The sequence below is a fragment of the Wyeomyia smithii genome, chromosome 2 (genome assembly GCF_029784165.1).
Source record: "Wyeomyia smithii strain HCP4-BCI-WySm-NY-G18 chromosome 2, ASM2978416v1, whole genome shotgun sequence".
Classification (NCBI taxonomy): Eukaryota; Metazoa; Arthropoda; class Insecta; order Diptera; family Culicidae; genus Wyeomyia; species Wyeomyia smithii.
This window is the reverse complement of record NC_073695.1, coordinates 86445865-86517953: the sequence shown is the minus strand read 5'-3', so window position 1 is coordinate 86517953 and position 72089 is coordinate 86445865. Positions and strand designations below refer to the sequence as shown.

Here is a 72089-nt window from a genome sequence, read left to right as displayed (position 1 = left end):
AAAAAGAAATTTGATAGCAGGAAGCCAGAACCAAGTTTTTTTTTGTTCTATTTGGGGCCCCAAATAATCCTAAATTTATTGGAATTCGATTGGTTTTGTCTCTGCTTGGCGCATTGCATTTCAAATTTATATGGAGATTTGTATGGCAAAATAACTTTTATGCATTTTCCATTCTGAAGAGTTCAAAATGGCTCAAACCATAGATAGTTTGATCCAGCTGAGTGTATAAACTCAGGACAGACAGGATATTTCTTATGGAAATCCCACTGACGCCGGTATAGTTTAAAAAAATCACGTTTTGCTCAGAAAATTACACTCTTTCAGATGATATATTAAAATCGAAAATCCGTGAATAGCTCAACAACCCAATTCAAAAATTCAAAATAAAACAGGAAAAACACATCAACACCACTATGATAAATACGTTCCAAAGACCTTACCCATCACCATGCCGAATGGTTTCCTCCAAAACAGGGTCAGAGCCGAGTTCTGTTACTTTCAATATGAACCGATTCATTAGAGTAAACTGGAACACCGGTCAATTTTTCTGTGCTTGAAAATTTTTATATGAAACATGGAAAAACACATCAACGCCACTATGTTAGACACTTTCTTTAGACCCTACCCCGTCACCAGGCCGAATGGTTTCCTCCAGAACAGGGTCAGAGCCGAGCTCTGGAGCTTTCAATATGAACGATTTACCACCACCATACATGAGAAAGTTATCTAAAAATTTTTATATGAAACATGGAAAAACACATCATTCCCACCATATTAGATACATTCTATAGACCCTACCTCGTCATCATGCCGAATGGTTTCCTCCAAAACAGGGTCAGAGTCGAGTTCTGTTACTTTCAATATGAACCGATTCATTAGAGTGAACTGGAACACCGGTCAATTTTTTTTGTGCTTGAAAATTTTTATATGAAACATGGAAAAACACATCAACGCCACTATGTTAGACACGTTCTATAGAACCTACCCCGTCACCATGCCGAATGGTTTCCTCCAAAACAGGGTCAGAGCCGAGTTCTGTTACTTTCAATATGAACGATTTACCACCACCATACATGAGAAAGTTATCTAAAAATTTACATATGAAACATGGAAAAACACATCAACCCCACCATATTAGATACATTCTATAGACTCTACCCCGTCACCATGCCGAATGGTTTCCTCCAGAACAGGGTCAGAGCCGAGCTCTGGAACTTTCAATATGAACGATTTACCACCACCATACATGAGAAAGTTATCTAAAAATTTTTATATGAAACATGGAAAAACACATCAACCCCACCATATTAGATACATTCTATAGACCCTACCCCGTCACCATGCCGAATGGTTTCCTCCAAAACAGGGTCAGAGCCGAGTTCTGTTACTTTCAATATGAACCGATTCATTGGAGTAAACTGGAACACCGGTCAATTTTTTTGTGCTTGAAAATTTTTATATGAAACATGGAAAAACACATCAACGCCACTATGTTAGACACTTTCTTTAGACCCTAACCCGTCACTATGCCGAATGGTTTCCTCCAGAACAGGGTCAGAGCCGAGCTCTGGAACTTTCAATATGAACGATCTACCACCACCATACATGAGAAAGTTATCTAAAAATTTTTATATGAAACATGGAAAAACACATCAACCCCACCATATAAGATACATTCTATAGACCCTACCCCGTCACCATGCCGAATGGTTTCCTCCAAAACAGGGTCAGAGCCGAGCTCTGGAACTTTCAAAATGAACGATTTACCACCACCATACATGAGAAAGTTATCTAAAAATTTGTATATGAAACATGGAAAAACACATCAACCCCACCATATTAGATACATTCTATAGACCCTACCCCGTCACCATGCCGAATGGTTTCCTCCAAAACAGGGTCAGAGCCGAGTTCTGTTACTTTCAATATGAACCGATTCATTAGAGTAAACTGGAACACCGGTCAATTTTTTTGTGCTTGAAAATTTTTATATGAAACATGGAAAAACACATCAACGCCACTATGTTAGACACTTTCTTTAGACCCTACCCCGTCACCATGCCGAATGGTTTCCTTCAGAACAGGGTCAGAGCCGAGCTCTGGAACTTTCAATATGAACGATTTACCACCACCATACATGAGAAAGTTATCTAAAAAATTTTATATGAAACATGGAAAAACACATCAACCCCACCATATAAGATACATTCTATAGACCCTACCCCGTCACCATGCCGAATGGTTTCCTCCAAAACAGGGTCAGAGCCGAGCTCTAGAACTTTCAAAATGAACGATTTACCACCACCATACATGAGAAAGTTATCTAAAAATTTTTATATGAAACATGGAAAAACACATCAACCCCACCATATTAGATACATTTTATAGACCCTACCCCGTCACCATGCCAAATGGTTTTCTCCAGAACAGGGTCCGAGCCGAGCTCTGTTACTTTCAATATGAACGATTTACCACCACCATACATGAGAAAGTTATCTAAAAATTTTTATATGAAACATGGAAAAACACATCAACCCCACCATATTAGATACATTCTATAGACCCTACCCCGTCACCATGCCGAATGGTTTCCTCCAGAACAGGGTCAGAGCCGAGCTCTGGAACTTTCAATATGAACGATTTACCACCACCATACATGAGAAAGTTATCTAAAAATTTTTATATGAAACATGGAAAAACACATCAACGCCACTATGTTAGACACTTTCTTTAGACCCTACCCCGTCACCATGCCAAATGGTTTCCTCCAAAACAGGGTCAGAGCCGAGTTCTGGAACTTTCAATATGAACGATCTACCACCACCATACATGAGAAAGTTATCTAAAAATTTTTATATGAAACATGGAAAAACACATCAACCCCACCATATTAGATACATTCTATAGACCCTACCCCGTCACCATGCCGAATGGTTTCCTCCAAAACAGGGTCAGAGCCGAGTTCTGTTACTTTCAATATGAACCGATTCATTAGAGTAAACTGGAACACCGGTCAATTTTTTTGTGCTTGAAAATTTTTATATGAAACATGGAAAAACACATCAACGCCACTATGTTAGACACTTTCTTTAGACCCTACCCCGTCACCATGCCGAATGGTTTCCTTCAGAACAGGGTCAGAGCCGAGCTCTGGAACTTTCAATATGAACGATTTACCACCACCATACATGAGAAAGTTATCTAAAAATTTTTATATGAAACATGGAGAAACACATCAACGCCACTATGTTAGACACTTTCTTTAGAACCTACCCCGTCACCATGCCAAATGGTTTCCTCCAAAACAGGGTCAGAGCCGAGTTCTGGAACTTTCAATATGAACGATTTACCACCACCATACATGAGAAAGTTATCTAAAAATTTTTATATGAAACATGGAAAAACACATCAACCCCACCATATTAGATACATTCTATAGACCCTACCCCGTCACCATGCCGAATGGTTTCCTCCAGAACAGGGTCAGAGCCGAGCTCTGGAACTTTCAATATGAACGATTTACCACCACCATACATGAGAAAGTTATCTAAAAATTTTTATATGAAACATGGAAAAACACATCAACGCCACTATGTTAGACACTTTCTTTAGACCCTACCCCGTCACCATGCCAAATGGTTTCCTCCAAAACAGGGTCAGAGCCGAGTTCTGGAACTTTCAATATGAACCATTTAACACCACCATACATGAAAGTTATCTGAAAAAATTTATATGAAACATGGAAAAACACATCAACGCCACTATGTTAGATACGTTCTATAGATTCTACCCCGTCACTATGCCAAATGGTTTCCTCCAAAACAAGGTTAGAGCAGAGTTTTGGAGCTTTGAATAATAATTCCTGTCTATATAAGAAAAACATATTTTATAGGATATCAAAAATCAACATATCATCCCCTTAATACTAGATTAAGATAACTCGAAATTTGTTGGTTTTAAGTTGAGTATGGCGTTCTATTTATCGCATCGAGCTTTATAACATTTACAAAACTCGTTGAAATACGATTACAAGAAAAAGTGTTATTCATCAATGGGGTCCTATAGTTTTACACGGTTTTCTGATTTTTATATATTAGCTGAAAAAGTGTTATTTTCTGAGCAAAACGTGATTTTAAAAAAATGATTATCGTTTTTCTTCGATTTTTAAATGAAGAATAAAAAACTGCTAGAAAGGTCTTAAATGACAGCTCTCCCATATACCGTACACGGGCGAAATGTCATTTAAGACCTTTCGAGCAGTTTTTTTAATTTTCATTTAAAAATCGTAGGGAAACGATAAACATTTTTTGAAAATCACGTTTTGCTCAGAAAACGCGGCTTATTTAAATGATATATAAAAACTGGTATAGCTTTATTACCAAATTATAAAACTATATCTCTCGTAAAACAAGTATGTTTTGTGCTAAAACTAAATAACTTGGCTTTTTATTGATTTTTTCGTTGCTTCAACAGACCTGAAATGATATGGAAGCGTTTCAGAAAATCTGAGTTAAATGGCATTTGAATCGTCATTACCAAAATAGGTCAAATTTTCAAACTCGTTGTTCTCGAAATGTCAATTTTCGCATTAAGGGAACGATATACCGTCAAGTTTTGCTTTCGGCGATGACTCAAAAACAGTACTAGATATTGACCTCATTCAAACTACTCTTTGCCTTCTCTGAACAGTGATCATATATCACTTTTTGAAAAATTTAACAAATTTTGGTGTTAATACTGAAAATTTATAATATTGCATTTTGGCCTTTAGACTGTCAGTCAACGTTTTGGTACCATTTTCTACGTTACTGTTTCACCTAAATTTAATCTTTTTACGCGGTTCCATACAAATTTGGAACGTATCTAGGACTGTATGGTAAAAAACTGATTTAATATGTTATAACGTAAATGCAAAAATAGTAGGAGGGTGGTTTTCAAGACACGACCGCATGACGTTGACTACCGTATTCTTATATTCCATTAAAACAAATAATAGAGGGAATTGCAACGCTTCTTTTACAAAACTTCGAGGCACCAAAAGGTACCAGTAGCCGGTTATTATTGTTTACTGGTTAGTCCGTCCAGAATTCCAGACATTTCAGCATTTTGCAGTATCCATGTACTACTAACAGCCACCAGTATTACGGGTGAAATCGGCCCGAGATGACCGGTACTATTTTGTCTTTCCTCCTTTCAGTTGCTAACACCTAGCGTCCGTATGTAACTGGTACGGTTTAGTAATGAAACTGATGGGGATTGATTGATTGATTTCTTTTGAAGGGACTTTTACCCCAAACGGTCATTCGTCCCTCTGCTTTGCTTGAGGAGAAACAGTCTCTTATAAAGCCCAAAGACATACGCTGGATGATGGTGGCTTCTCAAACCTGGCGGTGCCACACGCAGTGATGCCACATTTTCATCTTTATTTTGGAGCTAAAAAAAATTCTATCACCTTGGTAAAATTAGAAAAAATCTGTAGAATAAAATTTGTATATGTACTGGACATATCCTTCTCGAAAAAAATGCAATATAGCTTGTTTACCATTTTTTCCGCGAATTCATTCATGCACACGTTTATGCGTAGCATATGAATATAATAAAACCTCCGACACGCTCCACCGCATTTGAGTTAATATATATTTTTCAACTATATAAAGAAGTTTAATTTACGACCCCATGGAAACCAAAAAAATCTGTATAAATCTGTATTATATGGTGGTGGTGGTGGTGGTGCCGGTGGCGGTGCCGGTGCCGGTGGCGGTGCCGGTGCCGGTGGTGGTGGTGGTTGCGGTGCCGGTGGTGGTGGCGGTGCCACACGCGCTACAAACATGCATACACGCGCTACAGACATGCATACACGCCATAAACATACACACACGCTATAGAGCAAGCCACACACGCTAGCCACACACCTTATATATTAGAGACAAACGCTACAGATATCCACACACGTTATGTGCACACACCCTATATATACATACGCTGGATGATGGTGGCATCTCAAACCACCTGGCGGTGCGAGTCTCTTTCAGTTTAAGAACTGCAGCTAACCACTACCACCGCCGCTGTTGCCCGCTGCTGATCCACTTCGCCTACTGCTATCGGTGTTGATGTCCGCTGTTGCTGCCTGCTGCTAGTAAACTTCACTGATGGGGTGAAATGTTCGAACGGTACCTTTTTACCAAGACTTCGTCAGTTAGTTAGAAAGAAGAAGAGGCTAAGTAGCTAATGAAATGACAAGGACCGTAAATAAGCATCGGAAACAGAAAGTGACAACAACAACAACAACAACAACAAAGTCAGAACGATTGTATCCGTTAGTGTCGACTGTGCTTGGGAAGAGAGGTAGTGATTGGCTGCGCGGTATGATTTAGACAATCGATATTAATTACCAATTTTTCAATAGTGTATCTCAAACAATAGTTTGTTTTTGTTACATAAATTAAACCGTAAAAGAATTTCTGATCGATTGATGCCAAAACCTTAGAAAACCTGATTATAAATTACTGAAAAATAAGCACTCAAAACCTGATCACTTTTCCCTGGTTTTCCCTGGTTGAATTACTAGATTTTCAAATTCAGGTGCCTAACTTCGATATAGACGTAAGTCAACGTCAAAAGCATATATCGTTTCGTAACGCTATCAATAACTGTAGGTATCACGATTGATTGTTCTACGTAGAACATCTCAAAAACCGTGCAGGTGTTAAATTTTATGTTTATGTTTAATGTTATATACTTTCACCATAATTCACAAAAGTCCTATATTTTTCAACACAAAAAGTCCTATATTTTTCTCCAATTTTCGTACAACCACTGAATCGTGATTAACTATAGGCCGATTGAGATCTTCTTTAATTGATGCATCGTTATTTTACTCACTTGTTCGATAAGATTGTATGCTTCACTGTAAACTAAATGCGTCGAACGAGGTACGATCGGTATACGGGACCAGAGTTTAAACCGGCACGAAAAAAAAAAAGAATGACAGCTGAGTGGGATGAAAGCAGAGATGCCAGATATACAGACAAATCTGTATTATACAGACTCCCTGTGTTGCACACTTAATTTATCACGGCAAACTTTCCAACAGCTGATCGAACTCGGCGAATTTTTTAGAATTGTCAGCAATACATTCTCGAAAAAATAACATTGAAAAAATCTTAAAAGTTGCTGTAATTATACAGCAACCATGATTATACCATGATTAACTTTGTTTTTTATTGTAAATACATCAATTTTACATTAAATATCATTGTCCAGAGAATAAAGAACATCGTTTTTGTCATTTTTACCATGAAAAAGGGGGGTCGTTATGTATCTTAACAGCATTTTCCCATACATTTAAAAGTCACTGACAATGTTTTTCATGGTAAAATTATTGTCGGTGGTAGATTCAACAACAAAAAAGTTAAAGGGTATGTGCTTGAGTGCACAAACGTAGGCTTGACGTGGGACTATTGTGGGTGTAAAGATTTAATTCTGCCTTAGCCATAGTATATAACACACACCAAACGTAAAATACCATACACAACAATCCATGAACAAAAAAAAAACACACACACGCTACTCACACACACACACACACGATACTCACACACACATACGATACTCACACACACACACGATACTCACACACACACACACGATACTCACACACACACACGCTACTCACACACACACACACTACAAAAAACATTGTCCGTTTGCTGTTCTCACCGCAAAATACATCGTAAATTTTTTTCGGGTTTCGACGGACATTCAGCAAATATATCGATCTACCGTAAACCAGATTTCGTTTACCGAAGCTCCTGAAAATTCTGCCGAAAATTTGTAGGACATTTCGGTGAATTTAACAGCTGTTGAGATCTCGGTAATAAAATCTAAGTGCGTATTGCACAGATTTTTCAAAAACACACTACCACACGCGTGTTTTGATGCAGTAGTTTTTAGTTTTGCGTTAAATCGCTAAAAGACGCTAATCGTACACATATTAGTGCACTTTACACTATGTAAGTCGTATGGAAAATTAGGCCAACAAATTGCTGTCAAAATTCCTGCATTGATTGCGAAGAGCTTATTTTCTTTTGCTGGCATGAAGGTTAATTTATTTCTACGCTAATTGTGTGTCTTGTTTACAAATAGTATTTTACAGTACCGAACAACCCAAACAAACCGAATTGAGCGTGCGTGACTCAGCTATCACGAAGCTCTATGAAATCAATTTTGAGTAGTTTTTCGTTCAATAAAGTAACATCTACTCAATTTTAGAGTAGCAATTAACTAGCGTGTGTAAATGAACTCAAAAACTTGCTCATACCGTGCTGCCATTTCTTTTTAAACTTATGGATGTTCGAAAAAAAAACTAGCAACTCGGGCAAATTCGAATGCAAAGTATTCGCGGCCATTTTGGTAACGGTAATGCAAACCAGGTGAAAAGTTCGTCGTGAAAAGTTGGTCGTGTTCGTTAAAAATCATTGTAAAAAGGATTTGAAATCAAAAGATGCCGCCAAAACACAAATCATCGGATGTAAGTATATACCTTTATACTTATTTATGTTTTATTTAGGATATTTAGTACTAACTGAATATACTCGTCCTTGCTCGTGTAAAAATTTCTGCTTTTTCTACTTTTTTTTTCAATTTCAAAAATTAATCGTTATTTCAGTTACAAACTTGTTTATATGCCACATTTAGTTTCTCCATCAGGAGCTAAAATGAATAAATTTGCAAGTGAGCCTACCCTCGAGCAAACGATATAATTGACCATAGAAAAAAAAACTGATCCTAAATCTACTCCACATTGTTTAGTGGATTTGTGTATTTGTGGTCCCCGTGGCTCTGTGGTTAGCGATGTCGGTCGGCTAGCTCTCCCACACGGTTATGATAGCGGGTTCGATTCCCGATCGAGTCAAGGAACTTTTCGAGCTAGAAATTTTCTCGACTCAGCACTGGGGCACGGTGTATCGTTGTAATTATCCTACACATGCAAAATGTGCCAAAAACAGTATCGATAACGAATTCTCTCAACTATAATCTAGTTGATCGAGACCGCTATTAGCCCCAAGGCTAGCGTGCGATATTGTTTTGTTATTGTTTAATGGATTGTACTGTGATTACATACATACATATCTGGAGTACCGCCTAACCTATATTTATTTTTTTTTCTTTTTCAGTTTTGTCCACGATGTAAGGCAAAGGCCAGGCCTCCACCGGAGAAAGTAAATGTGAGTTTTCATAGTTTTAAATTTTCAAACCTTTTTTATATATTGTTTTTTATTTCCGGCCTAGAGGTGGGAAAAATAGTTCACTACATTGAGCGGATCATAGCGATTCCGCTCACTAAAGTGAACTAGTTCAAAAGAGTCAGTTCTTCGGAAGGACGAAATCTATTGATCGCTCTCAGAACTGGTTCTTCCGAAGAATTGGCTCTCTTGATCAGCTCGCAGGCAATCCACTCGTGATCAAATACTTTCTTTTGAAGAACTGACTCTTCAGATCAGTTCGTGAACGGATTGCCCACCTCTAGTTTCCGCGGATGAAACCGAAACCTAAAATGTATACCTGAGACTTTTCAACAATGTTAGAAATTTGTAATTTTAATTATTAGGATTTGTTTGTTTTCATAATTAGGACTTATTATTCGTAAATTCAAACCTACTTGCCAAATAAAGGAAATAAACTTACAACTAACTCAATTCATAACTTAATAACTATAAATAGAGCTTATCGTAGCAATTTAGGATTGCAACGATTTTTGTCGAAAGTTAATAAAGTCGTTACAAATTTTATTTTCATATTATGTCACCCCCCCCCCTCCCCCCCCTTCAAAAATCTTGAATATTGGAATGGGAAGAAAAAAAAGCTCAAACCGCTTTTTATTTCATTGGTTTTCCGACAGCATAAATGCCTATTTTAGCAACAAACAAGTTAGGTGACAGCGAGTGTGTCGTCGAAAGACAGGCGAAATAAATAATAATAATAATAAAGTGTTATTTTTTTACATTTATTTGAGTGCAAGTTACAAATGTCATAACTGCACAGCCCCAAGTGCTTAACCTTGTCAGACCAACTTAAAATAACCCCATTCATCTTGACAACATGATTATTGTGTGGCTTGAGGAAAAAAGCCCTGGTTTTACGAGTTGTTGCTTGCTTGGCGCGGTGCAACAAGAAATAGATAGACGATCTGCTTTTCCGAATTCTTAAAACGGTCACTTTATTCGCACGAAGTATGAACCGTTTTTAATTCCTGCATGTGTAGGATTAAGTTTTAATTTTAGGGTTAAGTTTTAACTAGAAATACAATTATCTAACGTTTTAGTGCTTCGAATCTTTTTTTTTTTTTTTAAAGGGGGGATTTGTTAGTAGCTTAAGTATTTATGATAAATATTAGTAAATAATGAGTATGTGTGTCCAATCACAAATGGTGACTTCTCAACACTGTTAGAAATTTGTAATTTTAATTGTTAGGATTTGTTTGCTTTCGCAATTAGGACTTATCATTCGTAGGGATTTAAACCTACTTGTCAGAAAAAGGGGAAGTAAACTTACAACTAACTTAATTGCTAACTTATTGGCTATAAAGAGAGCTTATCGTAGCAATTGAGGATTGCAACGATTTTTGTCGAAAATTGTTAATAATTTTATTTGACATAGCTTCTAATGGTTCAACACCAGTAAGTCTATGTAATTCGAGTGTACCAAACCAAGGAGGACGCTTCAAAATCATTTTCAGAATTTTATTCTGAATCCTTTGAAGCGTTTTCTTCCTTGTTGAACAGCAACTTGACCAGATCGGTACAGCATAAAGCATTGCTGGTCTAAAAATTTGTTTGTAAATCAAAAGTTTGTTCTTTAAACAAAGTTTAGAATTCCTGTTAATGAGAGGATATAAACATCTCGTATATTTGATGCACTTGGCTTGTATACTCTCAATGTGCTCTTTGAAAATAAGTTTTTTATCATAAATTAGTCCCAAGTACTTAACCTTGTCGGACCAACTTAAAATAACCCCATTCATCTTGACAACGTGATTATTGTTTGGCTTGAGGAAAGAAGCCCTAGGCTTATGCGGAAAAATTATCATTTGAGTTTTAGAAGCATTGGGAGAGATTTTCCACTTTTGCAAGTAGGAAGAAAAAATATCTAAACTTTTCTGCAATCGACTGCATATGACACGAAGACTTTTTCCTTTTACGGAAATGCTTGTGTCATCGCAGAACAATGATTTTGTGCATCCTGGAGGCAAATCAGGAAGATCTGAAGTGAATATGTTGTACAGGACTGGACCCAAGACTGAACCTTGAGGTACACCTGCTCTGACAGGAAATCTATCAGATTTTGAATTCTGATAGACAACCTGCAGAGTTCGATCAGTAAGATAATTTTTTAAAATTTTGATTAGGAAAATTGGGAAATTAAAAGTTTGCAATTTCGCAATCAAACCTTTATGCCAAACACTGTCGAATGCTTTTTCTATGTCTAAAAGAGCAGCTCCAGTGGAATAACCTTCAGATTTGTTAGCTCGTATCATATTAGTAACTCTGAGCAATTGATGAGTTGTGGAATGCCCATGGCGAAATCCAAACTGTTCATTTGCAAAAATTGAATTTTCGTTGATGTGTGACATCATTCTGTTAAGAATAATTCTCTCAAACAGTTTACTTATTGAAGAAAGCAAACTGATTGGTCGATAACTTGAAACTTCAGCTGGGTTCTTATCCGGTTTTAAAATGGGAGTAATTTTTGCATTTTTCCATAATTTGGGAAAATATGCAATTTTGAAGCAGCAATTGAAAATTTTTACTAAAACTTCCATTGTGCTCTCAGGGAGATGTTTGATTAGTATATTAAAGATTCCATCGTCACCAGGTGCTTTCATATTTTTGAAATTTTTAATAATTGATTTAATCTCATTCAAGTTAGTTTCAATTATTTCTGCAGGTAAAAAATTCTGGGAAGAAATTAAATCAAATTGACGTGTGACTTCATTTTCAATTGGACTCACAAAATTCAAATTTGAGTTATGAACACTCTCAAACTGCTGAGCAAGTCTCTGAGCCTTTTGTTCATTGGATACAAGAAAACGTTCACCATCTTTTAAAACTGGAATAGGCTTTGAAGGTTTCTTAAGAATCTTCGACAGCTTCCAAAATGGTTTTGAATATGGTTTCAATTTTTCAACTTTAGTCTCAAAATTTTGATTTCTCAGAAGAGTAAATCTATGTTTAATCTCTTTCTGTAAATCTTTATAAATAGTTTTAAAAACAGGGTCACGAGAACGTTGATATTGACGTCTGCGGACATTTTTCAAACGAATTAGAAGTTGAAGATTTTCGTCAATTATTGGTGAATCAAATTTCACTTGAGCCTTTGGAACAGAATAATTCCTGGCATCAACAATTGCACATTTTAATGCTTCCAAAGCGGAATCAATATTCACTTCGTTTTGCAAATCAAGCTCATTATTGAAATTTCTCTCAATATGAGTTTTGTATCTTTCCCAATTAGCCTTGTTATAATTAAAAACAGAGCTCATAGGGTTTAAAACTGATTCATGTGATAAAGAAAAAGTTATTGGAAGATGATCAGAATCAAAGTCAGCATGTGTGATCAAATCACTACATACATGACTTTGATCTGTAAGCACCAAATCAATTGTTGAAGGGTTTCTTACAGAAGAAAAGCATGTAGGACTATTCGGAGACAAAATAGAATAGTATCCTGAAGAACAATCGTTGAATAAAATTTTGCCATTGGAATTACTTTGAGAATTATTCCATGAACGATGTTTAGCGTTAAAATCGCCGATTATGAAAAATTTCGAACGATTTCTGGTGAGTTTTTGTAAATCACCTTTAAAATAATTTTTGAGCTCGCGTGTGCATTGAAATGGTAAATATGCTGCGGCAATAAATAAAATCCCAAGTTCAGTTTGAACTTCAATTCCCAAAGTTTCAATAACTTTCGTCTCAAGATGGGGAGGAGCACGATGTTTGATTCGGCGATGAATAACAATTGCAACTCCACCGCCGGAACCCTGAATCCTATCATATCTATGAACCACGTAATTGGGATCATATTTTAATTTTATGTTAGGTTTCAAAAATGTTTCAGTAATAATTGCAATATGCACATTATTTACTGTTAAAAAGTTAAAAAGCTCATTCTCATTGGCCTTCAATGAGCGAGCATTCCAATTTAATATTTTAATTGTTTTATTTAAAATCATTGCTAAATTTTAAATTAGAAACAATTTTAATAGTAAAATTTGTGCCTATTTGAATGGCTTCAAACATTGATTTTGCCTGCAACATGGCGTTCATAAGATCGAACATTGCCTGTTGCAAAAAAGAAAGTTTACCTGCCGTAATAGGCCCCAGGCAGTTGACATTAGAAAAAATATTTTCGGCAGCAATATTAGCTGGAGTGATAGGTGTACAATTATTTTCTAGCCTGTTTTGCTTACCCATATTAACGGTCATTTTCGAACTACCAACACTAGGCGGTATAATGTTCGAACTACCTGTAACCTGTGCATAAGTTAAACGGGTATGCAAAGGAGTAGGTAAACTAGGCGTCACTGGTACGCTTGGAGAATTTTGTTTTGAAGTTGGTTTTAATTGAGAAATTGAATTTTGTTTACCTTGCCTTGCCTTAACAATTGCTAAACGGACTGGGCATTGATAAAAATTTGACATATGGTTGCCGTTACAATTCGCACAGCGAAAATTTTTACTCTCTTTCACAGGACATGTGTCCTTTTTGTGAGAAGAGTCTCCACAATTAAGACATTTTTGGTCCATGTTACAGAATTTGGAACCATGGCCATAACGTTGGCAAGTACGGCATTGGGTGATATGCTTTTCACCTCCGCCATACTTCCTATAAATTTCCCACTTTACACGCACATTATACAAAGCATGTGCTTTTTCAAAAAATTTTAAGCTGTTAACCTCATTGCGGTTAAAATGAATTAAATAATTAACAAGGGAAATTCCAGTTCTCTGACTGTTTTCGCCTCGTGATTTTTGTTTCATTAGAATTACTTGGGTAGGGGCTATGCCAAGTAATTCTGTTAAAGTAAGTTTGATCTCATCAACGGTTTGATCGTTGGTGAGACCTTTCAAGACAACCTTGAACGGCTTGGCGTTCTTGGTGTCATATGTAAAAAATTTGTACATCTTGTCAGTTAAATACTGAACAAGACGATCACGACCCTTTACTGAGTCGGCTAATAAGCGGCATTCACCTCTACGGCCAATTTGATAGGTAACTTTAACGTCAGAAACAAATGTTGAAAGTTCCTTTTTGAATATATTAAATTCAGAAGAAATAGTTACCACAATAGGTGGAACTTTCTCCTTTTTTAAAGATTTTATATTTTGTATAGTTTCATTATTAATAACTTCCATTTCACCAGCTTCTTGCTCAGGCAAAATATCAAAAGGATTGTCACTACAGACACTCGATGTGTCAGAAAGAGATGCCTCTCTTTTCCTCCCCGCAGCGATGCGAGGTTTCTTTTTCCGTCCAGCCATTTCAGGTGATACGAAAAAAGTTAAAACAAATGTTAAATTCAAAAGTAGGTAGTCTTGAGAAAGACTGATGGGAAATAACTTTCAGGTAGTCTTTAAAAGACACACTGACAAAACACAAACTTTGAAGCTATAGGCAGTCAAAGACCAGTCCACAAGCAACCGAAAAAACGTCTGATCTGTAGGACAGTTCAAGACGCACTGAGTGCTTCGAATCTATTTTCTGTCTCTGTAGGTCGTTTCTCCTGTCGGTAGTTTCTTCCACTTTGCTCGCTATCTATATATTAAATTAGTTGGTAAGAAAATCCATGTGCATAAATTTAACCTCGATTCTCACCGTTAATCAATCTGCCGTACTAGTACACTTATTTTCACAAGTATTAAGGTTTATTTTTTAGAAATGTATTATTAAACTGTTAACGAATGTGAATTTCCCTTCACCTGAATTTAAGCACAATTTTCAATGTAAATCTTCCGAAATATAAAATCTTTTAGCTCGTCACGTTATAAAGGTAGCTCAATGTTTACAAATCGTCTAGCAGATACACTGACGTTTCTGTCGTTTTCTCTTTCTCTCGGCGTACTGTCCTGTCATTATGATGTCTTCTATACATATGTGATGTTCTATGGGGAGGTGCTTGCAGATACTGGAGGCTCCGATGACACGAGGAAAAATTATCAATTGAGTTTTAGAAGCATTGGAACCCACTTCTGCAAGTAGGAAGAGAATATATTCAAACTTTTCTGCAATCGACTGCATATGACACGAAGATTTTTCCTTCTACATTTCGTGAAGTTTCATTAGTAATAACTTGCATTTCTTGCTCAGGCAACATATCAAATACGTTTTCGCTGCACACACTCGAATTGTCCGAAAGAGAAATCTCTCTCTCTCTCGTAGTGATGCGTGATTCTTTTTCAAATTCAAAAGTAGGTAGACTAATGTGAGATAACTTTTAGGTAGTCTTTAAAAGACACTCTGACAAAACACAAATTTTGAAAATATATGCAATCGAAGCAACCAAAAACACGTCCGATCTGTAGGACAGTTCAAGACGCACTGAGGGGTAAACACATTATATGCATTTCAAAATAGCTTATTTTTAATTTAATTTTCACATTATGCCACCCTACTAAAATAAAAGGTGACTCGCGTTGAAGAGAAAGAAAGAGAAAATGAGAGAGAGAGAGAGGGAAAATAAGAGAAAAATAAGGAGAGAGAGAAAATTAGAAAGAGAGATAGAGAGTGAACGAAAGAGAGAGAAGGAGAGAGTGAGAGAAAGAGAGAATAGGAGAGAGTGTGTGAGAGAGAGTACGACTCAGCCCTCGAGGCTTTGGATCTATTTTGCATCTTTTCCACCGATTTTATGATCATTGTTCAATATTACAAAGACAATAGTATAACAAAGATAACAATCTGAAAAACATGTATTTCTTTTTACATTTCCATAATATACACACTCCTAAAACACTTTTATACTCCTTACTATTTCAAGTACTGTGGCATATGTGGAGGACACCTCAAGGATGAAAAACCATCAACAGCGCCACGGCGGCAGCGTATGCCAGCACCACAACAGCATGGTGCTTCAAATTGGCCACCAATAAATTGGCCACAAATGAATTGGCCACAAATGAATTGGCCACAACAACCACAACAACCACAACCCTGGTTCGATGCGTTGACCAATCTGCAGCAACAACAAATCAGGCTCCAAAAACAACTGCAGCAACAACAGCGGCTGCAGCAACAACAACAGCGAATGCAACAACAACAGCTGCGGCAGCAACAACAGCAACTGCAGCAACAGTAGGACGCAGAAGAGCAGAAGGAAAATCCACAAGAGGAGCAATAAAAACGATATAAGATAAAAAACGATATAAAATAAAAAACGATATAAAATAAAAAGCGTTAAAACGATATAAAATAAAAAACAAAATAAACAAAAACTATTTTTGTCTTAGTTAATTTTCTGCAAAAACGCTATCCGAAAGCTTCCTGTTCTTTGTTCTTTGAGTAAGCTTTAAGCTTAGCTGACTTAGTTTTTCATGAATATCGGTATTGAATAGTTTATATTGAAAGTTCCAGAACTCGACGCTGACCCTGTTTTGGAGGAAACCATTTGGCATGGTGACGGGATAGGGTCTATAGAACGTGTCTAACATAGTGGCGTTGATGTGTTTCTCCATGTTTCATATAAAAATTTTCAAGCACAAAAAAATTGACCGGTGTTCCAGTTTACTCTAATGAATCGGTTCATATTGAAAGTAACAGAACTTGGCTCAGACCCTGTTTTGGAGGAAACCATTCGGCATGGTAACGCGGTAGGGTCTATAGAAGGTGTCTAACATAGTGGCGTTGATGTGTTTTTCCATGTTTCATATAAAAATGTTTAGATAACTTTCTCATGTATGGTGGTGTTAAATCGTTCATATTGAAAATTTCAGAACTCGGCTCTGACCCTGTTTTGGAGGAAACCATTCGGCGTGGTAACGGGATAGGGTCTATAGAATGTATCTAATATGGTGGGGTTGATGTGTTTTTCCATGTTTCATATGAATTTTTTTAGATAACTTTTTCATGTATGGTGGTGTTAAATCGTTCATATTGAAAATTTCAGAACTCGGCTCTGACCCTGTTTTGGCGGAAACCATTTGGCATGGTGATGGGGTAGGGTCTATAGAATGTATCTAATATGGTGGAGTTGATGTGCAGTTTTAAATCTTGATATAAAAAGCGGAGGACAACGATAGAAATTTTTTTTAAATCACCGTTTTACTCAGAAAATGCAGAGCTTTCAGATGATATAAAAAACTGATAAAGCTAAACAACCCAATTACTTTTAGTTTTGCGGTTAACATAAGACATGATTTAAATAATTTCCATAGCTCGGCTCTGTCCCTTCTTACAAAACTATTATTTAAAATAGTTGTAGGCCAGGGAATGCAGATCATATCTAATTTGGTGACGTTGATGTGTTTTTACATGATTTATATAATTTTTTTGGAATTACTTTCTATTAGAATTATTTTGCGTCCAAATTTAGTTCCTGTAGTTCAGCGGTTCTCAACCTTTTTTTGTGCGCGTACCCCTTGGCGATATTTTTCATATCGATTGTACCCCCTGGCTTGAAATGTTTTCGCAAAGTGGGAGAGAGTACCCAACAAGCAATTTTGTTGATTTACAGCTTAATAAGCTATTGTTCAGTAGATTTCGATTGAACTATAGTTTAACAAGCCGTTATCCAACAAAATTGTTTGTTGGGTAGTGGTAGATCATGTTTTGGTAGTCTTGTTTAGGTTTCAAATTGAACTATGGTTTGTTTGATTGCTACAGTCATGTTTTAAGAGCAAGGTTGAAATACAAATGAAGTATTTTAGAGAAAAATTTCTTTGTCCGCCATCACTGATTTTTCTTTCGTGTACCCCCTGAAGGCTTTCGAGTACCTCCAGAGGTACGCGTACCCCAGGTTGAGAACCGCTGCTGTAGTTCATACCTTTTGTCACTTTTGATGCACAAAAATACGGTTCGTATTTTTTTATTACAAATACTGTTTTTCTACAAAATTATTTCTAGACAGTTTCATTTCCCAAGTTTCCAACAGGTGGCGCTTTCGAAAAATCTATTTTGGTTCGTGTATCGGCTTTTCGCTTCAACCAATTTTTTGTGCTTGAATCGGTTCTTAGTGCATATCTGCCAGATGGTGCTTTATAATAATGCTGGTTCGTGTCTCGGCTTTTCGGGCTCGAAACGGTTTTGTGCTTGAAACGGTTTTTTGTGCGTAGCTTGACGCCGGTAATGTAAAGCCTGTTTTTGTTTTGACAATATTTGACGTTTCCTTACCCGAACCGGTTATTTATGTTTTTGTTTTGCTCCTGCTTCCGTCGCTCACCAGTGCGACCAGAAAGTCCTGAACCATGCAGCATTCTCTTGACGGGGATTTAAAGAGAGAGTAATACATTGGAAATGTTATTCTATTACCACAGAGCATATTTATTTCAAGTGACTACCTACTATGGCCGAATTATATCAATACTGACGGAAGGCCAAAATTTCAATCGGCCGAATCGTGAAATTTGTTTTGTGGCAATTTTTTTAAGCAACATCGAATAATGGATTAATAAAATGAACACTCGCTAATAATAATAAGAAAAGCAAAAGTACCTGCGGCTTATTGTGTCAAACAAAAACGGGAAAAGCAACGCTTATATTACTTTTATTTTTACGAGAAAAAAAAAACAATATTTGGCATCCCTAGTCGCATCGAAAAATCACCACACGCAAGAAAAAAGCGAATGCAAAAATCTGGAACCGGTAAGCCTGGGGCCTTGTAAAAATTACGTAATCATAAATTGTCTGTTTTTCGCACCCCTTTGGCATCACGCCATGTTTCAAGGGCTAACATCTCAACATATGTAAAAACGAGATAGCATATCACCGCTTCTTTTCATACATCTTCATCTTACTGCTGACAGCGGGCACAAATTAGTTTGAGCCCACACGCTCGTAAATAATAACTCTAAAATGAGTAACATTTGACGCATTTTCGTAAAAAGTGGAACATCTCTTAAATTGAGTAACTCCACAAATACTCAAAACTGAGTAACACAAGGCGTCTTTGAAATGAGTCATTATTACTCAAAATTTGAGTACGACTTTACTCATTTTTTGGGTACAGTTCAGTTTCATTACTGGCTAGAAATCTGCCCAGGCCAATAAACGACACCACATGCTCATCAATAATTAAATACCTTGTAATAAAAGTAAACGGTTATAATGCCATCTGAGGCGCACACAATTAAAAAACATTTGTCACAAACGGAAGCACATCGTAATCATCTTTCAAAATGGACGTCGTTACATGCGACGTTACTCAGAAAGAAGTTTTATGAAGGGAACCCAAAAAGTGAGTCAAAGTTACTCAAAATCAAAAAGGACTTCTACTCATTTTTTGACGTTTACGAACATCGTTCTAAACTGAGTCAGAGTTGCTCAGTTCATGAGTTATTATTTACGAGCGTGCAGGACATGAGTTCATTGTCATTCACTGTTACTCGGTCTAGGGATGCCAAAGGCTCGGTTTTTTTCGGGTTTTGGTAAAGTGACCAGATAGTTGAAGGTCCAATGCGGGACACACCCAGGGATGCCACATGTACAGATTAATCGGTATTTTACAGATTTTTGGCAGAAGTAACGGTACAGAATCTGTATATACAGATATACAGATTTTCGTCGAAAAGTACAGATTTTCAGATTTTTCGAAATTGACCTTAATTTTTAAAAACACTCCAAATTTTATTTCATTAAATATTAAGGAAATTGAACATATTTTCAACTCCTCACACGTTTTAAGCTAAAAATTTTGTTTATGTACCATAAAAACTTAAAAAATACAAAGTTCTTTATGTTTAAATAATACAGATTTTTTTACAGATATTTTTGTTCCAGATACAGATGCTCAGATTTTTTCAAGGGAAAACACAGATTTAAATGTGGCAACCCTGGACACACCTATTAAATTGTGCATCGGACGGTGAGGAGGGGGGAATAGGGTTGGGTAGTTATGTACCTTGAAACGGTGAAAAATCACACATGAATTATTTCAAAAGTCGGCGGAATACTATTTTGAACCAAAATATTTGGAGCAGTACAAAAAATAATCCCGAAAATAATCAATTAAGACAATTGAACGTTCTTTGAATGAAACATACGTTCTAGAAATAACTTTTGCAGTACAGCATTTTTATCGTTTGAAGCAACTTATGTATGCATAAACAACTTACAGTTTTTGTGAATAGTTTATCTGCCGCTTCTATGGAAATTCAGCAAATTAACAATTAGCGTTTGGAAGACCAACATTTGGACGACGCTAGCAGTTCAGCTGAAAAATTAATGAAATCGCTAATCCGCTAACTAATATTTAGCCATTTAGCAGAATTGTACCCACCACTGGTTACAGCATTAGATCCTGGTAGAAACAACGCGAAGTTTACTTTTCCAACGTTGGAATACAATAATATTGATTCTAAAATAAAGCATGAAGCATTCCAAAATGAGTAGATTAATACATATCGAAGAGGCACGTTGTTCCAGTATAGATGTGTGAAATGTGGTGATACCATTTTATTGAAACCGCGGGGCATCTCAGAGGCACACGGGACATTTCGCGGGACGCGTTTCTACGCGGGACATTTTGTTGAAAAGCGGGACTGTCCCGCGGAACGCGAAACGTCTGGTCACTTCATGTTGACGTTTTCTGTAGGTCGGGTGGTTTTCAATCGCAGCAACGGAGTGAAAAACATGAAAAATTGCAGCTGTTCGCGGTTTGGTAACTCCTCCACCTCTGAACTGTAGCTGTTTAAAACCTCTAAGCTCAAAACTCTATATTATTGAGATTTTCTGCAAATTCACTAATTTGCAAGACATCGAGAATTTCTGTTTTATATTCAGACACTGAAAGGGAGCATATTTAAATGACGTAGCATTTTTTCATGATTTTAAAGCCCCCCCTCCCCCCTCGTAGCATTTGGTCTCAACACTTTAACCCCCACCTCCCTGAACAAAACGTAGCATTTGATTAACCCCCCCTCCTCCGTATCTAAAAAAAATGTACAAAAATACAAGTGGTAACATATATACAAATAAATATAGTCGCCATTCGATAACTACAACGCTTTTTAACTGCAAGACCGATAACTGCAACAACTTTACAGTTATCGGACCGCAATCCGTCAAATCTGATGTCAAAGTCATATTTGACATTGAAGTGACAGATCTCGCGAGGGGATTCCAAATGCATTCTAAAATGAAAATTGTTGAACGTCTAGAAACATTCCAAAAGGACTCTTTCATTTCTTTCGTTTTTTTTTCTCGATTTTGTTTACTTGTTGTCTCTTCATTCTAGATGGGAGATTATAGATCTCCACTATTAATCAATGAAGCAAAATCACTATGTTATGTGGTTCACTTTCCGTAATTATTATGAAAGAAAAAAAATATCCCTTGTGCACTGTTTGGCTAGCTTTCACTACTCAGCGAGGCGGTGCATACTAGATCACAAACAGTATTTTGTGACTAAGCGTTAAATAGACCATTTTACGAACTGCTTTTATGTCAGCGGTTCCGAGCTTTCTGTCAAAATTTTATCAATGAATTGAATTCAGAAACGACTCGTAAAATGGTCTAAGTAGTGATGAACTTTATCTTCGCCCACATATAGGTTATGTAAAGTAGTTACTAAAACGCAATAAATTATGATGCGAAAATATGAATATCAAATTGATTGATCGAAAAGCTTACCTATTTTAGTTTCTTGCTTTTTTTTGCTACTATTCCATTTAAAAAATACATATCGACATCATTGAAAACAAAAATGGTAGTGACGAACCCCCCTCTGAATTTTGGTATGTGTCAAGTGTTGGAGTTATCGAACGGCATTCGATAACTGCAATGTAAACATGTTGCAGTTATCGAACGACGACTGTACTTGGAAAAAAAAATCATGTCTAATTATATTTATTTATGTGTTTTGGTACGAGAAGGAAATATGTTTATACAACTTCGCGTGATACATTTGTGTAGAAAAATGAGCTAATTTTCTTAGATTCTTTCTTTGATATTTAAATGATGAATAAAAATCGCTCTAAATCGCTACAATGACAGTTGGTGAATGAGCGAACTGTCATTATAGCGATTTCGAGCAGTTTTAGTTCGTGATTCAAAATTTAAAGGAAAAGGGGAGGGGAAATTTTTTGAAAATCACGTTTTGCTTATAAAATCCAGCTCTTTCAGATGATATAAAAACTGATATACCTAAACAACCCAATTATTGAATAATAAGCAATGAAATTTTGCTGTAAATTTAGCAAAGTATATTCTGCTGGTCACGCTACGCCACTGTACTAGAGATGGTCGGGTATGGGAAATTTGTTACCCGTACCCGACCCGTACCCGACCCGTACCCGACCCGTACCCGACTAATCGAAAATTTTCAAACCCGTACCCGACCCGAACCCGAAGTCTGATTTGTTTAAAATACCCGTACCCGACCCGAACCCGAAAAATATCTATTCCAACAACCCGTACCCGACCCGTACCTGAAAGAAAAAAACGCCGAAATTGCTTGAACCCGACCCGTACCCGACCCTTCCTGGAAAAATACCTGGGTACCTCGCACGTTATATGCACTGATTGTCATATGTGGTTTCTCGAGATGATGGCCGGAGTTAGACAAGAACCGAGTGTGAATGTGAACGAATGTTAATGAACTCAGAGTTCCAAGCGGATGGTCCACTATAAGGAAGGGGTCCACTATTAAAAGTGCATGTCTGGTAAAGTAAAATAAAAACTACGAGTTTTATGTGACCATCGCAGCAAACTGAAATCTAAATATTATAATAAGGTCAAAGATGATATTGTTTATAACATGAGAAAAATTTAATAATTCATTTGCATTTGTCGAAAACCTTTAATTTTTGAATACAGATTCGATGTCATCCATTCAATCTAAAAATCGGTATAACACAGATATTTCTGTACATGCGGCATCCCTGGTCACAGTGCAAACCAAGACTATGCTATCGCTGTCATATCTCATATACATATTTGCTTCGTACCAAGCATCTCAATGCACAGTGGGGAATCGGTGGCCACCCGCCTGATTTTTTTTTACGTCAGCTGTTTCATAATATTTTTCCATTGTTGCTTAAGCATTCAAGGGCTTCAATCCAAAATTTGGGTGCAATATCATGAGATCTGATTTTTTTATGACTTTTCGAAGTTTGGCATACTGACGTTTTTTGACATATGTTTAAAAAAAACATTACCTACTTGAAAAAGCTCCGCAGCTTCAATGATAGCTTAGATTTTTTGGCGTCAAAGAAAAAGTTGATTTGTAGTTAGTGTGTATTACCTATTTTGTTTTAACTTTAAAAAAATCTTTTTATCGCAAAATATGGTTGATTTGAGGGGTTGTGCCAAAGCTACGTAATTTGTTTCTGTGAGGAGGACGCCCTGTGGCGTTACTTGTAATCGAAGATATAATTCTACTTAATATAAAAGTAAGGGGAAAAGTGCCAAAATCAATAAAAATTAGGTCACGTGCTTTATGGACGGCCTCAAATAAAAAATGGAAAAATTAAGGCAAAATTAAGTCGCATTTATCCACACTTTTTTTGCTTAGCCAGCCTTTGTATTAAGTTGCCTTACTGTACAATGATAATTTAGCTAAGATTCAGTATCTGCTGTCGGAAACTTAGCTATGATCCCGTATGAGCTTCACACTTCGAAGCGGTTTGCCGGATTTTACAGTTTGACGTTAACATTTTTGACACATCGATTTGCACGCTGATTTTCAGCAAACATTCATTTACTGTTTTGTGTTCAGCAAATAGTTTTTCACACGGAAAATACTTGAATGTTTTTAATGCTTTTTATCACCATTATGCAAAATTGATCCTGCAGGCGCTAAATTTACCGTCTCAGGGTTACCGGAGAATCTGCATCTTTAATATCCTTAAAATCGAACGTATCATCCATCGATGACTATGATACATTCCATACCGTAAGTTAAAATAACCCCGCTAGCAATTGAATACAGTAAGGTACGGAGATGGTTTGAGCGCAGACTAACAGATATAACACTTCGAACAAATTTTCAATAGAATCATCGTTTGGATAATACAAGTACTTTACGTTAGTAACACTAGCACCACTTTCTGCCGTGTTCGCGCTGTGTCTTGTTTCCCTATACCAGCGCCAGCGTACATGGATGTGTCAAATTGGGAACCACAAAATATGTATGAGATTGCATGACAGCGCCCCAGACGGAGTTATCGCGTGATAACTTCAATTCGATTGGAAATTTGAAATGATCGTTTTTTTTTTTTGGCGATGGAGTTAGGTTCCAGTGTTACGTCTGTTAGTCTGTGGTTTGAGCCTCAGGTTTAAGGTGAAACCTCATTGAGTCCAAAAATGGCCGACTTCGAGTCACCACTTCGAATTTTCGAAAGCACAAGACTCGGAAATAGTTAATGCGTTCCCTGTGAAAATGCTATTTTATGTTTGCTGTGGTGACGCAAACATAAAATAGAATTTTCATAGGGAACGCAATAAGTATTTTCGAGTCTTGTGCTTTTGAAAATTCGAAGTGGTGATTCAAAGTCGGCCATTTTTGGATTCAATGAGGTTTCACCCTAAACGGTTTCTTTTTTGTTAACAATCATGACGTAGAACTCCAAATTGACATCTTGCGCCGGTCAACAATACCGTTTCAAATGGCATTTACTCGACGACCGACATCTACGTCACAACGTGCTATGAGTTATAACATCGAGTACAACATAGAAACGTCAATTCTAATATTTTTGCTCTTTTCTGTTTTTTTGCTTGTGTTGCTATAGATACGAAAATCTCGCCGTTCCTTTTTTTCGAACGGAGAGCACATATATAAATTATGCATAGTTTTACCTTTGTTATAATAAACAAAGGTTATAAAATCGGTCGGCAAAATAGATCCAAGATCCGGAGGGCCGAACCGTATATACCATTCGACTCAGCTCGACGAACTGAGCAATGTCTATTCGTGTGTATGTGTGTGTGTGTATGTATGTAAAAAAAAACTAACGCACCTTTCTTACAGAACGCAATATCCGATTTTGATGATCTTATACGCAAACGAAAGCTACTGTTCCCCTCCAGAATGCTACCGAGTGGATTTCCGATTAGTGGCTTAGATTTTAAATTATTGATTAAAGAGTATTTTTTATTTTAGACATTTAACTTTTTAAGCAAAATGAATGGCACGGAGGGCCATGTGTTGTATACCAATCGACTAAGATCGATGAACTGAACAATTTCTGTAAGTATGTGAATGTGTGCCTGTATGTATAGATGTGAAAATATGTTGTTTATATGTGTAGTATATCAAAATCGAACAAAAAAAATAACAAAAAATAAACACCCTTTTTACAGTACGCATGTACGATGTTCGCATGCTCAAATGAAAGCCCCGGAGCTCTTTGAAAATCATACTGAGTGCGATTTTTTATTGGTTGCTTGAACTGTAGAGTTTTGACCAAAGTATATTTTAGACATGAGATATTTTACTTTCTGGATAATTTATATCTCTCTCCATGCTTTTCCTTCTTCTCTTTCCATCTGTTTTCGTATTGCTATTTATTTCTCAAAGGAAAGCAACAATCATCGACAACTTTGCATAATTTTTACACTTTTCGTAGTGCGTCTCAACTGGTGTAAATAAATTAATTTTAGAGCAAATGCCAATGCTTACTTAGCTTCTTTTCTTGCTTGCGAAGCTTCCGTCCACACTTTTTTTGAAATATATAATCAATTGTACGTTGAACCCAGATTTGCGAAAAATAAGAAGCTTTTATAGCTTTCGGGGAGCATTGAAGCAAAACCTGATCCCACAGTGTGCAAATGTAACACAATTAGCGATGCAGATATTGCAGATGCAAAAAACGTAAAAAAGTAGGAGGTTGTATCCAAGACACGACCGCATAACTGACGTAGAGCTACGCACACTATTAACCCGTAAAGACCCGGGACGGAACTTGTTTTTTGAAAATGCTCGTTCTCAGCACTGGAACGGCCGATTTGGGAAAACTTTGAATTTTATTCAAGGGGAACAGTTGCTCTAAGTTTTGGTAAAGGTGCCAGCCCTCTGTACCCCTCCCCGCTTTCGTGAGATGCAAATATGTCTGTGTTTTTTTCTATTTTTTCAAACAAATTGAGCAAACACTAGAAATTTTCATACGTATCAATTGCTCCATGTATCAAATCATGTCAGGTGGATGAAATATGGTATGTAAGAATGAATTTTGGAGTTTCCAAAATATTTCAGTACAAAATCACAAAACTACGTATTTTCATAAAAAATAAAACAACAAAACCATTCTTCAAATTTTGAGCTCTACATTTTTGCGGTAAGGTCTCCTGAATCCATACGCGATGAAATATTTATTTTAGCATGCAAACATTTTGAAAAAACTTGAATTAATCCACCTAGTGGTGCAGAAACCTTTGTTATACTAACTACCTATTACTTTATGCTTATTAGACCAGTTAATCACAAATCGCATACATTTTCATTCATATCATCATACATTTTGATTTCCGAAATTGAATTTCCTGATGGCAATCTTCATGTTGCCCCAACAGTGCGGGAATAATGGTAGTCTGGCGACACACACTGAGAAGAACCGCGCTGGTTCTGAGACGTGGCAACCAACCACAGGGCAAGTGTTTAATTTGACAGGCGCGACCCGTTGCTATGGTCTGTTACTGCTCAACTGCTGAGTGCCGATATCTACTGCTACTGCTGTCAACGTTGTGGACGGTCCATCCAGTTCACCTTCCGACTAATGAATGTAGCTAGTTTTCCCAGAAACACTCATTTATAGCCGAAGGGTGCTACGTAATAGGCCACGCTTTTCTGTTCAGTTGTCTAATTCTCTAATGTTCTTTAGACGAATTATTCCACAATTCGCATTTGATATTTGTTTCCAGCGAATAAACACCGATGGTGCTCTCACACACGCAACGGTTTCAACCCGTATCTTATTGCGGTTTGTAACATCAAGCGATTTCATGTTGCAACTTGGCAGTTGAGAGACGACGCAATTCTGTTCATGCTGATTGATAGAATCGACTTTATATCAGTACTGCATATTTGAATTAACTGCCCTTGTGAATGCGTTCTAACAGGGCAGTTTGTTATTCAAAATCGGTTATGTTGATCGCAGCCTTTGTGCTGTCCCAACAGTGGAGGTATTAACTAAATAAACTACAACAGAATTTGATTGCTAGGATCCCGCGAAGAATGTTTGCTTGTGTTGATGCTAGGAAATTTTCACCCTTCAATTACTTGTTTATCTGCCTTGAAAAAAGGCATTTTGCTGTTCAAAATCGGTTGCTGATCGCAACCTTTGTGCTGCCCCAACAGTGGGGGAGTTAAGATACATGGATAACCAAGGGAATGTTATGGTAGCCTTCAAGCGTTACGAACATCTATTTCTGTACCGTTTATCCCAAAACTACTTTCTCTGCTGTCACAGTTTGCTTCACTTTTAAACAATTAATGTACCAAATATCACTCAGAGTATCACATACCATGTAAAAACCTTAAGAAATTGTTCAAAACTGTCTGATATGCTATCAATAATTGCAGTCAACATTTAGCCGGTTTGCCCGAATCAACATAAGAGAAGGGTAAACTGACCATTTTTCGGGTGCCAGTGCGAGTGATGTTGCAAACGCGTCAAATGTATGGTAGCTGACAGTAATGCCATCCCCGTGTGGATAACATGCACTGTGGAAGCTATTTCACCTTCTGTAAATTAGACGGTCGCGACAGATGTAACTGCTAGAATCCGCACAGAATGCTTGCTTACGTTGTCAAAAATTATTAACTTTCAATGACTTGTTTATTTGCCTTGAAAAAAGGCATTTTGCTGTTCAAAATTGGATTTGGTGATGACGATCTTCATGCTGTCCTAACACCGGGGAATAATGGCAGTCTGGCGACACACGCTGAGAAGAACCGCGCTGCTCCTGAGACGTGGTGACCAACCACAGGGCTAGTGCTGCTGCTAAGGAAGGACGACTGCTGTTGACAACTTGTCGCTGTCCAGAACTATGAGCGGCTTCGGCTGAAACAGGATCTTATATAGGCCAAATAGCATGTTTTCAATTGCAAGGTATATGATTCTGTCGACCGTGCTTGGGAAGCAATCATGTAACGACCAATCAGAGGACGTAATTTTCGTTTAAACAAGGCTTGACAATTATAAATAGTACAATAGTTTGCATAATCAATCAACAATTTTCTACATTTGGGTGGATGCGTGTATAATTTTCCAAACAATTGCTGCAAAAATGAAGAAAATCGGTTGAAAACAAACCGATTTATAAGCATTTAAAAAGGGACATATTTCGTCCCCTTTTCGTTAATAGTTTTTTTATTTACATCCCTATGTGGTATGTTGTGGATCATGCATTTGAGATAGAATTGAATTGACCACTTTCGTCAATGGTTATATTTTTTTCTTTGTAATGCTGATCTGTGGTTAGTAGAAGTTTGCTTCAATTCGTAAAAAAGACTTGATGCTGATTCATAATTCTAGGTCCTGCGATTTCTGAAAATAATGCGAATGTGGTATTCAAACCTGGATTATGGGGAATTAAAAAATTAGAACTGCCACGAACTAACATACATATTTGCTGTTCTAGTATGAAATCAGCATCTTTGTTATCTATTACTATTTACTGTTTCTGTTTATTAAAAAAAATATGTTGCTTCTATCCAGCATTTTAAAATTGGTTCTCGATTGAAAAAATAAGACTTGATGAAAATGAAGATGGGACTGATATGCGATTATAGGCAGCCTAATAAGTATACAATTATAGTTAGTATAGCAAAGGTTTCTGTACCACTTGGTGGATTAATTTAGGTTTTTTTATTAGTTGCTTGAATGTTGGAATATTTAAATCAGAATGTTTAAACATAAGAAAGTAGGAGGGTGGTATTCAAGACACGACCGCATGACGTTGACTACCGTATTCTTAAAAAAAAAAAATATTCCATTGAAGCAAATAGTATAGGGAATTGCAACGCTTCTTTTACAAAACTTCTGTAACAAAATTTCGAGGCTCCAAAAGGTACCAGTTTCCGATTATTTTCGTCCAGAATTCCAGCCATTTGAGTATTTTGCAGTAGCCATTTATTACTAACAGCCACCAGCATAACGGGTGAAACCGGCACGAGATGACCGGTACTATTTTGTCTTTCCTCCTTTCAGCTGCTAACACCTAGCGCTGTCGTGAAATTAACATCAACATGAACATGCATTTTTGCAAGGTTTTTTTTTCCGCTAGCAACAGCAATTGTAAAACATAAAATTCAACTAACCGCTTCTATTATAAAACTGCGAGGCACCAAAAGGTGCCAGTTGCCGATTTCTTGTTTACTGGTTTCCGTCCAGAATTCCAGCCATTTTAGTACTTTGCAGTAGCCACCAGCATCACGGATCAAACCGGCACGAGATGACCGGTACTATTTTGTTTTTCCTCCGAGCGTCCGTATGTATCCGGTACGGTTTAATAATGAAACTGATGGGGTGAAATGTTCGAACGATACGTTTTATACCAAGGCTTCGTCAGATAAATAGAAAGAGGGATGGGCTACATAGATGATGAAATGGCAGAGACAAATGTTTCTTGAAAGCTGCGCCGGCCGCTGTCGTAATATTAACACCAACACAAACATGCATTTTTGCAAGGTTTTTTTCCGCTAGCAGCAGCATTTGGTAAAACAGAAAATTCAATTAGCCGCTTCTGTACCAAAATTTCGAGGCACCAAAAGGTGCCAGTTGCCGATTATAGTTTCCTGGTTAGTCCGTCCAGAATTCCAGCCATTTAAGTGTTTTGCAGTAGCCATTTACTACTAAAGCCACCAGCATTACGGGTGAAACCGGCACGAGATGACCGGTACTATTTTGTATTTCCTCCTTTCAGCTGCTATCACCTAGCGTCCGCATGTCACTGGTGCGGTTTTGGAATCAGAATGATGGGGTGCCGGCCGCTGTCGTAAAATTAACACCAACAAAAAGATGCATATTTGCAAGGTTTTTTTCCGCTAGCAGCAGCATAAACATCGGAAACAGAAAGTGACAACAACAATAACAACAAAGTCAGATCGATTGTATCCGTTAGTGTCGACTGTGCTTGGGAAGAGAGGTAGTGATTGGCTGCGCGGTATGATTTAGACAATCGATATTAATTACCAATTTTTCAATAGTGTATCTCAAACAATAGTTTGTTTTTGTTACATAAATTTAACCGTAAAAGAATTTCTGATCGATTGATGCCAAAACCTCGAAAACCTGATTATAGATGACTGCAAAATAAGCGCTCAAAACCTGACCACTTTTCTCTGGTTTTCCCTGGTTGAATTACTAGATTTTTAAATTCAGGGGCCTAACTTCGATATAGACGTTAGTCAACGTCAATATTGTACATTTTAGATCATTTCCGTCTCTATCTTTCTTTTTTTTCTATCTCCCCTTCTCTCTTTTTCTCTCGATCTCTTTTTTTTCAACCGCTATTTATTTCTCAAAAGAAACCAAGAGTAAAAGATATCTTTGCTGTGTTTCATACTCTGTGTAGTGCGTCCTAAGTGGTGTAAATTAATTGACCTTTTGTAATAGTTTTCAATATATTTCAGAGGGAACCGGAATGCTTATTTAAGTCCGCTTCTTACTCACCTGATACACTACGCTTTTGTGTATTATAAATATTGCTTTCTAATATAAAAGTCAGTGCAAACAGAGTATCCATGTTATCTCACTTGTCGTTGTCGCAGCAAGTTTCATAAAGTTCTGAAATTGTTTTGGATTTTACCATACAGCCTAGGCCTTGAAAAAGAGTAACGTTCTCGAATACACTTTAAAAAGCCAGAATCCTTAAGTCTTGCGAAAAACCTTCATTTTCAAATCATACATGTGGAATAGAATTAAACAAACAACTTTCAAAAGTAGTTATATGAATTTCAATGAAATCTATTAGCATTTGATCCTTACAGATTTTATCAAGATTTTTGTTGATTACTTGAAATAATCACACGTATGATTCATGTAACTTTTATACGGTAACAAAGCATTTAACGCGTTCCTGTATGATTCTGAACTATAATTTCTTGAGAGCAAGTTTGTTGAACTTTGCTGCAAATCGTAGGAAATATTCGATGCTAATTCACGATCTACAATCACTATGTTCTTTTCTAGATTTTGTGGTTTTTAAAAACGAAGCCATTGTGGTATTTTAGATTGGATTATGAGGAATTATATCAATAGTATTGCAATGAAGAGACAAACATATTTGCTGTTCTAGAATGAAATCTGCATCATTGTTATCTTTATTGTTTCTGGGCGTTCGGTTATGTCAAAAATTTATAAATTGTTTCTATTCCAGACAGCTTAAAAAATGGTTTGGGGTAGAAAAAACATAATGCAGACTCCAGTGATGACATTCACAATATTTGTGAAAACTGCGTCGAGGTTTGGTTCAATGATCGTATTTGGTTCATCCTCTGGAAAACTATCTTTAAAATTAAATTTTAAACGATTTATGGTTTACTGGCACAATAAGTTTATGTGTAGTAATAGTTAGTATAACAAAGGTTTCTGCACTGCTAGGTGGATTAATTCAGGTTTTTGAAGTAGAATACTTCTCGGCTGCATAGGGATGTGAAATGAAAATCTAACACCGAAAAAGTGAAAAATATGTCCAATTTCAAAGGCTAATAAATCGGTTAGTTTTCGATGGATTTCCTTCGTTCTTGCAGCAATAGATTGGCAAATCTTCTAAGATTCTTCCCAAAAGAAGATAATTGTAATTTTACTATTAACACTATTGTTCTATTGAAAATAGTCAAGCCTTGTTAAAACGAAAAATTCGACCTCTGATTGGTCGTTATATGATTGCTTCCCAAGCACGGTCGACAGAATCATATACCTTGCAATTGAAAACATGCTGTTTGGCCTATATAAGAGCCTGTTTCAGCCGAAGCCGCTCATAATAGTTCTAGACAGCGACAACAGCAGACGTCCTCCCTTAGCAGCAGCACAAGTCCCAATCATGACAAGCAACTTACTATATTATTGAAAATGGTCAATCCTTGTTGATGCGCAAAATTCGATTGATCTGATTGGTCGTTAACATGATTGCTTCCCAAGCACAGTCGACAGAAACATAGACCTTGCAATTTGAAATGTGCTATTTGTCAGAATAAGAGTAAGGATTGGAAATATCGACTGATATGGGTATCGATAGTTATCGATGATTTCCTACTCCTATCGATAAGTTTTTCATCCCTAAATAAGAGCCTGTTTCAGTCGAAGCCGCTCATAATAGTTCTAGACAGTGACAACAGCAGTCGTCCTCCCTTAGCAGCAGCATTAGCAGTGCAGTGGATACCAGCGATGGCGGAAAGCGGCCACAGCTGTGGCGTAGCAATGGATAGCGCACTATTTGCAGCAGATCCCAGCAACTATAGCAGCTAGGCCAGCTGATGCAGGGACAGCGGATACCAACGGCAGTGTATAGCGGCCACAACTGTGGCATGGCTATGGATAGCGAAGTAGTTGCAGCGGATCTCAGCACCGATAGCGGCTGATGCAGTGAGGCACTTTAGTGAAATGCAGTCTCTGTGTGATAGTGGGCACTAGTAAAAGCATTCAATGAAAAGTTGACTCATTTTGACTCATTAGTTTTGAGTGTTATATCAGCATTTCACTGTTTACTTTATCACAACGAATACTTTGTTCGCACTGTCATGACAACAACGCAAAGATGTAATCGGCATCTTATCCCATACTAAATTGAACAACAAATTGTCCTTTTCAGGATGTTAATTTACATTTTTAAATTTGTAAAACTTATAAATTTTACTTTAGTTTCGTGTCTCAGAACGTACTGAATTATCTTTTCCTTCAGTCATGAGCACGACATCCGAAAAAATTTCATCTAAAATTTAAAAATTTTCAAGCCCCAACCATGGCAAGCAACTTACTATATTATTGAAAATGGTCAATCCTTGTTAAAGCGCGAAATTCGATTGATCTGATTAGTCAACGTTTATTTACTAGAAAAAATGACTGATACGCAAGCAGCCTATCTTTCTTGTAAAAGTATCCTACTTTAACCTTGCGGTCGTGGTTTTGCACACAACCCTCCTGTTATTTTACTTAGATTACATAATTTTTTTGGATAATAACCAGATCCACTGTATCTGCTGCGAATTTCTTTATTACACCAGCTCACCTCGTTTTGACCTGGAGTCGCCCGAACTGCTGTCAAAACCCTTCTTTACTCGCTTGAATTTGACTCAGAACTGACCTTGAAGCGCCTGCAAAACAGACAGGTTCGCACTGTAACTTTTCTCAGTTTTGCGAGTGAGTTCACCAATACTATTACATCGTATCTGTCAAAACGGTCAAAACACGCGGATGATGCTGAAAACCAGTCTTGGCATACTCATCGTGTGTAACAAATAGCCTCATATAATTTGCACAGAACACTGAAGCATGTTGAAAAAAACGGATGAGTTGATTATTTTTTTCGCGCGCTAAAAGCAAATGCACACTGTGTGAAGAAAGCAAAATACGCAACATCAGAAAGCTTGTATTGTAAAGAGTAAGTGCATAAAGCTCCCGCAGAGAGACTTTCTCGATTGCGACTGATAAAATGTAGATAGCGCACATTTATTGCTCATTGAGAAGGGCACTATGATGAAAATTCTAGCTGGGGAAACTCTTCTGTCTGTTTCCTTAATAACCTGTTCTGTAGCGTTTACGTAGGGCTCTGCGCTATACTCACTGTGTAATGCTCACTGAGTTTTTTTACTATCACGGTGCAGGTCTATGAGAAATTTAGCCCAGGCACAGTAAATTTACTCAACAGCACGCAGCTTTGGCTCGCCTACTCATGTGTGTAGTTATATTCCACACTCCCTACGCGCAAAGGCATCGCTCAATAAGGTTGTGCTTTTTTTCTTGCTCATCACAATGCCTACTAAAAAACTGATGTGATGCAATTTATGTGTTGATAAATGCACAAAGATGAGTAAGTGGACAAGACTGCTGAAAACAAAAGAAAAATGTGATTCGTCACTCTGTGCAAGTGAAATCATGAAACGCAAACGAGAAATAATTGCTGCAGCAAATAAGTTTGTTATGGAATTAATGGAATCGGATTCAGATTTGGATTCCGAGAACAAGCAGACGTCGGGTGGCGAATTTTGTCATCGACTTAGTTGAAAAATATACGAATATAGACCTATTTACGTACGAATGAGTTAGTGCCACTCATGTGGAAAATATTTACAAATCGCTCTTTTGTTTGCAATGCTATGTTTTTAGCAGATGGACAAATAATTAGTTGAACACTTATTATAAGTTCTAAACTCGTTTCTTAATAAATTTTTCATTCGTGATCATGAATCGGAAGAAGTTGCTAAACATAACCGACCAAAAATGGTAAAAAGTGGTAAAAAGTCGAAGTAACGAGATGCGATGATGTACAGTTTGGAGGAAATAAAAGCAACTCTACACGGGTTTACACGTTTACTAGTGTGCGTAGGTGAAAATCCACTTAGCTCTTTGCGGAAAAAGTATTTTGACAGCATTATGTTTACATCGCACATGGTCGCACGCATACCACCGCAAGGCTTTAGATCGTAGACCGAAATCGTTTTTTATTCCACCCGGAAGTTGAATGGTTCTAACCCCGTGGAATAAAAAATACTACAAGGTATACAGCCCTCGGGTTGTATGAAATGGTGACGTGGGACTAAACACTGTAATTTGGGGATTTTTAGTTACAAAATATACAGAGTCTGCAGATAGAATCAATGTGTTTGCTCAACGACTGTACGTATTTTTATTTTCAGCCTCCCCTGGATATCAATTTTTGAAATATATTCAATAACACTCGAAGGAAAATCGTTTATATTTGACGATATAATGCCTGTAGTATTTTTTTGTGCAAACAACATGTAATTGACAAGGCACAAGCATATCGTGCTTGTAGCAGAAGCACCAAAAATTTCTCGTAATGCGTCAAAGTCAGAATTAACTCTATATCCTCAAAAACCAAATCTAATAATACTTACGTTATCATAATGAATGGTTTTGTCTTATTTAACATCAGAGTTAAATCAAATTTATAGTATGGATCTTACTTAAAAAATAATATGGAAGCTCTTACAAAGGTTAATTAATTGGCAAACATAAGAAGATATGTTAAAAAAATTAATAACAAGTTCCAGCAAAAACTCGTAGCAATCCGCAATAACATTTTTGTTTTTTGCTTGACAATTTTTTTTCATTTACCAACAACTACATTTGCTGTATTACGAAGACAGCCAATATACGTTTATTATGGTAAAGCTTAGAATAATAACATATCATCTAACAATTTTGAAATCTAAAAAGAGATTCTGAATAAATCTTAGTAAATAAACAAAAAAATCACAAGCAGGCTCTTACTCTTTTATTAATATATAAATATATATATATATATATATATATATATATATATATATATATATATATATATATATATATATATATATATATATATATATATATATATATATATATATATATATATATATATATATATATATATATATATATATATATATATATATATATATATATATATATTTATATATATATTTATATATATATATATATATATATATATATATATATATATATATATATATATATATATATATATATATATATATATTTAGAATATTTAGAAATTTACTCTTTCGATACTATCCGGTCACGATTATTTAGTGAATATCGAAGATAAAATTAAATAAATATCCGTTGCAAAAATTTACAATTCTTGTTGAGTAATTTGATGGTAATCATATTTATGAGATAAACTTTCAATCACCATCAACAGCAGCATTGCCGTTTTTTCTTCGCTTGCACACGTATATAAATGTACGAACAAAAGTGTACCACTGCTATACAAATAGTACCGCTGCAGTACGAATAGGAGTGTACCGCTGAAATGTACGAATAGAAGAGTACCGCTGCAATCATAGACGATGAGAGACCTGCGGCTTTTTACTCCACTGGTACTGTTGCTTTTACCGGCATGTTTTCTTTCAAGACATCAGTTTTTATAAGATTCTGAAAGCAGGTTTAGAAATTGTTCAAGGAAAGGGGATTGTTTTCAAACTTTTCGAAAAACCTTTACCTTCGAGACATCAAATTAGTCTACGTTCATGGAAGCAAACATAAATTGACCTATTGGGACGGGGAGACTCTGACAATTTTTATTTCGTTATTGATACAAAGAATATCACAGGGAACGGATGGTGTCCATTCACGTCGTCTGTGCTAGGAATGCTCGCATGTAATTGGTTCATTATACGCGTAAATTTGTTATTGAATCTTTTTATCAATTTACCCGCTTAGCAATGAAATTAGAGTGATAACTAGCATATTACAAAATTGTTATACATTTTATCTATCCAACAACATATTGGTTATTGTTATCCATCATGTGGTTATGCTGTTATTAACGTTTGAAATCTGACGCAACATTTGCCAGTTTCATTTCCAGTTTTACAGAATGCATCCCAGTATAAAAAACAAAGACGTAGTCCCACGTCAAAATCGCAATCTTCGTTAAGACGTGATAAACTGATTTTGTTGTCTTGCTTCCATCGCGTGAAATGTAATGAGGTGTTTTGACAGTTCACTTCCATGCAAAAAGCGAGAAATTGAACTCTGAAAGGATTGTAAAAAAATAACGTTTATGTATGCTTGTTTTCACTTTCACTCAAGAGTGTCAACAAATATCAACCCTGGCACAGAGTGACATTGCTGTTGCTGGCTTTTGGGGAATATAACCCTGATAGTTAGCAAAGTGACATTTCTGCTGCTGGCTTGTGAGAAATATAACCCTGGTTTGCGTATCATGACAGGGATGGATTAAAAACCTTTGAGCGCGTGTGAATAAGTGGAAGCCTAATAGTCGGTTGATTAACCGCACTTGATTTAATGTGTCACTGGAAGTTTTGTAAACTTTTAACGGAGACCGTGTTTACAGATTTCCTATGTATAAAGACATTGTTTTGTGGAGTGTGAAGATATTTGAAAAATGACCTGGCCTGTGTCATGATTTCTTGACGGTGGGGTATGTCTTAAAACCACTTCCAGTTGTTGAAATTCGAAATATATTTTTTCAATAGTTTTGCTGTTTAAGTTAAGAAAAGTCAGTAGACTATGTATTTCTTTTGACATTTCATATCAAAAGAAAAAATAACATACATACCCCTAAAACACCCTATTGTTACGCATTAGTATATATTTTAAAAATTCAACACACGTAAACTGTTTCAAATTCCAGATGCTTTATGGTAACGGTCAACGCGTGAAAGATTCTTCTCATTACTCTACTGCCCATAATCGCATATTGGTAACATTTGCAAAATTGGTTGTTCGAGCAATTCGCACTTTTATATTTTGACCTTAAATGCATTGTTACTAATATATTCTCGCAAATAGACACTTTAACTAAACTTAGTATCATGAAGAAAGCACTACTTTACACTATGTATACATTGAATATTACTTTTGAAGTCAAATTGGTTGAAATTTTTGCAATGATACATTTATGCCGTCACTTTCAAGCTACTTTTGGAATATATCACATGGAAAAAGAAGTTTTTCATGTATTCAACAAGCATGAGCTGAACATCAGAAACGGATCACCAGTGGTTGGTTACCGGACCAGAATAACTTCCGAGTTCCAAAGGATGCAGATGTGGATTTGGATGGAAACTTTTTCGACAAAAAAGTTGAAAAAGTTAAGCAGTGTGACAATTATGCGGTTATTTACGCTATGTGACAAAACAACTTGGTATTTTTTACGACTTTTTTCACACAAACATAAGCATATTTTTCCATATGTAAAAAGTACATACTATTCTAAGCATTTCCCAATAAAAAGCACGAAATCCATAAAATGTCGAATGTTACAATTATGCGATCACAGGCAGTCTACTGAGATTCAACAAATGAAAAAAATTCGATCGCAGTGAGCGTTGCGACCTAGAATCGAAAACATTTATTAAGTAATTTCCAAAAATTCTGCTCATTACCACACAACAAAATTAAATATCTTAAGAAAATCAGGACAAATGCTAAAATATAAAAAAACAATCAGGACGCCCAAATAGAACTTCAAAACCTGGACATGTCCTGCTAAATCAGGACGGATGGTATCCCTAGACCAAGCAAACAAATTTAGGTCAATATTCTAGGCGCAAATAGAATCTACAACGTGTTTCAGAGGTTACTTCTGATGGAAATCTGACTGACGCCGGTACACTGGCAGTGTTGGCAGAAAAAATGATTTGCAAAATAAATTTCGACATACTCAACTTTGAACAGCTCTAGTATTTTTTTGGCGCACCCTAGCTCTTTGATGTCTTCGGGCAAGTTGTTAGGCATCAAAAAACCTACCATTTGAAGTCATGAAACCTATGGTTTGAGCCATTTTGAGCTCTTTAGAATGGAAAATGCCAAAAAGTTGACCCGTACCTGAAAGAAAAAAACGCCGAAATTGCTTGAACCCGACCCGTACCCGACCCGTACCCGACCCGTCCTGGAAAAATACCTGGGTACCTCGCACGTTATATGCACTGATTATCATATGTGGTTTCTCGAGATGATGGCCGGAGTTAGACAAGAACCGAGTGTGAATGTGAACGAATGTTAATGAACTCAGAGTTCCAAGCGGATGGTCCACTATAAGGAAGGGGTCCACTATTAAAAGTGCATGTCTGGTAAAATAAAATAAAAACTACGAGTTTTATGTGACCATCGCAGCAAACTGAAATCTAAATATTATAATAAGGTCAAAGATGATATTGTTTATAACATGAGAAAAATTTAATAATTCATTTGCATTTGTCGAAAACCTTTAATTTTTGAATACAGATTCGATGTCATCCATTCAATCTAAAAATCGGTATAACACAGATATTTCTGTACATGCGGCATCCCTGGTCACAGTGCAAACCAAGACTATGCTATCGCTGTCATATCTCATATACATATTTGCTTCGTACCAAGCATCTCAATGCACAGTGGGGAATCGGTGGCCACCCGCCTGATTTTTTTTTACGTCAGCTGTTTCATAATATTTTTCCATTGTTGCTTAAGCATTCAAGGGCTTCAATCCAAAATTTGGGTGCAATATCATGAGATCTGATTTTTTTATGACTTTTCGAAGCTTGGCATACTGACGTTTTTTGACATATGTTTAAAAAAAACATTACCTACTTGAAAAAGCTCCGCAGCTTCAATGATAGCTTAGATTTTTTGGCGTCAAAGAAAAAGTTGATTTGTAGTTAGTGTGTATTACCTATTTTGTTTTAACTTTAAAAAAATCTTTTTATCGCAAAATATGGTTGATTTGAGGGGTTGTGCCAAAGCTACGTAATTTGTTTCTGTGAGGAGGACGCCCTGTGGCGTTACTTGTAATCGAAGATATAATTCTACTTAATATAAAAGTAAGGGGAAAAGTGCCAAAATCAATAAAAATTAGGTCACGTGCTTTATGGACGGCCTCAAATAAAAAATGGAAAAATTAAGGCAAAATTAAGTCGCATTTATCCACACTTTTTTTGCTTAGCCAGCCTTTGTATTAAGTTGCCTTACTGTACAATGATAATTTAGCTAAGATTCAGTATCTGCTGTCGGAAACTTAGCTATGATCCCGTATGAGCTTCACACTTCGAAGCGGTTTGCCGGATTTTACAGTTTGACGTTAACATTTTTGACACATCGATTTGCACGCTGATTTTCAGCAAACATTCATTTACTGTTTTGTGTTCAGCAAATAGTTTTTCACACGGAAAATACTTGAATGTTTTTAATGCTTTTTATCACCATTATGCAAAATTGATCCTGCAGGCGCTAAATTTACCGTCTCAGGGTTACCGGAGAATCTGCATCTTTAATATCCTTAAAATCGAACGTATCATCCATCGATGACTATGATACATTCCATACCGTAAGTTAAAATAACCCCGCTAGCAATTGAATACAGTAAGGTACGGAGATGGTTTGAGCGCAGACTAACAGATATAACACTTCGAACAAATTTTCAATAGAATCATCGTTTGGATAATACAAGTACTTTACGTTAGTAACACTAGCACCACTTTCTGCCGTGTTCGCGCTGTGTCTTGTTTCCCTATACCAGCGCCAGCGTACATGGATGTGTCAAATTGGGAACCACAAAATATGTATGAGATTGCATGACAGCGCCCCAGACGGAGTTATCGCGTGATAACTTCAATTCGATTGGAAATTTGAAATGATCGTTTTTTTTTTGGCGATGGAGTTAGGTTCCAGTGTTACGTCTGTTAGTCTGTGGTTTGAGCCTCAGGTTTAAGGTGAAACCTCATTGAGTCCAAAAATGGCCGACTTCGAGTCACCACTTCGAATTTTCGAAAGCACAAGACTCGGAAATAGTTAATGCGTTCCCTGTGAAAATGCTATTTTATGTTTGCTGTGGTGACGCAAACATAAAATAGAATTTTCATAGGGAACGCAATAAGTATTTTCGAGTCTTGTGCTTTTGAAAATTCGAAGTGGTGGTTCAAAGTCGGCCATTTTTGGATTCAATGAGGTTTCACCCTAAACGGTTTCTTTTTTGTTAACAATCATGACGTAGAACTCCAAATTGACATCTTGCGCCGGTCAACAATACCGTTTCAAATGGCATTTACTCGACGACCGACATCTGCGTCACAACGTGCTATGAGTTATAACATCGAGTACAACATAGAAACGTCAATTCTAATATTTTTGCTCTTTTCTGTTTTTTTGCTTGTGTTGCTATAGATACGAAAATCTCGCCGTTCCTTTTTTTCGAACGGAGAGCACATATATAAATTATGCATAGTTTTACCTTTGTTATAATAAACAAAGGTTATAAAATCGGTCGGCAAAATAGATCCAAGATCCGGAGGGCCGAACCGTATATACCATTCGACTCAGCTCGACGAACTGAGCAATGTCTATTCGTGTGTATGTGTGTGTGTGTATGTATGTAAAAAAAACTAACGCACCTTTCTTACAGAACGCAATATCCGATTTTGATGATCTTATACGCAAACGAAAGCTACTGTTCCCCTCCAGAATGCTACCGAGTGGATTTCCGATTAGTGGCTTAGATTTTAAATTATTGATTAAAGAGTATTTTTTATTTTAGACATTTAACTTTTTAAGCAAAATGAATGGCACGGAGGGCCATGTGTTGTATACCAATCGACTAAGATCGATGAACTGAACAATTTCTGTAAGTATGTGAATGTGTGCCTGTATGTATAGATGTGAAAATATGTTGTTTATATGTGTAGTATATCAAAATCGAACAAAAAAAATAACAAAAAATAAACACCCTTTTTACAGTACGCATGTACGATGTTCGCATGCTCAAATGAAAGCCCCGGAGCTCTTTGAAAATCATACTGAGTGCGATTTTTTATTGGTTGCTTGAACTGTAGAGTTTTGACCAAAGTATATTTTAGACATGAGATATTTTACTTTCTGGATAATTTATATCTCTCTCCATGCTTTTCCTTCTTCTCTTTCCATCTGTTTTCGTATTGCTATTTATTTCTCAAAGGAAAGCAACAATCATCGACAACTTTGCATAATTTTTACACTTTTCGTAGTGCGTCTTAACTGGTGTAAATAAATTAATTTTAGAGCAAATGCCAATGCTTACTTAGCTTCTTTTCTTGCTTGCGAAGCTTCCGTCCACACTTTTTTTGAAATATATAATCAATTGTACGTTGAACCCAGATTTGCGAAAAATAAGAAGCTTTTATAGCTTTCGGGGAGCATTGAAGCAAAACCTGATCCCACAGTGTGCAAATGTAACACAATTAGCGATGCAGATATTGCAGATGCAAAAAACGTAAAAAAGTAGGAGGTTGTATCCAAGACACGACCGCATAACTGACGTAGAACTACGCACACTATTAACCCGTAAAGACCCGGGACGGAACTTGTTTTTTGAAAATGCTCGTTCTCAGCACTGGAACGGCCGATTTGGGAAAACTTTGAATTTTATTCAAGGGGAACAGTTGCTCTAAGTTTTGGTAAAGGTGCCAGCCCTCTGTACCCCTCCCCGCTTTCGTGAGATGCAAATATGTCTGTGTTTTTTTCTATTTTTTCAAACAAATTGAGCAAACACTAGAAATTTTCATACGTATCAATTGCTCCATGTATCAAATCATGTCAGGTGGATGAAATATGGTATGTGAGAATGAATTTTGGAATTTCCAAAATATTTCAGTACAAAATCACAAAACTACGTATTTTCATAAAAAATAAAACAACAAAACCATTCTTCAAATTTTGAGCTCTACATTTTTGCGGTAAGGTCTCCTGAATCCATACCCGATGAAATATTTATTTTAGCATGCAAACATTTTGAAAAAACTTGAATTAATCCACCTAGTGGTGCAGAAACCTTTGTTATACTAACTACCTATTACTTTATGCTTATTAGACCAGTTAATCACAAATCGCATACATTTTCATTCATATCATCATACATTTTGATTTCCGAAATTGAATTTCCTGATGGCAATCTTCATGTTGCCCCAACAGTGGGGGAATAATGGTAGTCTGGCGACACACACTGAGAAGAACCGCGCTGGTTCTGAGACGTGGCAACCAACCACAGGGCAAGTGTTTAATTTGACAGGCGCGACCCGTTGCTATGGTCTGTTACTGCTCAACTGCTGAGTGCCGATATCTACTGCTACTGCTGTCAACGTTGTGGACGGTCCATCCAGTTCACCTTCCGACTAATGAATGTAGCTAGTTTTCCCAGAAACACTCATTTATAGCCGAAGGGTGCTACGTAATAGGCCACGCTTTTCTGTTCAGTTGTCTAATTCTCTAATGTTCTTTAGACGAATTATTCCACAATTCGCATTTGATATTTGTTTCCAGCGAATAAACACCGATGGTGCTCTCACACACGCAACGGTTTCAACCCGTATCTTATTGCGGTTTGTAACATCAAGCGATTTCATGTTGCAACTTGGCAGTTGAGAGACGACGCAATTCTGTTCATGCTGATTGATAGAATCGACTTTATATCAGTACTGCATATTTGAATTAACTGCCCTTGTGAATGCGTTCTAACAGGGCAGTTTGTTATTCAAAATCGGTTATGTTGATCGCAGCCTTTGTGCTGTCCCAACAGTGGAGGTATTAACTAAATAAACTACAACAGAATTTGATTGCTAGGATCCCGCGAAGAATGTTTGCTTGTGTTGATGCTAGGAAATTTTCACCCTTCAATTACTTGTTTATCTGCCTTGAAAAAAGGCATTTTGCTGTTCAAAATCGGTTGCTGATCGCAACCTTTGTGCTGCCCCAACAGTGGGGGAGTTAAGATACATGGATAACCAAGGGAATGTTATGGTAGCCTTCAAGCGTTACGAACATCTATTTCTGTACCGTTTATCCCAAAACTACTTTCTCTGCTGTCACAGTTTGCTTCACTTTTAAACAATTAATGTACCAAATATCACTCAGAATATCACATACCATGTAAAAACCTTAAGAAATTGTTCAAAACTGTCTGATATGCTATCAATAATTGCAGTCATATGATTCTGTCGACCGTGCTTGGGAAGCAATCATGTAACGACCAATCAGAGGACGTAATTTTCGTTTAAACAAGGCTTGACAATTATCAATAGTACAATAGTTTGCATAATCAATCAACAATTTTCTACATTTGGGTGGATGCGTGTATAATTTTCCAAACAATTGCTGCAAAAATGAAGAAAATCGGTTGAAAACAAACCGATTTATAAGCATTTAAAAAGGGACATATTTCGTCCCCTTTTCGTTAATAGTTTTTTTTATTTACATCCCTATGTGGTATGTTGTGGATCATGCATTTGAGATAGAATTGAATTGACCACTTTCGTCAATGGTTATATTTTTTTCTTTGTAATGCTGATCTGTGGTTAGTAGAAGTTTGCTTCAATTCGTAAAAAAGACTTGATGCTGATTCATAATTCTAGGTCCTGCGATTTCTGAAAATAATGCGAATGTGGTATTCAAACCTGGATTATGGGGAATTAAAAAATTAGAACTGCCACGAACTAACATACATATTTGCTGTTCTAGTATGAAATCAGCATCTTTGTTATCTATTACTATTTACTGTTTCTGTTTATTAAAAAAAATATGTTGCTTCTATCCAGCATTTAAAAATTGGTTCTCGATTGAAAAAATAAGACTTGATGAAAATGAAGATGGGACTGATATGCGATTATAGGCAGCCTAATAAGTATACAATTATAGTTAGTATAGCAAAGGTTTCTGTACCACTTGGTGAATTAATTTAGGTTTTTTTATTAGTTGCTTGAATGTTGGAATATTTAAATCAGAATGTTTAAACATAAGATATTGTACATTTTAGATCATTTCCGTCTCTATCTTTCTTTTTTTTCTATCTCCCCTTCTCTCTTTTTCTCTCGATCTCTTTTTTTTCAACCGCTATTTATTTCTCAAAAGAAACCAAGAGTAAAAGATATCTTTGCTGTGTTTCATACTCTGTGTAGTGCGTCCTAAGTGGTGTAAATTAATTGACCTTTTGTAATAGTTTTCAATATATTTCAGAGGGAACCGGAATGCTTATTTAAGTCCGCTTCTTACTCACCTGATACACTACGCTTTTGTGTATTATAAATATTGCTTTCTAATATAAAAGTCAGTGCAAACAGAGTATCCATGTTATCTCACTTGTCGTTGTCGCAGCAAGTTTCATAAAGTTCTGAAATTGTTTTGGATTTTACCATACAGCCTAGGCCTTGAAAAAGAGTAACGTTCTCGAATACACTTTAAAAAGCCAGAATCCTTAAGTCTTGCGAAAAACCTTCATTTTCAAATCATACATGTGGAATAGAATTAAACAAACAACTTTCAAAAGTAGTTATATGAATTTCAATGAAATCTATTAGCATTTGATCCTTACAGATTTTATCAAGATTTTTGTTGATTACTTGAAATAATCACACGTATGATTCATGTAACTTTTATACGGTAACAAAGCATTTAACGCGTTCCTGTATGATTCTGAACTATAATTTCTTGAGAGCAAGTTTGTTGAACTTTGCTGCAAATCGTAGGAAATATTCGATGCTAATTCACGATCTACAATCACTATGTTCTTTTCTAGATTTTGTGGTTTTTAAAAACAAAGCCATTGTGATATTTTAGATTGGATTATGAGGAATTATATCAATAGTATTGCAATGAAGAGACAAACCTATTTGCTGTTCTAGAATGAAATCTGCATCATTGTTATCTTTATTGTTTCTGGTCGTTCGGTTATGTCAAAAATTTATAAATTGTTTCTATTCCAGACAGCTTAAAAAATGGTTTGGGGTAGAAAAAACATAATGCGGACTCCAGTGATGACATTCACAATATTTGCGAAAACTGCGTCGAGGTTTGGTTCAATGATCGTATTTGGTTCATCCTCTGGAAAACTATCTTTAAAATTAAATTTTAAACGATTCATGGTTTACTGGCATAGTAAGTTTATGTGTAGTAATAGTTAGTATAACAAAGGTTTCTGCACTGCTAGGTGGATTAATTCAGGTTTTTGAAGTAGAATACTTGTTGAAAAGAATAGTCGCGGGTGTCGCCAGAAATTAACCAGATTTATTAACTGCCTGCTGGTAACAGGGGATGTTACAAAATCCTACGGATATAATTTATTGAATAGAAGTAGTTGGGGAATTGTTTAAGTATCTTACTTTTAGTAATTTCGCTATTCTTCAACAGATTTGTTCGCTTACGATCTGCTTTCAATCTTCTCGATTAAGACTCTAGGGTTAGATAGATTTTGATTTTATAGTAGAAATTTAATTAGAAAGCTTTCACATTCCTTACCCTTTGGTAAGTATTTGCCAATAATTTTAAGCCTCAACTAGTCGTAGATGTAGCTATAAGAGTACTCATTATTGCACGTGTTTGTAGAATTAACTAATTAGGATTGGACTCACCGTATGCTGATTTTAGCGTTGATGCAGATCAACTAGGTGGGTTAAATATTATCAATTAGCTAGGTTAAGTATTAGATTTAAACAAACGATAATTTCAAGTAGTAGATTTAAGTTATGCACTAATTTAATGGTAAGTATAGAGTGGGTAGACTGCATGTTAGACTTCTCCTTTTCCTTTAATTTTCGCAAGTCAGAGGCGATGACAGATTCCCGGTGGTAATGCAGGCTTTGGCATGTATGACAGACGTCATGAGTGTCGATAAAGATGTTCGACGATTTGGGGTTTGCCGAATTCGACGGGCGTGCTTACACTCCCCCCCGAATACGCAAAGGTCCACTCTGAAGCGCATTAGTCCTTGACGCCCACGTCGAGTACGGCGAGCTTCACCGCTGGTCTCTCGTATATGCCCTGGTTAGTTTGCACTGTGGCGCTTCTTACTTGCCCGTCTGCTCCTGATTTCACTCCGATTATTCGTCCCAATGGCCAGCTATTACGGGGACCCTTTGGGTCCGCGATGACTACAACGTCGCCTATCTCGATTGGTTTTGCCTTGGTGAACCACTTGGTGCGTCGAGTGATAACGGGTAAGTAATCTCTCAGCCACCATCGCCAGAATTCGTTGGCTATCAGTTGTGACTGTTTCCAGCTATTTCGAAGTACCACAGGATTGTCGTCATACGGTACCCATGCCTTAAGTCCGTTTGATGATCCCAGCAAGAAATGGTTAGGTGTTAAAACCGGTGATTCGTCGTCTTCCAAAGGGATGTTTGTCAGTGGCCGTGAGTTGATCACGTTTTCTATCTCCAGGAGCGTGCTATTAAGTACTTCGTCAGTCGGAAGCCTTCTCCATTGCAGTTTACAGAGGTTAGACTTAACGCTACGGATTAAGCGCTCCCATGCGCCCCCCATGTGTGGTGAAGCCGGTGGGATGAAGGTCCATTCTGTGTCTGGTGTCGTGAATTCTTTTACAAGTTGCTCTTGGTTCACGGTTCTCAAAGCTTCTCGTAATTCTTTGCTACTTCCCTGAAAGTTCGTGCCTCTGTCGCTGAAGATAGTGGCTGGCACGCTTCTTCTAGCCATAATATTGCGTATCGCTAGGATGCACGAATCGGTCGTCAGTGTGAGCTATTTCTAGGTAGATAGCGCGAGTTGTAAGGCAAGTGGCAAGGACCCCCCACCGTTTTTCGGTTCGCCTTCCGATGCTTACAGTCATGGGACCGAAATAGTCCAACCCCATGTATGTAAACGGTCTAGTAAATGCAGCGAGTCGTTGTGGAGGTAAGTCGCTCATTGCTGGCGGTTGAGGTAAGGCACGAGTGTTTTTACATTCTTGACATTCTTTGCGGATATTGTTGTATATGGCTTTAAGTCTGAAAATACGAAAGCGCTGCCGTATTTCATTTATTGTTGTTTCATGATTTTGATGGTTGAACCGCTTGTGGTAGTCGAAAATGATGAGTTGGGTGACTGGATGGTTTCGCGGAAGGATTATCGGTTGAGCGGCGTCGCTGGCGATAAAAGGACAGGCTTGTGTTCTACCACGAACTCTTAACACACTGTTAGTGTCTAGGAATGCGCACTGTTGGTAAAGCTGGCTGCCTCTAGGTATTGACTTGTTAGGAGTGCTTTCATTTGAGTTTCTGGAGAGGATGGCGATTTCGTCGATGTAGGTTGATGCCTGCGCTACGCGAAACAGATAACATTCAGCTTCGATTAGTTCTTCTTGTTTGAGTGGTCCATCTCTTCGTTCCTTCTTGTTACGCCTCATGTTGTGCACCCAGCGAAAAACACGAGCGGTACAACGTAGTAACTTCTGCCAATCTGAGAAGCGATTAAAATTAATAACTGATTCTTCGATCCTGGTGTGATACAGTAAGTGAGGACGAAGTTCTTCGGTTGTACTGCCAATATGATTATCTGAAATGGGCCAGTCTTCGAGTGATTTCCGTAGGAACGCTGGGCCCTGGAACCAGCGACTAGAGGCGGACAAATCCGGACGGCCTTTCCACTTTGTTCCCTCGTCCGCGACATTCTGTTTGGTCGATATCCAGTTCCATTCGCGTATATCAGATGCCTCCAGTATCTCGCTAACTCTGAACGCGACGTACTGGTTATAGCGCCGATGGTCGGATTTCAGCCAGCATAGTACGTCCTTCGAGTCCGCCCAAAGGAAGCGTTCCTTCACTCTAATGGACAATGATTTAGAAACGGTTTCCGCAAGTCTAACGCCGATAACCGCAGCTTGCAGCTCAGAGCGCGGGATTGACAGATATTTCAAAGGCGAAACTTTTGTTTTAGAGCTAACTAGGGAGCATTCGACGACGGTTCCTTCCTGATATCTCATGTAAGCGATAGCGGCGTAGCCAGTCTCACTCGCATCTACGAATATATGTAGCTGGATCGTTGTACTGTCGGCTGTAGACGTCACCATTCGGTAGCAACGAGGAATTTTCACGGTTGTTATTTCTGGTAGTGCTGAACACCACGTTGTCCACTTGCTAAGGTGTGAGTCATCGATTAAGTCGTCCCAGTCGATCGAAGCGCGCCAGATTTCTTGAAGAAGTGTTTTTAAAACCATTAGAAAGTGCCCTATGAGCCCTAGCGGGTCGAACACCATCATGAGAGTTCGAAGGACCTACCGTTTAGTTGGTCGACGTCGTTCAGATAGTAGAAGCTTGTCTATGCGAGGTGAAATTTTAAACGTAAAACAATCTGATGAGGTGTCCCACCATAGCCCGAGAATCTTTTCGAATGAATTTTCACCGCTTAGGTTTTTCTCCTCTATTGTTGGCTCGTGCATCGCTTTCAGAACTGCTGGTGAGTTCGTTGTCCAATTGCGGATTTCAAATCCGGCCGACGCGTGTATCTTTTTAACCTCTTTCGACAGTTGAATCGCTTGTGATTCCAATTCTACACTTAGAAGCATGTCGTCGACATAATGTCTCTTTACGATTGCTTCGACGGCAGCAGGATATTCTTGTTCATATTTTGCCGCATGAGTATTTTTTACGTACTGAGCGGTACTTGGTGAGCAGCAGGCTCCAAATGTCATTACCTGTACGACGTATGTACTCGGGTTCGTGTTAGTCCCATCTTTCCAAAAAAATCTCTGGCAGTGCTGATCCTCTTCGCGAATGTGGACTTGGTGATACATCTCGCGGATGTCCCCACAAATTGCGATCCGATACTCGCGAAACTGGATCAATACCGATAGCAAGGAGGTTAGTAAATCTGGGCCTTTAAACAATACGGAGTTCAGCGAAACCCCGTGGGCGGTTGCGGCTGCATCCCATACGAGTCTTGTTTTTCCTGGTTTGTTTGCGTTTAAAACCGGAAACATAGGCAAGTACCAGACCCGAGAGCGTTTCACTTGCAGTTCCTGTTCCGAAAGTTTACGGATATATCCCTTCTGTACATGATCATAGATCTTTGCTTTTACTGCCTCTGCTAACACTGGATCACGCATCATTCGCCTTTCTAGACATTGCCACCTTTTAAGAGCCATCTCTTTGCTATCTGGGAGCCGAACGTTTTCGTACTTCCAGAGAAGTCCTGACTCATACCATCCATTCCCAGGTTTCGTTAATGTTTCGAGCAGCATCTGCGCTCGTACATCCTCTTTTGACTGCAGGAGTTTCACAGGTTCGCTGATACCAATACTGTCCAGTGTGAAGAAACTTTTAACCATTTGGTGCAGATCTTCATCGAGATCTTTATTGCACTGGCATACTTTGACGGAATGATAATTAACAGAGTGTTCAATTTTATCTTCGGTTGCGCATTTTCCATAGATTGTCCATCCGATTCTCATTTTAATGGCTATCGGTTCCTGAATACGTCCCTCACGGCTCTTTTGTACGTTTCCGACACTGAGGTTGTCCACGCCTATCAAAATCCGAGAATAGGCATTCTCGTACGATGAAATGGGTAGACCAGCAAGGTATGGATACTTTGCTTGAATATCGGCGTACCGAAGTGTTTGCGGCCGAATTTTAAGGCTTTCTACGGTGTGTACTAAGGACAACTTATACTTCTTTCGTTGTTCGCCGTAACTGGAGATATGTAGGTTTACGCACTCTGAAGAGGTTTCCAATCGGTGTGCTCCTCCTGTCCAGCCGAGACATAGCGATTTCATTGGCCCTATAACACCTAGCTCTTGTGCTAGATCTTGTTCCATTAACGAAATGTCGGATCCGTCGTCGATAAACGCGTAAGATTCAATAGTTTTCGAAGGTCCATAAAGAATGACCGGAAGTATCCGAAACAGGAATTGCGATTCGCCCTGATGAATGTTACAACTTAACTGCGGGTTAGTCGGTGGTGTAGAACTTGTGGAGATCACTGTCGGGGAACTATTAGTTTGTTGTTTTTCGGAGTGAAGAAGAGGATGATGAAGGAAGGTGCACCCGTTTGTACCGCACGGCTTTTGTTGTCTGCAGGACCCGTTGTGTCTCCGTAGGCATTTTCGGCACAGCTTGCACTCTCGCACGGCAGCCCACTTCGATTCGGTACTCAGCTCCGCAAAGCGTTTACATTTTGGGACGCTGGCACAAGCTTTCTTACATATGGGACAGTGCTTTTCGCACTCGCTGTAAGCGGTTTGCTTCGTCTGCATTGGCGCCGTATAGGGTTTGCTACTGCTCGACTCGATTTTAGAGTGCATGCTCAAGAATCCATCCTTTTTGAAGGAACGTTGTCTTGACTCACCGCTTCCCGACGGCATTACTGCGCTCCCATCTTCTGCTGTTGAGTACAGCCATGAGCTAAAGTCTAGCAAATTTGGGTTGGGTTTATCTCTGGAATGCTTAGCCCAATCTAGCTTTAATGCTGAGGGTAGCCGTTCCACCAGTTCGTATCGTAGCGAAGCATTGTAAACGAAATCATGCACCTCACACACTTGAATTGTTGCGACGAGGTTCTCCACAGTGAGAGCAAAGTTGACTACCGTCTCTAACCTGTCAAGGTTCGGCGACGGTAAGGCGCGAACCTTTTTCACGATTGCTTGAACGATTGCCTCCGGTCTACCGGAATCGCTTATCACGGTTGAAGTATCATTTTCATACTCAAGAAGAGCTTTGAATTTTCTCTCTAAAAACTTCTGTTCGAGCTTTTTTTGCTCCTCGATCATCATCAGTTGCAACTTTAGTCTTCTCCTAGCTTCACTTTGCCCTGTTCTACCGCTACTTCCAGTACGCTGAGACGGGGCTGACCGTGAGGGTTGCAGATCTCCACATCCTGCGGCGGGAGTCGTTCGCTGTTTTTCCTTAGCAGTCACACACTTGGAGCAACTCCAATCTGCATTCTGAATTTCATCAGTCACGTTTACGCACGTGAAGTGGTACCACAAGTCGCAATTATCACACTGAACCATATTTTCGTTATCCAGCTCAGCACACAACTGACAGTTCGATACCCGATTCGCGCGACCGTTCCGCGGCGGATTCCGTCTTCCGCTTGTGCCACTGTTAGGCTCACCGAGTTTTTTATTTTCGACAGGCATGTTGTTTGTATCTATTTGGGCATTAGGAGGGGAATCAGCGGCGATTTTTGACGAACAGCTAGTGCTTGTACTCGTCTTCTTACCAGTTTTGGAATCCTTTGGCATCTCTCAATCCGGATAAAAGATTTTGTAAAATGTTGAAAAGAATAGTCGCGGGTGTCGCCAGAAATTAACCAGATTTATTAACTGCCTGCTGGTAACAGGGGATGTTACAAAATCCTACGGATATAATTTATTGAATAGAAGTAGTTGGGGAATTGTTTAAGTATCTTACTTTTAGTAATTTCGCTATTCTTCAACAGATTTGTTCGTTTACGATCTGCTTTCAATCTTCTCGATTAAGACTCTAGGGTTAGATAGATTTTGATTTTATAGTAGAAATTTAATTAGAAAGCTTTCACATTCCTTACCCTTTGGTAAGTATTTGCCAATAATTTTAAGCCTCAACTAGTCGTAGATGTAGCTATAAGAGTACTCATTATTGCACGTGTTTGTAGAATTAACTAATTAGGATTGGACTCACCGTATGCTGATTTTAGCGTTGATGCAGATCAACTAGGTGGGTTAAATATTATCAATTAGCTAGGTTAAGTATTAGATTTAAACAAACGATAATTTCAAGTAGTAGATTTAAGTTATGCACTAATTTAATGGTAAGTATAAAGTGGGTAGACTGCATGTTAGACTTCTCCTTTTCCTTTAATTTTCGCAAGTCAGAGGCGATGACAGATTCCCGGTGGTAATGCAGGCTTTGGCATGTATGACAGACGTCATGAGTGTCGATAAAGATGTTCGACGATTTGGGGTTTGCCGAATTCGACGGGCGTGCTTACAATACTTCTCGGCTGCATAGGGATGTGAAATGAAAATCTAACACCGAAAAAGTGAAAAATATGTCCAATTTCAAAGGCTAATATATCGGTTAGTTTTCGATGGATTTCCTTCGTTCTTGCAGCAATAGATTGGCAAATCTTCTAAGATTCTTCCCAAAAGAAGATAATTGTAATTTTACTATTAACACTATTGTTCTATTGAAAATAGTCAAGCCTTGTCAAAACGAAAAATTCGACCTCTGATTGGTCGTTATATGATTGCTTCCCAAGCACGGTCGACAGAATCATATACCTTGCAATTGAAAACATGCTATTTGGCCTATATAAGAGCCTGTTTCAGCCGAAGCCGCTCATAATAGTTCTAGACAGCGAAAACAGCAGACGTCCTCCCTTAGCAGCAGCACAAGTCCCAATCATGACAAGCAACTTACTATATTATTGAAAATGGTCAATCCTTGTTGATGCGCAAAATTCGATTGATCTGATTGGTCGTTAACATGATTGCTTCCCAAGCACAGTCGACAGAAACATAGACCTTGCAATTTGAAATGTGCTATTTGTCAGAATAAGAGTAAGGATGGGAAATATCGACTGACATGGGTATCGATAGTTATCGATGATTTCTTACTCCTATCGATAAGTTTTTCATCCCTAAATAAGAGCCTGTTTCAGTCGAAGCCGCTCATAATAGTTCTAGACAGCGACAACAGCAGTCGTCCTCCCTTAGCAGCAGCATTAGCAGTGCAGTGGATACCAGCGATGGCGGAAAGCGGCCACAGCTGTGGCGTAGCAATGGATAGCGCACTATTTGCAGCAGATCCCAGCAACTATAGCAGCTAGGCCAGCTGATGCAGGGACAGCGGATACCAACGGCAGTGTATAGCGGCCACAACTGTGGCATGGCTATGGATAGCGAACTAGTTGCAGCGAATCTCAGCACCGATAGCGGCTGATGCAGTGAGGCACTTTAGTGAAATGCAGTCTCTGTGTGATAGTGGGCACTAGTAAAAGCATTCAATGAAAAGTTGACTCATTTTGACAACACGTAAGCCGTCTAGTTTTGAGTGTTATATCAGCATTTCACTGTTTACTTTATCACAACGAATACTTTGTTCGCACTGTTATGACAACAACGCAAAGATGTAATCGGCATCTTATCCCATACTAAATTGAACAACAAATTGTCCTTTTCAGGATGTTAATTTACATTTTTAAATTTGTAAAACTTATAAATTTTACTTTAGTTTCGTGTCTCAGAACGTACTGAATTATCTTTTCCTTCAGTCATGAGCACGACATCCGAAAAAATTTCATCTAAAATTTAAAAATTTTCAAGCCCCAACCATGGCAAGCAACTTACTATATTATTGAAAATGGTCAATTCTTGTTAAAGCGCAAAACTCGATTGATCTGATTAGTCAACGTTTATTTACGAGAAAAAATGACTGATACGCAAGCAGCCTATCTTTCTTGTAAAAGTATCCTACTTTAACCTTGCGGTCGTGGTTTTGCACACAACCCTCCTGTTATTTTACTTAGAATACATAATTTTTTTGGATAATAACCAGATCCACTGTATCTGCTGCGAATTTCTTTATTACACCAGCTCACCTCGTTTTGACCTGGAGTCGCCCGAACTGCTGTCAAAACCCTTCTTTACTCGCTTGAATTTGACTCAGAACTGACCTTGAAGCGCCTGCAAAACAGACAGGTTCGCACTGTAACTTTTCTCAGTTTTGCGAGTGAGTTCACCAATACTATTACATCGTATCTGTCAAAACGGTCAAAACACGCGGATGATGCTGAAAACCAGTCTTGGCATACTCATCGTGTGTAACAAATAGCCTCATATAATTTGCACAGAACACTGAAGCATGTTGAAAAAAACGGATGAGTTGATTATTTTTTTCGCGCGCTAAAAGCAAATGCACACTGTGTGAAGAAAGCAAAATACGCAACATCAAAAAGCTTGTATTGTAAAGAGTAAGCGCATAAAGCTCCCGCAGAGAGACTTTCTCGATTGCGACTGATAAAATGTAGATAGCGCACATTTATTGCTCATTGAGAAGGGCACTATGATGAAAATTCTAGCTGGGGAAACTCTTCTGTCTGTTTCCTTAATAACCTGTTCTGTAGCGTTTACGTAGGGCTCTGCGCTATACTCACTGTGTAATGCTCACTGAGTTTTTTTACTATCACGGTGCAGGTCTATGAGAAATTTAGCCCAGGCACAGTAAATTTACTCAACAGCACGCAGCTTTGGCTCGCCTACTCATGTGTGTAGTTATATTCCACACTCCCTACGCGCAAAGGCATCGCTCAATAAGGTTGTGCTTTTTTTCTTGCTCATCACAATGCCTACTAAAAAACTGATGTGATGCAATTTATGTGTTGATAAATGCACAAAGATGAGTAAGTGGACAAGACTGCTGAAAACAAAAGAAAAATGTGATTCGTCACTCTGTGCAGTGAAATCATGAAACGCAAACGAGAAATAATTGCTGCAGCAAATAAGTTTGTTATGGAATTAATGGAATCGGATTCAGATTTGGATTCCGAGAACAAGCAGACGTCGGGTGGTGAATTTTGTCATCGACTTAGTTGAAAAATATACGAATATAGACCTATTTACGTACGAATGTGCTAGTGCCACTCATGTGGAAAATATTTACAAATCGCTCTTTTGTTTGCAATGCTATGTTTTTAGCAGATGGACAAATAATTAGTTGAACACTTATTATAAGTTCTAAACTCGTTTCTTAATAAATTTTTCATTCGTGTTCATGAATCGGAAGAAGTTGCTAAACATAACCGACCAAAAATGGTAAAAAGTGGTAAAAAGTCGAAGTAACGAGATGCGATGATGTACAGTTTGGAGGAAATAAAAGCAACTCTACACGGGTTTACACGTTTACTAGTGTGCGTAGGTGAAAAGCCACTTAGCTCTTTGCGGAAAAAGTATTTTGACAGCATTATGTTTACATCGCACATGGTCTCACGCATACCACCGCAAGGCTTTAGATCGTAGACCGAAATCGTTTTTTATCCCACCCGGAAGTTGAATGGTTCTAACCCCGTGGAATAAAAAATACTACAAGGTATACAGCCCTCGGGTTGTATGAAATGGTAACGTGGGACTAAACACTGTAATTAGGGGATTTTTAGTTACAAAATATACAGAGTCTGCAGATAGAATCAATGTGTTTGCTCAACGACTATACGTATTTTTATTTTCAGCCTCCCCTGGATATCAATTTTTGAAATATATTCAATAACAATCGAAGGAAAATCGTTTATATTTGACGATATAATGCCTGTAGTATTTTTTTGTGCAAACAACATGTATTTGACAAGGCACAAGCATATCGTGCTTGTAGAAGAAGCACCAAAAATTTCTCGTAATGCGTCAAAGTCAGAATTAACTCTATATCCTCAAAAACCAAATCTAATAATACTTACGTTATCATAATGAATGGTTTTGTCTTATTTAACATCAGAGTTAAATCAAATTTATAGTATGGATCTTACTTTCAAAATAATATGGAAGCCCTTACAAAGGTTAATTAATTGGCAAACATAAGAAGATATGTTAAAAAAAATTAATAACAAGTTCCAGCAAAAACTCGTAGCAATCCGCAATAACATTTTTGTTTTTTGCTTGACAATTTTTTTTCATTTACCTACAACTACATTTGCTGTATTACGAAGACAGCCAATATACGTTTATTATGGTAAAGCTTAGAATAATAACATATCATCTTACAATTTTGAAATCTAAAAAGAGATTCTGAATAAATCTTAGTAAATAAACAAAAAAATCACAAGCAGGCTCTTACTCTTTTATTTATATATATATATATATATATATATATATATATATATATATATATATATATATATATATATATATATATATATATATATATATATATATATATATATATATATATATATATATATATATATATATATATATATATATATATATATATATATATATATATATATATATATATATTTATATATATATTTATATATATATATATATATATATATATATATATATATATATATATATATATATATATATATATATATATATATATATATATATATATATATATATATATATATATATATATATATATATATTTAGAAATTTACTCTTTCGATACTATCCGGTCACGATTATTTAGTGAATATCGAAGATAAAATTAATTAAATATCCGTTGCAAAAATTTACAATTCTTGTTGAGTAATTTGATGGTAATCATATTTATGAGATAAACTTTCAATCACCATCAACAGCAGCATTGCCGTTTTTTCTTCGCTTGCACACGTATAGAAATGTACGAACAAAAGTGTACCACTGCTATACAAATAGTACCGCTGCAGTACGAATAGGAGTGTACCGCTGAAATGTACGAATAGAAGAGTACCGCTGCAATCATAGACGATGAGAGACCTGCGGCTCTTTACTCCACTGGTACTGTTGCTTTTACCGGCATGTTTTCTTTCAAGACATCAGTTTTTATAAGATTCTGTAGCAGGTTTAGAAATTGTTCAAGGAAAGGGGATTGTTTTCAAACTTTTCGAAAAACCTTTACCTTCGAGACATCAAATTAGTCTACGTTCATGGAAGCAAACATAAATTGACCTATTGGGATGGGGAGACTCTGACAATTTTTATTTCGTTATTGATACAAAGAATATCACAGGGAACGGATGGTGTCCATTCACGTCATCTGTGCTAGGAATGCTCGCATGTAATTGGTTCATTATACGCGTAAATTTGTTATTGAATCTTTTTATCAATTTACCCGCTTAGCAATGAAATTAGAGTGATAACTAGCATATTACAAAATTGTTATACATTTTATCTATCCAACAACATATTGGTTATTGTTATCCATCATGTGGTTATGCTGTTATTAACGTTTGAAATCTGACGCAACATTTGCCAGTTTCATTTCCAGTTTTACAGAATGCATCCCAGTATAGAAAACAAAGACTTAGTCCCACGTCAAAATCGCAATCTTCGTTAAGACGTGATAAACTGATTTTGTTGTCTTGCTTCCATCGCGTGAAATGTAATGAGGTGTTTTGACAGTTCACTTCCATGCAAAAAGCGAGAAATTGAACTTTGAAAGGATTGTAAAAAAATAACGTTTATGTATGCTTTTTTTCACTTTCACTCAAGAGTGTCAACAAATATCAACCCTGGCACAGAGTGACATTGCTGTTGCTGGCTTTTGGGGAATATAACCCTGATAGTAAGCAAAGTGACATTTCTGCTGCTGGCTTGTGAGAAATATAACCCTGGTTTGCGTGCATGACAGGGATGGATTAAAAACCTTTGAGCGCGTGTGAATAAGTGGAAGCCTAATAGTCGGTTGATTAACCGCACTCGATGTAATGTGTCACTGGAAGTTTTGTAAACTTTTAACGGAGACCGTGTTTACAGATTTCCTATGTATAAAGACATTGTTTTGTGGAGTGTGAAGATATTTGAAAAATGACCTGGCCTCCCTGTGTCATGATTTCTTGACGGTGGGGTATGTCTTAAAACCACTTCCAGTTGTTGAAATTCGAAATAGATTTTTTCAATAGTTTTGCTGTTTAAGTTAAGAAAAGTCAGTAGACTATGTATTTCTTTTGACATTTCTTATCAAAAGAAAAAATAACATACATACCCCTAAAACACTCTATTGTTACGCATTAGTATATATTTTAAAAATTCAACACACGTAAACTGTTTCAAATTCCAGATGCTTTATGGTAACGGTCAACGCGTGAAAGATTCTTCTCATTACTCTACTGAGATTCAACAAATGAAAAAAATTCGATCGCAGTGAGCGTTGCGACCTAGAATCGAAAACATTTATTAAGTAATTTTCGAAAATTCTGCTCATTACCACACAACAAAATTAAATATCTTAAGAAAATCAGGACAAATGCTAAAATATAAAAAAACAATCAGGACGCCCAAATAGAACTTCAAAACCTGGACATGTCCTGCTAAATCAGGACGGATGGTATCCCTAGACCAAGCAAACAAATTTAGGTCAATATTCTAGGCGCAAATAGAATCTACAACGTGTTTCAGAGGTTACTTCTGATGGAAATCTGACTGACGCCGGTACACTGGCAGTGTTGGCAGAAAAAATGATTTGCAAAATAAATTTCGACATACTCAACTTTGAACAGCTCTAGTATTTTTTTGGCGCACCCAAAAAAACCCAAAGGCATCAAAAAAACCTACCATTTGAAGTCATGAAACCTATGGTTTGAGCCATTTTGAGCTCTTTAGAATGGAAAATGCCAAAAAGTTGGTTTTTTCATACAAATCTCCATATAAATTTAAAATGCAATGCGCCAAGCGGAGACAAAACCAATTGACTTCCAATAAACTCAGGATTGTTTGGGGCCCCAAATAGAACAAAAAAAACTTGGTTCTGGCTTTCTGCTATCAAGTTTCCTTTTTTCCATATAACGATTCCCCACCCTAATGCATACATCTAGTATACATATGACCAACTCATGTTATCAATATTAAAATTACTGAAAATATGTAAAAATAAAATGTTGGCGAAAGTTTGCTTGACACTAAAAAGAACATTCATTATGCATTAATCCAGATTTATTCTAATTTGGCTAGCTCTGTTAAGACAAAACTTGAAAACCGAGTAGAATTGATGGCCAATTCGGCATCAACCTGAATCTATTATACATCCTAATCAAAACTGTACCTCATTTTGTCATTTAGTCTGTTTGGTTATCTGTTACAAATCACCCATAAAACAAAATTTTTTGATGCGTATATTTGAAGATATCCTCATTGACCAATTTACCCCGTAACCAACTAGACCTGCTCTACCCTTTTATGTCAACTTGCCTTTTATGTTTACTTGTGTCTTTGTAAAAACTAAGGAAACGGAATAGGATCATAGTTGAAAAACTTTTATTAACTGTAATATTCCGGTTTAGAACAAAACTAAACCAGTGTTACTTGTTTTATCAGCAGATTCACTGTAAACCCAAGTTATCTACAAAAACACATCTTTTCAAGCACTCACCGTTTTTAGGACTATTCGTACTGACATTATCATCAAATTATAATATTCTCAAAATTTCTTGCTGACAGCGTATTATACATTATTTATAAACATTCGTAACTCTGTTTTCAGTCTAACCTCCCTATCTACCTGAATAAACAACGTTTTTTAATTCACATCATTATAACCTTGTTAAACTATCATAAAAACACATTTTGATACCACAATTCATTACCACTTTTAAAACGACTTCGTAATGTACTGCCACGGTTTAGATTGAAGATGAGGGCAGTAAGATAAAATTGCTGAAATATTTTCCGCGCCATTCGGCTCGAAACAATGACCCAAATGCGAATCTTCACCAACAAAAGCGGCCTCAGATTAAATGTTTTTCCTAAATGAGTTAATTTTATTTCTGGTTTCATGGTGTAAATTGCCGCTCCGTGAGCACAGCTGCTGCAGGGCGACACTGTCAAAAGCAGCATCGCTGTGTAGCCGCCAACCGAAAGGAAACGGGCAAATTCAACCGCACAAATAAGACATCAGACAGGAGCTCCACGGCCGGATATGAAAAACCAGAAGGCACTCACGTAGATATTCGAGTCCGGAGGGGGACTTAATCTTCGCTCCGTTTGTAATTGTTCCTCGGTTTGTTCAAGCTTGATTTCTCCCAGAGTGGCATTTTGCTCCTCGTATTGTCTTTCGTATAGTTTTATTCGCATTCTGGCGAGTACTACAACACTGTTTCCTTTTTTTATGAATTAATGGTTGGTTTCGCTTTCATAGACGAATTGTGTCATATTTTTGGTTTAGCTTCTTTTGATCACTGTTTTTATTATATTATATTATAATAACTAAACTATTTTTGGCCACGTTTGAAGTGATATTTTTTTTATTTTATTGGTGAGACTCCAAAAAAATATTGATTGTATTTCAATTTGTAATTTATTTTCTCTTTATGATCAGAATTATCAAACCAGCCAGCCTATCCGTTGTTGTGTGTTTTCAAATCTATATAGAAAAGCAGTAAAGCAGCTGCATTTCGTATATCTTTCCGAGTTGAAGCATTATTATTATCGAATTATTTTTCCAATCTAAGGCTATCCGATTGAGTCAACTATAATGAAGCCTACGACAGGTGCAATACAAAGCTACCAACAACCAATCACTCCAAAGTGCCCTTGTTCTTATGCTGGTTTAACATTGCGATGGATATATTCATTTATTATCAATTCACTCTAAGTGCTCTTTTTTCTTTCTCAATTCGCCCGAAAGATAAGGAATTGTTTCTGTTTAGCATCATAATAGCGTATAACATTGTATTACTTATCATATTATCAAATTTAATTGAATAACTTAGTTATTGTGTGTCGTTGTCGGGCTAGCTGATTGATTTCATGAAATAAATCGCTCCTTCTGGTTTATTTACTTGACTATTCCTTGCCAGAAGATGAAGCATAACATATAACCGCTTAACTGCTACCGAGAGCCGCCGAGTTACATCTGCCGGCCGGTTTTTTCGTATATGGGCGAAAAATATATCTGTAGGCGACATTACCGAAGCTACCCAAACAGGTTGCCGTCGTGTCCCACATGTTGGGCAGGTTTTTCGTACTTGCTAAGCACCACCAAATATTTGATTACCAGTTGTTTCGGTTGGTTTTTTGAGATTGTAGCTGAAGCCGAAAAAACAGAAGAGACTGAGCAAGTATACACGAATCCTCAACGCTCTACGGCAAGCAGAGCAGGTGCGTCATTGTTACGGTATTAATTTTCGCATCTTTTGTTTTCGGATTGAGTTTCTAGGTGCACATGGTAGGTGGATGTAAATGCGCCAAACTGTGAATGTAAGAACGTATGGGTTTATTCAAAACATAACAAATAACTATAAATAAACTGCGTAATTTAAATATCAACATGAAGAGAAACACGAATTTGATACATTTTTTTCGATTTTTGCCGTTACTCGTTTGAAAGTATGATAGTCTGGTTCCCAAGGATCCTGTGTTAACCTGCCCGTGCATACATTAGGCACTCATCACTGGAACCGCAGAATAACAGTTGTAACAATACTTGGTCAAATCAACAGTTTAGCCAATTCGAGATAATATTCATATAGAACAATTCAAGTCAAGATTAAAAAGAGTTATTTTCCGACTTTTACATATCTCAGAGATATTTACTTTTATTACTATAGTCAGGGTTTTTTACGCTTTTTTGCGGATTTTCTTACGATGTTGTTTTTACGCGGATTTTCAAATTAACGCATATTTTCGAACTTTTATAGAAAATTTGACTTTTGTATAGGTGCCCACCCCCTTCCTTAAATTCGTTAATTCTTTTCGAAAGATCGTGCTCTTTTACATAAAATATGCCAACATCAGATATGTATGTTATCTATAACAAGAATTATATTTAAATTACCAAAACATGTTCGATTCGACCGTTTGGTTTTTCATCAAATACTGCAACGCATGACATTTTTCATAGAACATCTTTAACCGTCCCTCTATTAGAATGTAGATGAAAAGGACATTCGTTTGCATATATACACACACATATATATATTTTTGTCAGTGTTTAAATTTGTTGACATTTTTTATTTCAATTCTCTTCAAGATTCTGGTAGATATTCGGCTCCCTCACTCCTAGTAGCCATAGATCATTGCACACGAAAAATAACCTCACTTTTCTGACACTTCCCACGGGTTTGTTTACTAGGTGTTAGATTTTTTCCATTCACTGTTTAGTGATAGGAGAGAAAATTAAAGATTTTTTTTTCACAACATTTATTTGACACGGCACAATACAAATGAAAATTAATGATGCGAGTATGAAAAAGATAAGAAAACGCCAATGAGAATTCGTTACTGTGATCTTTTAGTTTATTTTTGGAAACTTCCGCATTTTCATTCGAGCCAAAAATTTGACTATGTAAACAAACCCGCCACAACTGTCAAATCTCTTTCTTCTTCTTTTTTTGTGACGTCATCGTGCAATGATCTATAATGCCGTTTACCTGCAATACGCACGTTCGCCCGCTTCTATCCGATGACAGACCACGTTAGATTGACCGTCGATAATCTTGACAGCGGCGCCAAAGAGGGTTGTGCTTTTTCGGATGACGTAAGAATGTAAATAAAAATGGAATGGAGTCATCAATTTGACCACTGGCATTTTCGTTTCATTTCTTTCGGCTACTGTCATCGAATCAAGATGAACATTTTGCTGTCAAACAAGGTCTTTCTTCTTTCAATTAAAAAAAATGATTGTGAAAAATGCAACAAATGATTTCTAATTGAAAGCGAAATTTAACAGCGTCACTCGTTTTGCTTAGGAAATTAGGTACTTTTAGCAAACATATAAAAATCAGAAATCTGTGAATTTCTAAACAACCCAATTTTTCAAAACATTGGTGTTCAAAATCTGTGCAGAGGCAGCAAAATAATAGGCAATTGAAAAAGCCATAACACCGTTTACCGCTACAGTAAGAGATGCAATCTAATAGAGAACAGAGGGTTTGATATTTTTACAACATCGCTCCTTCATATCTGCGCGTTAATGCCACCGAAGCAAAAAGAGCGATTGATTTTCGCACATTCTGTTTATATAGTAAGCCAGCAATCAGGTGAAAGCGAGTGTAGATGAAATGAACATATGATTGGTTGAAGGTGCACGATTTTAAACTTAGATTGCTATTAAAAATATATTCCAATTAATACAAACATGAGCAAGATTTTTTTCTTTATTTACTTTATTGACCGACGGACCGTTACCGATCTAGGACCGACCGAATAAGAGATGTCCAGCTTCTTCTCTCTTGGGCAGCCGTTCTCCAGTCACCTCGTACACCAGCAGATCGTGTATCTTTTTCCAACGCTCACATTCACCGAGTGCGAGGCCTACCATGAAGTCGACAGCCTCTTCCTGGTCCTCTGCAGAAGATAGTTTTGGCGGCCAGCCCACTGAAACCTTGCACGATGTATTACCTTCACTATATCAGCATGTCTGTATACTTGGTACAATTCGTGATTCATGCGCCTGCGCTACACTCCATCTTCTAATTTACCACCAAGTATCGATAGCAGGACTTGACGCTCAAAAACTCCGAGCACTCGTCGACCAGCTTCCTTCAGCGTCCATGCTTGCAAACTACGAGACCTTAGCTGGTTACGTAGTCCGTAAAAGGCCCTGTTTGCAGCTGCAACTTGGCGTTTTACTTCATGGCTCATATCGTTGTCACATGTCACAAGCGTACCAAGATATACAAATTCATCAACGACTTCAAACCGTCCCCCATCAATCTTTACTTCAGTATCAACACCTCCAGACGTCTCACGCTCTCTGCCAGCGCAGAGTTTATGCTGAGTCCCAACCTCGCTGCTTCCTTGTTAAAGACCTGAAGGCTCTTACGGCCCTACGGTCGATACCAATGATATCAATGTCGTCCGCAAAGCCAAGGTGCATGTGAGATTTTGTGATGATCGTACCGTTTCTTTGCACGTTTATACTTCGTACTGCACCCCCCTGCTTTAGTCCACCTAACATAACGAACGCGACTGATGTCTCGCCAGCTATCCGCATGCATGATTTCGATCCCTCCAGCGTCATACAACTCAGCTTAATTAGTTTCGTCGAGAAACCGTGTTCCAGCATGATCTGCGACTGCTCGTTTCTTTTTACTGAGTCGTATGCCGCCTTTAAGTCTATCAACAAACGGTGGGTCTGCAAGTTATACTCCCGGAACCGTTTTTTGTTTCCGTGTTCAAAGCCTAGGTCTTTGCCGATTAATCCGTTCCGTATTTCTGTTTTCGTTGTTTGTGGTAAGAAGAGATTTCTGTATGCTACCTTACCAGAGCTGCGATACCTACATCCTGCTGATGGGCCTGCCATCTTAGGTGTAGCTGGTGGGGTACAGCATTTCATGATTCAGCCGCCCGCTCCGGGTCAGACGCTGTTGTACGCCGCCCCTAATATGGGGACAGCCACGTTCAATCCCCCTTCCCAGTCAGCATACGACCAAAGTTTCCACCGGGGGTTGGTTATCCATTCTCCGCTAAGGTTACTCGTATCCCGGTCGGCACCTCGTGGAGGATGGGATAGGAGTTGCTGGACAGAGGTGAATGACCTCATTAGGGTCTCAAGTTACAGGTGTCCAGCCGTTTACCAACCCTCATGCTTGTAGTAATTGGAATATCCGACGATGTCTGTCTGAATGATAGAACATAAATCAAAATGTTTTTGTGTTAGTGTCAATCAGGGTTGATATTTGTTGACACTCTTGAGTGAAAGTGAAAAAAGCATCCATAAACTTTTTTTTACAATCCTTTCAGAGTTCTCCTCTCCCGCTTTTTGCATGGAAGTGAACTGTCAAAACACCTCATTATATTTCATGCGATGGAAGCAAGACAACAAAATCAGTTTATCAGTTAACGAAGATTGTCAAGGCATCGGTCAGTGTCAGTGAAAAAGTGTTTCTGTGAGGTTTATTTTGGTTGAGTGGACTGTTTGTTTTTCTTTTTTGCTTTGAAGTGAAAATCATTTGGTTGGATTTGTCGTCAAATTTTATTCCGTAACCGTGAACGATGCGTGCGAGCTATTTCATCTAAGTATAACAGCACGATACTAGGACGAAAATCTAGTGTATCTGAAAGAGTGCTGCGATCATTGGTAGTGAAAATTGAAAATGATTGGCTGTAATTTTCGAAGAATTTTGCTGGGGAAAATGACTTTTATCAGCACTGGTGTCAGTACGGCCATTATCAAATCAAAGTTCAATTGTGAAAAAAATAATTTCATAATATTTAGCAATACTGATGTTTGAAGGTTATTATTAAAAATATTTTGGGTAAATCTAATGGGGTAATTAGTAATTGCAAAATTATATTAAAAATCGAATATGCAACCCGAAAAAAATAATTTTCTCTTCGGGCAAAAAAGCGTTATGTTGCTCTTGTTTCCATAACCATAGAAAGGGTTTATCATGATTTGAAGACATGAGACTTCTTAATAGTTTCTGATTGTCTGTAAATCTGAATACATAAAATGACGTGATGTAGAGTAGTAGGAAAGTAATAACAAATAATGGCTGTTAAGTAGCTGGCATTTCGAAATTAGCATACTAGTCTAAAGTGGGACTCATTTCCATATGCTTTACAGTGCTATTATTTCACTATTTGTTCCTGCAAATACATGCTGTTGAACATCTGCTAAGCCCTGTTTACTTATGCAGTGTTATTCATCAACAAAATATATTTATGCTAAATAAAGAAAAATCTAAACAAACGAAACAGGACAAATGATGAGCGAAATCAGAGCAATTCGGTCGTTTTGGTAAACCGTTTAAAAGGGTGAAACAAATCATCACTCATCGGTCAGCCGTCACACCTATGCACTCAAAACCGATCCTTTGGCGATGCCATTTGATATGATGAATACACCCTCTGATTGATAATTTCTAATCGAATGCTACGTGCTATTTCATACGAAACAAAAATAAAATTGCTTAGAAGGTTTCAGTAGTTTCTGATGTCGGCATGCAACATGTGGTTTATTGCTATAAATTAATGCCATCGAAGAAGCAGCTTATCATAAAGTAAAACTAAAAATCTGTTAAACAAAACAGAAACCATCAACCGTAATCTCACGAACTGACAAACTTGACAGCATAAAGATACAACATAACATCCAATCAAAAGAGAGCTGACCAGTGACAGATGTTGCTGCTGCTGTGGTACACCTCAGTGCATTTTGCCAAAGTTTTAATGATTATATGGTTGGTGGTACGTTTCGGAAGAAACAAGTTTGCGTGAAAAGCATCACTGCATGCCCTTGGAGGACACGAAAGGTAGTATTTTCCGTTCAAACTCTCGAAATGAACGACCGAATGTACGTGTGTATCAGGTCGAACCAGTTTCGGCAACTTCTTGGTTCCGCTTGATAAAGTCCCAAGCGGCAATTATCTGTGCGATTTAGCGGTTTGCAGTATTCGTACGCTAGGGTAAGAAAGTCAGTGTAAGACGGAAGATGCGGTCGCGTGGCCAATCATATTTCGGAATTTTACTCATTCCTTCTTCCCATTGCAAGCCTGTTCTTACCGTAGCCGCTAGCATCCAGGATGAAGTTTTTACGACCAACTTGATAAAAACTGGAATCCTGTCTAGAAAGTATCCCAGGAGCAGGCACGGCTGCTGTAGGGTTTCTTTCTAGAAAGTTGACCGATAAGTGATACGATTAAGAGAACTGTTGTAAATACTTAAGTTCATGCGGGAGTTATTTATTTAACTAGAGTCTCGACGTCCGAATCCGCATTTCTGGTTTTGTCGCGGTGGCCTGACTAGATGGATTAACATAAGAAACATAAAAATGCATCCGGTTTTCATGTACGCAAAAGTTGGACGGTGCGAAACCTCATGAATTTTGTGTGTAATTAGAGCAATTATTGATTAAGTTTGAAACGCATTGTATAACGCATTTTTGACACCATTTTTATCTCACATTTAAGAAGCATTTTTTTATATATTGATGGGGAAAATTTCCTACAACTACAAAGTATTTGTTTTTTATATTTATCGAACAAAAATAACAAAAACATGTTTTTTTTTCATGGTTCCAGATTGGAACTGTGCAAAAGTTCCGTGAAATCAAAATCAGAGTAAGGCACCCGCGCGACAAAAACTCATGATTTTATCTTGTACGTCTAATAATTTTAAAGGTTTAGCAAAAGACTCTATTTCCTCGAAGTAAACTATGAAATTATGCACCTTTCTGAATCAATATGATGTTATTAAAACTTTACTAATCTATTACGTTACTAACTGACTAATAACTGGTGACTCAATTTCAATGAAATGGAATTTCAATCGTTCAATTGTATTTCCGAATACTTTTCTTCTGTAAACATTCTACCTGCGATCGATTCGATCAACAGACCACACAAACATTTTTGCAGCGAATTTTCGGTTCTCTCGGGCTGATGTTGATTCTGAATTTTCTCTCAATTTGTATAACACAGTTCAAGAGTAAATGTTCAATCTACAGTATAATTGCAACTTGTAGTTGGGTTTTTTCTTCATAAACTATCCAATTATTTCAGCTATACAACGTGCTCCTGGAGTTCGGTTCCGGTAGCAGAAGTTATGTACGTTCCCGCAGTAGGAAGTCATTCCCGGCTACCAATGTGAAAGAAAAATATCGCGCCGTTCACGCTTAAGGCTCCACTTGGCTACCGCTGATGAATAGGCGAACTAACAATAGCCAACCACTCAGACGTAGGACCTGTTGCGTCGGGGAATGTTATTTGCAGCAGCCAGACAAACAGTTCCTCGTGGGGTTTTGCGATAGCGTCCCTACCGGTTGTGCCACTTTGACCCTTTTCAAAGCTGTACTCTACAACCACCAACCCCTAGCTCACAGAAAAGCACTCGAGCAAGACGCCAGCCACATTTCGCTCCAAACCACATGCATATGGAAAACGAACCGAAAATGCATTTTTTGCTGCCGTTGCGTATATTTTCAATTCATATTTTTTTCTACATAGATTTCGCAGTCGCTTCTCTCAGAGGTTATAAATTGTAGCATGATGCGATAGAATTATGGGTAACATCTGCAATGCATATTGCATCATCAACATCATATCCACAAATACGACGAATTATTGATAAAAAAAAACAAGAAAATTAAAACACATGCCGAGGGATAAGAAAATAAGCAGCTTGGCAACGTCTCATATCCCTTTGAAGCAGAAAAATAACACCAGCTGCCGTCTCGGTCGGTGTTATTTTGACTGCTGTTGCCACTGCCGTTGGTTCCATAGCCGACGTGTTTGATTTGAATTCTGCACGATCCGAAAAGCTTTCTAATGCGTTGTCAATTTTATACCGGGCACCACGTGCTCGACATAAAGTTAATTGATGGTTGTCGATTCGCTTCACAACATGTGCGAATATATTAAAAAAAACATACTGCTTACCCAAGTAACACACGTTGGTATAGAATAGTTGACGTTACATATTCCATGACATCAATATCACCAGAAAAGCGCAAAACATCAAGGCTAGTAGAACAAGTACCGATTACTGCATGAGAGCAAGCCAACTTGATATAATTAAGTGGCAAAATACATCTCGAGTACTAATACAGCAATGCGCAAATCTGTTGCTATGACAACTGTTAACCAGCGCATTCTCAAATGTGTTGTGTCTGCGCAGTGCAACTAGATCGACAATTGCTTTTATCAGTGGCAGTTTTAATTGATTATAAAATGATGACAAAAAATAATATTCAACCTTCCAAAAAAAGTTGTTTCTTTCGCTACAATATTGAAATTGTTTTCGCATAGTTTCAACGTTATCTGGATATAAAATCTAACAAAACTAGAAATCGCTGTTAGATATACAATAACAAAAAACTGAAGTGATATTGGTTACACTGCAAGCGTTTTGTTTAGCTTTTGATGGCGCGTTTTGACGCGCTTCGAATAAATATAGAACTCGTACATATAATTTAAATATTATTTTGATCAAGTAATTTTAAGTTTGGTGTTAAATGCTACGACTATTGTACTAAGGAAATGCATTTTACAGGTACGTAGTGTTGTTATTAGAAGGTGTAATGTCTTACGAAAATACCAAGTGATAGTGATTGTCATTCTTGAACTCATGTTATTAAAAACATCTCCAAAACCAGAAAAAAACGAACTTGTTTTCGAAATGCGATTGTATTACTGATGAAAAACAACTTCAAACACAATACAGTAACACAAGTTTTCAATTGCGCTTGTAGTACACTTATATGATTACTTTCGTTGTTACTTATTTTCTAACATGTTTTGTGTGTTACTTGGGTAGGGTTAGCATGTTTAAAATAGAATTTGATGTTTCATGGAACACAAATTTTATATTTGGTGCAAAATAATGCGTTAAAATTTGTTTGCTATCTTTGGTATTCATATATCGACTACAATCATCCAAATGTTTCTTTTTAAAGTTGCATACTTTGCAGTACGATAACAAATCGTTGCAAATAAACTCAAAAAATTTTTGCATTGCATTCAGTAAATAAAACTGTGAAAACAATACAGCAACTAAGTAACGGGTGACAACTGAAATTTTGGATTGTTTTCTTTTGCTTTCTATTGCTAAAAGGTAGATGTACTTATAGAAAAACTATAATTTCTCTCATAAAGACATATTCATTATTAAGGGAAAAAATTATAAACATTTTGGAAAGGTAATCGGCTCTCCGAGTAGGCTCATGATTCCAGAACAAACTATCCACCGCTTTCAAGTTATCGACCAATCAGTTTACTTTCTTCAATAAGTAAACTGTTTGAGAGAATTATTCTTAACAGAATGATGTCACACATCAACGAAAATTCAATTTTTGCAGATTAACAATTTGGATTTCGCCATGGGCATTCCACTACTCATCAATTGCTCAAAGTTATTAATATGATACGAGCTAACAAATCTGAAGGTTATTCCACTGGAGCTGCTCTTTTAGACATAGAAAAAGCATTCGACAGTGTTTGGCATAAATGTTTGATTGTGAAATTGCAAACTTTTAATTTTCCAATTTTCTTAATCAAAATTTTAAAAAACTATCTTACTGATCGAACTCTGCAAGTTGTCTATCAGAATTCAAAATCTGATAGATTTCCTGTCAGAGCAGGTGTACCTCAAGGTTCAGTCTTGGGTCCAGTCCTGTACAACATAATCACTTCACATTTTTCTGATTTGCCTCCAGGATGCTTAAAGTCATTGTTCTGCGATGACACAAGCATTTCCGTAAAAGGAAAAAGTCTTCGTGTCATATGCAGTCGATTGCAGAAAAGTTTAGATATTTTTTCTTCCTACTTGCAAAAGTGGAAAATCTCTCCCAATCCTTCTAAAACTCAAATGATAATTTTTCGCATAAGCCTAGGGCTTCTTTCCTCAAGCCAAAGAATAATCACGTTGTCAAGATGAATGGGGTAATTTTAAGTTGGTCTGACAAGGTTAAGTACTTGGGACTAATTTACGATAAAAAACTTATTTTCAAAGAGCACATTGAGAGTATACAAGCCAAGTGCATCAAATATACGAGATGTTTATATCCTCTCATTAACAGGAGTTCTAAACTTTGTTTAAAGAACAAACTTTTGATTTACAAACAAATTTTTAGACCAGAAATGCTTTATGCTGTACCAATCTGGTCAAGTTGCTGTTCAACAAGGAATAAAACGCTCCAAAGGATTCAGAATAAAACTTGAAAATGATTTTGAAGCGTCCTCCTTGGTTTGGTACACTCGAATTACATAGACTTACTGGTGTTGAACCATTAGAAGCTATGTCAAATAAAATTATTAACAATTTTCGACAAAAATCGTTGCAATCCTCAATTGCTACGATAAGCTCTCTTTATAGCTCAAACTGTTAATCTACAAAATCCAAACTGTTAATCTGCAAAAATTGAATTTTCGTTGATGTGTGACATCATTCTGTTAAGAATAATTCTCTCAAACAGTTTACTTATTGAATAAGTTGGCAATTGAGTTAGTTATAAGTTTACTTCCCCTTTTCTGACAAGTAGGTTTAAATCCCTACGAGCGATAAGTCCTAATTGCGAAAGCAAACAAATCCTAACAATTAAAATTACAAATTTCTAACAGTGTTGTGAAGTCACCATTTGTGATTGGACACACATACTCATTACTCACTAATATTTAACATTAATGCTTAAGCTACTAACAAATCTCTCCCTTAAAAAAAACTGTCCACCGCTTCCATGTCGACTTTTCGAATGCATATTTTGATTATACCAATCAACTGTTTGCAGATCGTTGCTCTCCAGTTATTTTTGTACACAAAGAACTCAAAATCCCATAGCAAACATTTCAAACATTCGTTCTGGTACTGAAACACATTTGTTACCTAAACCACTGGGCTTGCACGGTGCTCCCACAGACCGTTATTATAAAAAAAATGCACCAAAGAATCTGAGTACGCCATTCGATTCGTTATGACGTCCAGAATCTCTGGTCAAAATTTCAAAATCATCGTACGGTACATTTTTGAGTAATGCCCTTTTGAAGGTCGTAAAGTACAAAAAAGTGATATTAAAACGACGAAATACTCAATGTAAAGCACGTTTTCGGCCATAATTTTATGAAACAACTTCCAAAATAGTTTCTAGACACTCCAAGTATTATATTTCAAGACAATAACAATTGGCGGAAAGATTTATTTGAAAATCCCACAGTGCACAGTGGTCTAAATTCGAAAAATCGTGATCGTTCTAGATTTGACTATGAAAAATTGATTTTATGTACTCAATGTCTTCAGCAAAATTGTTTCATGGAACAAGGCCTTACTTTTGGCGTTTTTGGTTTTTCGATCAATCCACCTAACAGTTAGATAAAAAAATATTTTTTTTTAATTTTCAATATACTGGATTGCTTCCTTCAGCAAAGTTGTGGAAAATTTTAAAAGAAAAACAATTGCTGATT

The 72089-nt window shown here is 37.2% G+C and overlaps 2 protein-coding genes and 2 long non-coding RNA genes across 4 annotated transcripts; 2 read left to right on the top strand and 2 right to left on the bottom strand.

Moving 5' to 3' along the window:
* Nucleotides 1-25030: 25030 nt before the first annotated feature.
* LOC129721437 (uncharacterized) lies at nucleotides 25031-25418 on the top strand. The gene is made up of 3 exons (XR_008727392.1): nucleotides 25031-25127; nucleotides 25181-25250; nucleotides 25313-25418. It is a non-coding gene; the product is annotated as an uncharacterized LOC129721437 (long non-coding RNA).
* Nucleotides 25419-41095: 15677 nt separating this feature from the next.
* LOC129721438 (uncharacterized) lies at nucleotides 41096-41482 on the top strand. Its single transcript, XR_008727393.1, has 3 exons — nucleotides 41096-41192; nucleotides 41245-41314; nucleotides 41377-41482. It is a non-coding gene; the product is annotated as an uncharacterized LOC129721438 (long non-coding RNA).
* A 5080-nt stretch (nucleotides 41483-46562) lies between these two features.
* On the bottom strand, nucleotides 46563-48831 carry LOC129719737 (uncharacterized). Its single transcript, XM_055671133.1, has 2 exons — nucleotides 47422-48831; nucleotides 46563-47339 (listed from the first exon to the last, which is right to left on the bottom strand). Exons 1-2 carry the CDS (start codon nucleotides 48829-48831, stop codon nucleotides 46563-46565), a joined length of 2187 nt encoding a protein of 728 aa, XP_055527108.1.
* An 18-nt stretch (nucleotides 48832-48849) lies between these two features.
* Nucleotides 48850-51819, bottom strand: LOC129719736 (uncharacterized). Its single transcript, XM_055671132.1, has one exon. The coding sequence runs from the start codon at nucleotides 51817-51819 to the stop codon at nucleotides 48850-48852; it is 2970 nt and encodes a 989-aa protein (XP_055527107.1).
* Nucleotides 51820-72089: the final 20270 nt, after the last annotated feature.

Coding starts and splice junctions, on each gene's coding strand:
- LOC129719737 (XM_055671133.1), bottom strand. CDS start 48,831: ATGGTGTTCGACCCGCTAGGGCTCATAGGGCACTTTCTAATGGTTTTA. Junction 47,340..47,421: donor ACTATTTCGGTCCCATGACT/GTAAGCATCGGA, acceptor ACCTAGAAATAG/CTCACACTGACGACCGATTC.
- LOC129719736 (XM_055671132.1), bottom strand. CDS start 51,819: ATGCCAAAGGATTCCAAAACTGGTAAGAAGACGAGTACAAGCACTAGC.